General features: G+C 40.1%; 2 protein-coding genes across 5 annotated transcripts; both read left to right on the plus strand.

The window, feature by feature from the left end:
* The first annotated feature begins 3,137 nt into the window (after positions 1 to 3,137).
* Positions 3,138 to 20,262, plus strand: igsf5a (immunoglobulin superfamily, member 5a). The gene is given in 11 exon segments (XM_026182695.1): positions 3,138 to 3,159; positions 6,722 to 6,819; positions 6,821 to 6,847; positions 9,216 to 9,306; positions 11,167 to 11,475; positions 13,674 to 13,958; positions 16,675 to 16,794; positions 16,934 to 16,958; positions 17,065 to 17,159; positions 17,391 to 17,431; positions 19,933 to 20,262. Coding segments are annotated over 11 exon segments (1,209 nt in total). The 3' UTR covers positions 20,029 to 20,262.
* An 11,971-nt stretch (positions 20,263 to 32,233) lies between these two features.
* pcp4a (Purkinje cell protein 4a) lies at positions 32,234 to 60,394 on the plus strand. Of its 4 annotated transcripts, none has more exons than XM_026182804.1 (4): positions 32,234 to 32,414; positions 50,853 to 50,901; positions 56,370 to 56,402; positions 58,223 to 60,394. In XM_026182804.1, exons 1-4 carry the CDS (start codon positions 32,319 to 32,321, stop codon positions 58,351 to 58,353), a joined length of 309 nt encoding a protein of 102 aa, XP_026038589.1. In that variant the 5' UTR covers positions 32,234 to 32,318; the 3' UTR covers positions 58,354 to 60,394. The 4 variants fall into 4 exon arrangements, with proteins under 4 accessions (XP_026038589.1, XP_026038590.1, XP_026038592.1 ...); XM_026182805.1 differs by having other exon boundaries at positions 32,235 to 32,414; positions 58,226 to 60,394; XM_026182807.1 differs by lacking the exon at positions 56,370 to 56,402 and having other exon boundaries at positions 32,239 to 32,414; positions 58,226 to 60,394.
* The last annotated feature ends 554 nt before the right edge of the window (positions 60,395 to 60,948 follow it).

A 60,948-nucleotide genomic window follows, 5' to 3' on the forward strand; every position in this document is an offset into this window, starting at 1 on the left:
AGAAGAACGTGATCCCACAGTGACCTCTAGTGGTCAACCAGGAAACCCTGACTGACCCAGTGTCAAACCCCTAGCTTGCAAATCAAACACTAAGCAATCTGCATGTCTTTGATGTTGATGAAGACACTCATTGAAATGTATCACAGGTCCACAGGCTGCACGGCTTTAAGAATCTACACACACAAACCTCCCACCATCATTCATAAGCATGCTGCAGGCTTACAGGGTAATCTGGGGAACTGCTTTTACAGTCTAAGCAGCAATAAGGAAGACAAGTGTGTGATTAGTGTTTAGAGCAGTTAGGTAGCGCTTAATGAGCGGCTATGTAATCTCTAAAGTTTGTTGATCTTACTGTGCAAACGAGACTGAATCCAGACAAGATTACGTTTTTGGAAAAGACTTACACTAGACTATTCTAACTGCACAATATTCTTATATTTATTATAAGTTATCATCATCTGATTTCTGAAGCAATCATAAATCAAGGTCATATACAGATCTGAATCACCTTTCCATGAACAATTAAGACATAAGCACTGTGGACATCAGAGATAAACAGAGTTAATGTCCCTTTACTAATGTTGAGGAGTAGTCTGATAAACAAACATAAATATTAATATAACCAATTAGTGAAAAATAAAGTTGTTTTTTACATGCACTGCCATATTCAGTCGCTGTTCTGCCTTCTAACCATCTTTGGTTTTAATAGCCACTGTTGCTTGTGAGACATATTTGTTTTCTTATTATGCAGGGTGAGGAGACGAGGGATAAAAATGCCGTGGAAACCTGGCTGAGCTAATTCCAGCCCACCTTGGGGTTGGAGCTGACAGTGACACTGCATGAACTTATTGCAGTGACTGAAAGGTGAAAGAAGTATCCTGTGCTTTCAGTCGAGTACAAGTAGCAACACTGTAACATGATCAATTACCAATCAAAGTCTTGTCTTCAGCATGTTAATTATATTAAACTGTGCCAGTATTAGCTAGTATCAACTCACTGTTGTATTAACGAATTAACAAACTACCTTTCCAGGAAGGATGATAGATGTAAGGTTAGGAAATAATTTTAGATAGTGGATATCTCCTCTGTGGAGTTCCTGAGGTGTGATGAGGCTCTTGAAATCCCTGAAAACTTGGCACCACATCTCAAAGGTGCCCTGTGGAGGTTTTATGTAAGTAAACAGAAGTTATATTAACATTCAGCATTAGCTGCCAAATGGCACTGTTTGTATCTACGAGGTGTATATTAAGTGTGTTTAATACATGCCTCCTTCATAATGTACTCATAAAGCTGAATTTGGGGAATATTACAAAGCCTGCATTGTTAACTTGCCAGCAGTCCAGTTCTAAACTGCCTATAGCTGTTTCGCTCGTTGACTTTCAGCTGTCAGCTCTGGTTTCCCACTGTTTTGCATTTACATTGTTATCTTCTCCAAGGAGGTAGCATTTGCATGCATGCATATCATTCTGTCTGTAACGATAACTCAAATAAACTTACATTAATTCTGATAAAAGCTTTTTATGGCTGTAAGGTTAACAAGTCTTTACAAACTTGCCTTTTATCGACCAAGTCTTTAAGGTCAACTTAAGGATTTATTGGTCAAACTGGGACAAAAAGCCATAAAACTGTTATAGTTAGGTGGCATGAATTGTCAACATATAAAAGTACTGTGTAAAGATTTAAAATTTCATGTTACATTTGACCTCTGACCTCTCCTTCAAGGTCAATAGATTGAGCTAAAACTGCTAAAACTCTCTTTCTTACTGCCGTTGTTTGTATTGACCACATGTAAGCATATAGACAATGATTTCTGAGCTTTCTAAATATCACGTTACGTTGGACCTCTGACCTCTTCTTCAATGTCAAACAAGGTCAAACTTTCATAAAATGTCTGTTATCTTTAAAACTACTGATTTTGTTTGTATTTTTTTTTTTGTATGATAAAGAAGTGTAGAAAGAACAGTCAGGAGAAAGTGAACGAGCTGCCTGGTTAGTTATTAGTTAAAGAGTCTCTAAAACCTGTATATGTTGTTCAGCACTAGCAGGACTTTCTCAAATACATTAATTATGTGCATTAAGCCCTCCATACGTAACAGATGCTGGTTTTGAATTCAAGAATTTCAGACTTGGACTGGTCAGACCACAGGACAGTTTTAAACTTTGTTCAAGTCCCAGAGTCTGGGCTCAGACTGGGCTCAGAGAAGGCAGCAGCAGTTTGCTGGCAGAGCTGCTTCCCACCTTTACACTTATTTGGGATTTGGTCATAACTTTTTTGAATTGTATTCCTGGCATCAAATTCAAAATGAGCGGGATGTTTGCTAACTTAACTAATCCTTTTGCCAGTTTCTGAAACTAAGAAGGGTAACACCAGTTTGCACAACTATAATCGTATCCTCAGGTTATTAGAGGATAATCTGAGCATTAATTAGCAACAAGAAAAACTTTTCGTCTTTTTAAAAAAATTAGTTAATATGAGCAAACTATATTTCATTTCGAATTAACCCAATTCATAATGACTAATTATTAATTCTGAAAACCTTGCAGTAGAACAAGAACTGTGATTGTTGCACTGAGCTACATGACATTAGTTGCTTCTAACGGAGTTTCCACTGTCTACTAAAGATTATTTATGTCTTTGAGATTCATATTCATAGACTGAAAGGTCACTTTGGATCTGTGTTTGCTCTGTTTTATGATAAGCAGGTCTGACTGGAGTGTGACTGTGATAATAAAGGACTCAGGCACACAGCGTTATAGTTGCAATCTGTTTCTACAGCAGCTTTCCAGCTGCTCTCCTCCAGCTCCACACCACACTCTCTGCTCTGATCCCAGCGACGTACTCAAAAGGGGAAACATGATCAGATGATGGAGGTCAGGTGTATTGAGTCAGCCTCCTCTGACACCACAGCCTGAACCAACTGCTCCACCCCTTCCCTGGTAGCTGAGCCACAAACCACACTGTGCCACAGTGACGGTTAACTTTAGTAATAACAAAACAATTGATGGTGTTAAATAAACCTTTTGCTTGCAGCGATATAAAGTGAGCATACACAATTATATTATAGTATATTACAGTATATTGATATATGTGACATTAGGACATTTATTTAATGCTTGTTAAATAAACACTGACTAACATGGCTGTTTATGACTCTGTTTGTGAATCAGTTAACTCTTATCTACTTTTTATCCCTTTTTGTCCCCCATAAACCCCCCACCAGAGCGGCCAAAGGTTCGCCATCGAGCCCCACCCTCAACAGAGCAATCGAAGTCACATTGCCCAGCCTCGCCCCCCTTAGTTCCTCTTCATGCCCTGTCTCCGCAGTCTGATGCGTGATGTGTGAAGGGTCCGGGCTGTGAGGATTATGGCAGTGATGACTTTTCCCAGGAGAAGCGGGGACCCTGTTTACTAGAAGGTTTTAAAATTTCTGTACTTTTAGGTGACAGGAGACATGTGGCCTGGTCAAAACACAGAGAGCTGCACTCTAAAAGATCTTTAAACATAGTAAACATACCTTGTGTGCCACAGACTGCTCCCAAACACGAGGGGACAAGTAATACCTCTAAAACACTTAAGTTGGCTTTATTAAACATTAGATCTCTAGCTGGGAAAACATTTTTAATTAATGATTTAATCACTGAGCACAGCCTTGATTTTATGTTTTTAACTGAAACTTGGTTGGACCAAAGTAACAGTGGAGCTGTTCTCATCGAGACGACCCCTCCTAACTACAGTTTTATCAGTGAGGTCAGGGTGAGCAGGAGAGGAGGAGGGGTTGCTGTCTTATTTAATGAATCATTTCAATGTAAGCAGCTATCTCCTGGAAGTTTTCAGTCTTTTGAATATGTGGCTTTACAGCTGAAGGCCCCATCCAAAGTTGTGTTTCTTAATGTTTACAGGCCTCCCAAATACTGCACAGACTTTTTTAATGACCTCAGTGAACTGCTGTCTGTGATCTGTGTTGATTTGACTGTGTAATTATTGTTGGGGATTTTAACATTCATGTGGACAACCCTCAGGACAAAGGGACTAAAGACCTGAGTAACACTCTGGGCAACTTTGGGCTGACTCAGCATGTAACAGAGGCCACACATAATAGAGGACACACTCTTGACCTACTGATCTCCAAAGGCCTGAGCATTTCAAAGGTTACTGTGTCTGATGTGGGCCTGTCTGATCATTACTGTGTTTTCTTTGAAAGTAAAATCTCAGCCCACACAAATATATCAACAACAGTGATCACAAAACAGTGTATAACTGAACACAGTAGTGCAATTTTTAACCAGGTCTTCCCATTAACACCTGACCTGTCCAGAGGGTCAGTCAATGAGCTCGTCAATAGCTTCAATGCTAACATGTTAAATGTAATGGACACTATTGCTCCCATTAAGGTGAAGGTTATCTCTGGAAGGAAAAAGTCTCCATGGAGAAACTCCACACTAGTGAAAAATGAAAAAAGAGAGTGTAGGAAAGCTGAGCGCAGATGGAGAAAAACAAACCTCCAGGTTCATTATGACATCTATAAAGAGAAACTTCACAATTATAATTTACAACTGAGGAGTGCAAGAAGGTCCTACTTCTCTGACATCATCACTAAAAACAGCCATAATGCTCGGGTCTTATTTTCTACAGTTGACAGGCTAACAAACCCTCCTGTGTCAGTGGCAGCTGAACTTCATTCGACCATGGCCTGCAATGACTTTGCCAAATTCTTCACTGAAAAAATCCAAAAGATTAGACAAGCAATTGGTACATCAACAGCAGATCCAGGATATGTACTGTGTCCACCAAAAAACTGTTTAAACACCATGAAACAGTTTCACCCTATTAACAGCAAAGACCTGGAGGACATCTTAGGTCAACTGAACTCCTCCTCCTGCTGTTTAGATGTCCTGCCAACAAGTTTTTTCAAAAAGGTCTCAAAGACTTTAGAGTCAGACCTGTTACAGATCGTCAACTTTTCCTTTATGTCAGGTGTGTTTCCAGAACCACTAAAAACTGCTGTAATAAAACCTATACTGAAAAAGGACAATCTTGACAAGACACAAATGAACGACTACAGGCCGATCTCAAATCTCCCGTTTTTAAGTAAGATCATTGAAAAAGCAGTTTCTCAACAGCTCAGTTACTTCTTAAAACAGAATAATTGCTACGATGCCTTCCAGTCAGGTTTTAGACAGAACCACAGCACTGAAACCGCTCTGACCAAAGTGTTTAATGACATATGTCTGAACACAGACAGTGGAAAAATGTCAGTCCTAGTTTTACTGGATCTCAGTGCAGCATTTGATACAGTTGACCACAACATATTACTCAAACGACTGGAGAACTGGACAGGTCTTTCAGGAACTGTACTAAACTGGTTCAAAACATACGTAGAAAACAGGAAATACTTTGTATCAATAGGTAACTTCACATCTGAGCAGACAAGTATCACATGTGGAGTTCCCCAAGGTTCCATCTTGGGACCCCTTCTGTTTAACATCTACATGCTCCCACTGGCACAGATTATAAACAACAACAAAATAAACTATCACAGCTATGCAGATGACACACAAATATATATCACAATGTCACCAGGAGACCGAGGCCCTGTACAGACTCTTGGTAAATGCATTGAGGAAATCAATGACTGGTTGTACCACAATTTTCTCCAGCTAAACAAAAACAAAACTGAGGTAATAGTCTTTGGTGCCAAAGAAAAACGATTACAGGTCACCAGAGAACTTCAATCTATACATCTAAAAACCACAAACCAGGCGAGAAATTTGGGTGTAGTGATGGATGCAGACCTAAACTTAGAAAAACACATTAAGACAATAACAAAGTCAGCTTACTATCACCTCAAGAATATATCAAGGATAAAAGATCTGATGTCTCAACAGGACCTGGAAAAACTAGTCCATGCATTCATCTTTAGTAGGCTTGATTACTGTAACAGCATCTTTACAGGTCTACCTAAAAAATCAGTCAGACAACTACAGCTCATTCAGAACTCTGCTGCTCGAGTCCTCACTAAGACCAAAAAAGTGGACCACATCAGTCCAGCTCTGAGGTCTTTACACTGGCTGCCTGTCCGTCAGAGGATAGACTTTAAAGTTCTGATGCTGGCCTATAAAGCTCTGAATGGTTTAGGACCAAAATACATCAATGACCTCCTGACCCAGTATGAACCATCCAGATCCCTCAGGTCATCTGGATCCGGTCTTTTATCAGTTCCCAGAGTCAGAACCAGACACGGAGAAGCTGCATTCAGCTTTTATGCTCCTTATATCTGGAACAAACTCCCAGAAAGCCTCAGATCAGCTGAAACACTCAGTTTATTTAAATCCAGGCTGAAGACTCACCTGTTCTCAGCTGCATTTGAATAAAGCACCAAATCCACACTTTAAGCTTAAATTTCAAAACTTACATTTAACTACTGATTTTATCTACTGTTCTGATTTTATCTGTTTTGATTTTATATACTGTTGTTTGTTTGTTTGTTTGCTAATTAGTTAGTTAGTTTATTTGCTTGTTTTATTCAATTTTAAATCATGCTTTTTATTTGTTCTTGTTTCTAATGTCTCTGTAAAGCACTTTGAATCACCTTGTTGTTGAATTGTGCTATACAAATAAACTTGCCTTGCCTTGCCTTACTTCACATCCACCCCGAGTGGATGTTTGGGACATTATTACTCACTGACAGGTAAGCTGATAAGGGCATGTTTCAGTGACCAGGTTTGAACTTTGCTCCCTGTGAGAGTCGCAGGTGGAGTCAGCCACAGCGCTGCTCACCTGCCGTTTCAGGAAATGAAGCGTTGATCCACGGCACCCGCCACGACCCACGACTGGAAGTATCACACAGTAAGTTGATCTAATTGAAGATGTTTCTATTTCTGGGGATTTTTTTTAAATATTAATGAAAAGATTCAAAACTGAGATGATTTTTACATTTATATATCAAAACAGCAAAGAGTGGAAAACTTCACAGCAAGTGTAAAACGTATTACAGAACAGCCTGGCTCTGCCGTGAGCAAATAAGTGACAATTAGTAATAATAATTAGCGATATAGCGCTAATAGAACTATTATATTATATTATATTATATTATATTATATTATATTATATTATATTATATTCAGTGTTGGGAACTAACGGAATGCATGAAACCCAAACAAAACACGCAATAAGAGGCTCTATAAGCGCTTGATGTTGGCGACCCGAAGCCAGCGCAACGCAGCCAGCAGCGCACGGGCAGGAATCCATTTCTTACTTGGAAATTCCGTCACCACTTCACATACAAAAAAGAAAGGGATGGGCGAAATCTGACCGTGCAATGCAAATTCAGTTTGCATTGCAAGCTGCTCTCAGCATCGAAGGACTCCACCAGGTTTTAGTTGTGGTTGCTGCCTGGGTCATGTTGAAAGCAGACAGAAAGAAAACACAATACTGATACAAAAATTGTTTTCTATACGAGATCTCTGCAAAACCTACAGCCTTACCTAATGTCCACCCTACTGTTGCTCATTTATATTAAGATTTAAACATCTAGTTGGTACTGCTTTCAGAGGAGCACATGATTGTTTGCAGCTAGCAGGTTGTTAATGTTATCCATCAAGTCTAACAGCACCTCAGCTAACACCAGCTAACAATGTTAGCTTGGTAATATTAATAAATCACACAGTAATAGTACATTACATAGTTGTAAAAATCATGACAATATATCAAGTAATCCAACGTATTCAGAATACGTTACTCACACTGAGTAACTTAACGGAATATGTTACAAACTACATTTAGTGCCATTCTGTATACTGTAATCTGTAGTGGAATACATTTTAAACGTAACCTTCCCCACTCTGATATTATATTATATTATATTATATTATATTATATTATATTATATTATATTATATTATATTAGAACTATTTAGTCTGACTGCTTTTCTTTTTAAAAATATTTTGTTGAGAATAAAGAGTTACAAAACTTCAATGGATCAACAAACGTTTAAATCAACTAAATGTTTCAAATTTCAGTTTTCTACTTTTCATTGCTTTAAAATTCTCTGTTTCAGATAGTTTTTTGTGTCAGTTTACTTATGTTTTAACAAGATTTAAGTTCTTTTGCTCATTATATCATGGGACTATTTTTAGGATCACAAGTTTCTAATTACAAATTGTGTGGATTGGGAATTGTTGAATGTTGTCAGTTTGTATGCCCCACAGGTCAGATTGAATTGTCAGTTAGAGAGAGAGGAATTGTACAATAAGCTGGATGAAGTGATAAAAACAAAAAATCTTTTGTCTATTGAAGTTTGATTTAAGCAAACCTTAATAGACATGTAGTGGAGGGGAACAGAGGTGTTAGGTAGGTACTGTGTTAAGGAGATAAATGCAGATGGACAGATGGTGGATTTTGGAAAAAGAATGGAAATGACTGTGGGGAACACTTTGAGAAGAGGGATGGGTGATGTATGAGAGGGAAACAAGGTGTACACAGGACGACTACATCACATGCAGTGAGTGCAAACTTAAAGAGATAGGAGGAGGCAAGGTGTGGTGGCAGGCCAGAATGTAGCTGGGCAATATCACATGGTGTTCTACATCTATGATACGTTTGGACATCAAGACAAAGAAGCAAGTGAAGGCAGTATTAAAGGATCTATTAAAGGGTGGAAGTTAAGAAGAGAAGACTGTTGCTCAGAGTTCAGGGAGGAGTTGAGACAAGCTCTGGGTGGCAGTGAAGGGTTACAGGGAAATTAAAGCTTTACTGCTGAGGGAAACTAGCAAGAAGGCATTCAGTGTTTCCTCTGGATAGAGGAAAGCGAACAAAGATAGAGGTGGAAATGTACTAATAGGTCAAAGAATTGTGCTGGAACTGAGCTAATGAATGATAAAATGAAAGAGAGAGGAGGCTGGATGAAGGACAGTTAGTGAATGAGGAAGCAGAGTAAGGAGGAAGTGAGGCCAGCTGTGAAGGGGATGAAGAGTGTGAAAGCACCTGTGGAGGTATGTCCAGGAGAGAGGGCAGTGGACCTTATAACAAGACTGTTTAACATAATCCCAGACAGTGACGACGATACCTGAGTGCTGTCCTTTGTTATATTTGTAGTTTTGAGTTATTTACTTGAAGTTTAACTTTGTGCTTAAGCATGTCCAACAGTCATTTTAGAAACATTCAGGAACATTTTTCATTTTTGAGTTGCTGAGTTCTTGTTGCTGCTCATTACAGCCGCCTGTCCCCATCTTTGAGATAAGCACTACCATGACTGTCTCCTGGGCCTCTCTCTTCTTCATCTGTTTATTACCCTGCACGATGGGAGGTGAGTATTCATTTCATTTTGTCAATGACTTCCAAGTTTTATTTTTGTTGCATGTCAGTAGCAGACCTGCCCAATAACAACAAGAGGGGGAAACCTCAAAATATGGAGCAGCTTTCTTTGATGTGAAGAACAAAATAATTACGGACAGTGTAATCTCAAGAGAAAATACACAGGAGAACAACATGATCAGAGCTTCCACCTCAGATATCACAGTTAGAGCTGATAGATTTTGAGGCATGTCCACATTTCTCATATAGAAACCGCACCAGGCACATGGTTTCACTCCACACACTGAAAAAGACACTGAACGCTGCGCTGAATTAGGAACTTTGGTTAAAAGCACACTGTAGAGAGAGTAAACCTCATATAATTTTATATCCTTTTACATGCTAAGCTCATAGTGGACCTCAGAGCCACAAATTGTTAGACTCACATTGCGGTTTCAGGATTCTTTTCCAAGACAGCCAATAAATGAACAATAACAATCAGCTTTATTGATCAGTGTAGTCATAAGATCATGGAGTCAGTCTGGGGCTGTGAGATCTGCAGGGAAATACGTGATCCAGCTTTGCCGTTCTTCACAAGAATGAATCGAGTGACCTGACAAGTACAAACATATCCCTGGATGTGCTTTATTTGTTGTCAGATAAAACAAACCTCTGATGTCTGATTCCAGCTTGTGGTACTGTGTAACTATGGTGACTATGTAGCAAATGTTTCTGAAACTTATATTTCCACAGCATGTTTGAACCTCTCGCTATTACAAAGGATCAGTCTTTACCTATGATGCAGTCTTGGGGGAAAAACTGATCAAATCTATAATTTCAGTAACATGTCAACAGCCGTGCTCAGACATTTGTTTAATAATGTGACTAACAAGGAAAATCTTCCTTCTAGGTTTGAACAACAGCGAGAAAATATTTTACAATGTCAGCTTTGATGCTTATCAATTGAAGGATCAGTCCTGTTTTGTGCTGTGTTTAACTTTCAGCCTTGTCAAAAGCCAACACAACAAAACCAATGGCCTTTGTGATATTTACTTACCTTGAGCAAACAGCTCTCAAGCACCATATTGAAAAAAAAGCAGTATGTACCTGTATAGCCTGCAGCATGCATTGCCATTGTCCTGTGACAAGGAAAAGTTCTTCACTGATTGATGTCACTTCCATATTTCACTTGTATTTTTTTAGCATTTGTGTTTAAAATGTTGTGATTTGCCAACACCACACCTTTATACACCTTTCATAATAGTCTACTGTAGTTAAAACGTCAGTTAATACCAGAGTTACTTTGTATACTTATGCATATTTATGCATTTATCCAAACAGCTATTATGTGCCAGCGTAGAGTTTAAAACCCTGCATATGCAGGAGCTTCAGGCAGTTTCACATCAAACGTTAGAACAAGTTAAAATCCACTGAATCAAAATTCAGTGGAACATTTTTAGGATTTGATATGATTGGAGATATAACTGGTTGCAATCTTTGGAGATGTTGTAATGCAATCATGTCAACACACAGCAGAATCTCAAAAGAATATCTCCAATATTTTATTATTATATTACATGAAGAAGAATGTGTATTTAAAGCAAATTCAAACCTTACCTAAGAATGAATGTGGCCCTTTTAAGTAAATGTTACATACACTTTGAGATCATGATATTAAATAAAAAAATTTCATATAGTAAGGCCAAAAGTATTTTCTAAATCACAGAATTAAGGTATTATCACAGTAAAGAAATATGTTTTATATGATCATCAGTGACAGGAGCTCATTTAGTCAAACAAAATGTGCAGAAACACCTCTATGTTCCACACAAGGTTGCAAATCCTCACATCTATTCTCTTTTAAACCTACCAGTGTCAGACCAGTTTCAGCTGGAGCCGATGACTGCAGCAGTGTTTAAAGGCTCCGATGCCCAGTTCATCGCCAGAGTGACCGGATTGTGGGAATTCATGGCCTGGACAGTTGGACAGTTTCTGGTCCTCACGGTCCATAGAAACACTACAATACTCCAAGTAGAGCAGTATTCAGCTAGATTCTGCTCCAGTGATAACAGCAGTTGTGTGGAGTTTACCATCCATAATGTCAGCCGCTCACTGATCGGGCCCGTCACCTGTGCGGTTCAAGGGTCATATGGAGAAAAAACAGCACAGCTTTCTGTACAAGGTGGGTTCGTAAACATGTATCAGACGTTTTGAAATCTAAAAGCCTAATTCATGTATTGGTTGACCTCTAACCTCAATGTGCAGTCAGTCAAACCTAGAGGAGGATGTTACCTTCAAGGTCTTTACCTTCTTTTCCTTGTATTTTCACACCATTGTTGTAATGACTGGAGTGTACTCTGGAGGACAGCAGTGAGCACTGATTTTCAGGCTTCTCAACGGCCTCTGGCAGCAGCGTCTAACCATAAAGTAGATCTGATGAGAAAGAGAAACAAAAAGCTTTAAAGCTAAAATGAAAGTTGAAATGACCATTTCTGTGACGCTGACAGAATGTTAGATGGTAACAGGCCAGCCTGTTTTATTTTATTTTAATTTGATAAATCTAGTTGGATAAAATTAGCATCACGCATGCACAGAGTTGCAGTGATCTCATAAATGAACCAGTTAAACAGTTTATTTAGACCCTGGCTGACAATTATGAATAAATTATCTGGGTTATTGTTGTGGAACTTCAGGATTTATAAAAAACGAGCGAGTCTTTTATATTTTCCAGTTTAACAAAGTGTAAACCTAATGAAACCGTGGCAACAGTGACTGAAATAATTCCTTAGGTGTTCCCCCAAAACAAAAAACAAAACCCTGTACAATAAATTTGTTGCAGGCTTAGAAAGATTTAGAAAGGTTGTAAAAGTGTCAGCAGTTCAGTTGTATGTGAGCTCAGCCCTGACATGTGTTCAGCTCAGATGTTGAATCTAGCAGTTTTCCAGATAATCAGCCTGAAGCCAAGCTTTTACACAGACAGCAGTACGGAGTAAAATATGTTGTTAATCTGAGTCCTGGTCTGCCTATTAATGGACATTGATTGTGAAGCACTGATGGAGAGCTGTCTCGTGAAGTTGATTAGAATCTTATTGCTTTTCTGCAAGGGGACATTAACGAGGGACACTCGCAGTGAACATTCTGGTTAAAGAGAGTTTCACAGTGAAACAATACAAGTTCCTGAATGGGAGCACCCCTGTAATGATCGAGCCCTTGTCAAAGACGTGCTGATCTTTACACCTGCCTATTTCTCCCACGTGGTGATCTGGCCATGTGTTACCTGGTAATTTCCAGTGTCCATATTAAAAAGAGTCCCTGGAAATTTTGTTCTGCCCAACTTTGCATTGGTAGTTTAACTCTGGGGATAAAATCAGTGCATAACCTTATGCTGAAGAAAACGATGACCGTACCCCCGGTCGTGCTTCTGAGCTGATTCTAAAAACTATTACTTGGGGTGTAGTCAAAGACTGTAGATGAGAGCTGGGTCACTTTGACACAGAAGCTAATATTTCAGGTTTCGTGGTAAAATTGTAAAAGTGCAAATGGTCCGAACACGTTTTACAGGGAGCAAAGGCTCATTTAGGGGAGAACTAGAGTAGTGCATGGATCGACTACTGCTGATCGCTAACATTGCAACAGTTTCCTCCACCCAGTCCCTTTATGTAACATATTTAAAAAATAAAGAAGTCAACAGGCAAATACTGCATTTCAGCATTTAATAAAGCACACAGAGAATCAAAGCCCCGACATAACACAAAGGAGTGCCAGGAGAGGGTCTTTTATGAGATAGCGACCAGACATCTGGTTAAATGAAGCCTGCTGTTAGAAAACAATAATTTCTTATTAAGATATAAGAAGTTATTATAAAATATTATCCACACATGCGTACAAGGTGTATTTGTCAGCAGTTGTTTATAGCCACAGGTTTGTTTCTGTGGTGTATATTTATTAGAGCAGGATGAAGTATTTATTTCACTCAGCTTAATGATAATTTGAGGAAATAACATAGCTCACTCTCAGAGATATAGTGAGTGAAAATTTAATTAAGCTCGATCAACATTTGGCAGTGGTTTATTGGTTGTTTGACTAATTTACTACATTGGCTTCTATACTAAACATGAATCTCTAAATCTCAGCTGGAGGAAGTTATGAGGAAGTCGATCTCTGCTTACATGACTTTACTGCAGATTTTTGGTCTTTTCGTGTTTTTTAAGGGCAATGTTAAATATAGGGAACAACTTTCATCTATATTTTTCAGTTTATTCTTCAGGTCCAATCATGAAGCTAAGAATTTATTGTGGACAGCACATTGTCGCCACTCTTTGATTATAAGGTCAGAAATGGGTTTTCTTCTGGACCTAAACTCTCCTCTGTCTTTCTCAGAGAACGGTACGATCAGCATCGCAGGACCGAGCATGAAGGTGATGTATGACCAGCAGGTAACGTTCCAGTGTGTAGCAGCTGGTTGGTACCCCAAACCTACAGTCACATGGACTCTAAATGGTAACGCTATGAACAGCACCCTGGACAACTTCACAGATAATGGGGATTTCTTTAACTCCACCAGTGTACTAACCTTCCAGGCAGTCAGAGACACGACAGTCAAATGTTTGGTGAGCATCCCAGCACTGACATCTCCGCAATCAACGTCTCTCTTCTTAGTAGTTGGTAAGAAACTCTTACTTACTTTTTGTGTATAAAGTTGAAAATGTTTAACAAAGAAGTTACAAGCCGTGACTTCTGCTACCTTCAGAAACAAGAGGATCTGTTTTTGAGTCATTTCCTCTATTTGTGTTACTGCCACTACTTTACACTTTAATTCCAACTACCTTTGCAATGCTGCCAGTCTGACCACAGAGTGCAGACAAGCAGAAAACTGTCATTTTATGTGCAAAGCGATCCCTGTGTAAAACAAAGATGTTAGTATTTTTCATTAAACCTTTGGTATGCTGCACTATTTTTTGCTAAACCTAAAACAAAATGTTGCCCTTTTTAAATCTAAAAGCTGTTTTAAATCACACTTTTAGAAAAGAGTTAGATGTACGTGCCCTCGTGGTGAACTTCAGACGATTTTGGTTCAGGGGTTTAAAAGCAAGAGAGCAATAAACTGTCACCTTCCAAAACACACTGTACAACATACTTGCATGACTGAAACTTTTCTAATTAAAACCAAATCTAAAATAAAGGTCTAACCAGGTAATGTAAATATGATGTAATAGAATTTTATCATAGGTCAAGTCTGGACAGTCATGGACACAATGTGAGGCAGTGGTATAGCTGGAAACTGTCCATGTATTAGGGTACTCACAAAAAGTAATGTATTACATTACTTACTGTTTTCTTCAAAAGTAATGCAGTATGTTACTTTATTACTCGCTGGAGAAAGTAATTTGTTACACTACTTGTTACATTACTTTGTCATTACTTAATAAAATTACTTGAATTATACTGTCTTGTTGTCTGCACACCAATACACATGTGTAACCTAATGAAAACAATCTTTCTTTCAGTTCTTACGTATGAACACAAAACAATAAAACAAAGATGAAAACCAGCCTAAGAGACTTCAAAGTGATCGCCACAGTCATCCTGCTTTAGAAATACGAACAGGCAGCTAGCTTAGTGTTAGCGAGCTTTATGTGCAGATGAGACAAAAGTTCAAAGCGCCAAAGTTCTGTTAGCAGGATAATACATGTGTTTCTCTCCCGGATGCAGTTTGGTTTACCACGATGCTCGTGTCCTGTTAAGCAAGCAAAAAGCTTGCGTCAAAGCTCTAACCATTTTCCTTCTCCTGAAATCCACTGACTGCTGCAAGAGTGCGCAGGAAGAAAAATGTTATTGTTGGATTCTTTTTCCTTTCTATCCACCCGGCATGCAGATAACTAATGAATGTTAGTAACATGTCACATTACTATGTTACTGAAAAATATAAAGTGATTACAGGCATGTATTACTTTGTAACATATTACACCCTACACCGATATATTATAATCATATAAGGAGATAATTATATTTTCACGTTTTTTTCCGTGTGAAGGCAAATCTCACATGGGATTATAAGACATATACTCTCTCCAATTAATGCGAGAGATTTTTTTTCCACTTTGCTTATTTATGCCTGATAGATTCTCTAAAAGTGCATAAACTTCTTCGGACATGAAGGTCCTAACAATGATTTCAGTGTTAGAAGTAATCGGCAGGGTCTTCCTTTAATGAATGACCCTGACAAAGCACGACAGCATGAATGATGATATATTACTGTTTGCCTTAGCCAGTATAACAGAATCCTTCTACTGTATGCTCAGATCTTATGAATAAGTGAAAATCCACAGATAGACATAAATATATAATTTATCAGATCTGATAAAAAATAAAATAAAATAAATAGAAAAAACCAAATAAAAGAAATATTCAACTTATAACGTAGAGTAATTACCCTAACACCAATAGCCCTGAATGTTTGGAGCCAGCCAAGAGGACACAGATATCACATGGATTCTATGCTCTAATATGCAAAGAGGGAGAAGTGACATTTCTACCAGGAAGTAAAGCGTCCTGCTTCAAATAAATAGAGTAGAATAACAGCTACGGACTGTTCTGAATGCCCAATCTTAGGTTTTTTGAATCTTGTCTCTGTATGATGTCAGTAAGAAGAGATATACCTAATATGGTCATGTCCACTGTCATTATGCAGTGCCACAGGACTAATTCTTGAGTTGGTATTATACTCATCTAGTTCCCACACCTTTTAGGTTTTTTGTTAGATGCCTCAGAAAAAGTATCCAGTTAACGCAAGCTTTAGACATTCACATTCTGTTCTGCAGAATTAAATATGTAATTTAACACGCCACACTTTTGCCTCTCCCAGAGAAGAGGAAAAGACCACAAAGGTTGTCATCAGTTCTCATTTGTCAAGAGAACCACAGTCGTGCTGTGGCCAGGATGTCAGTCTCTGTTCAAATATTTTTGTTTTGTGAGCGATAACCAATCAGATGAAGCAGTTTAATGTGTAAAGCATAAAAGAAGTGTGTGTGTATGTGTGTGTGTGTGTCTGTGTATAGGTGTGTGCTTGCTCATGGGGGGTCATATGATTGTTGGGGTTTTCTCTGTATGTGTTATTGTAGGGTCTACCTTACATACAAAGCACCTTGAGGCGACTGTTGTTGTGATTTGGTGCTGTATAAATACAACTGAATTGAATTGAATTGAACCTAGGCACAGTATGAGATACATAGGGATTAGTTTGGACACTGAGTTTTAAATAAGCAGAAATGTATTCCTTTCCCTCCGTTTTAGGTGCTTTTATTGAACAGTTTAGTGTGATAACAACAGCTTTAAATCTTTGAATCACTTTCTCTTACTTCTGATCTTTCTTCTGCAAAAGCTCCCAAGCCGCCTAATTGGACTGTGTTGATAGCTGTGGTTGTGTCCTTTGGAAGTCTTGCTCTGCTGGTTTTGCTCATCATTGGAATTTGGTTCTGCTACAAACGCAGGAAAGAAAAACGTAAGGGTCTCATTATGTCATTAACTACGTAGATTCTGTGTCCCCACAATCACAAATGTTATACTAACAGATGATGAGCACAAATACAGAAGTCACTGTTTCATTTGTTAACTACAAGTATTTGTGAATCTGTTTTTAGAAACAAACTATCAGGATGAAATGAGGTAAAAGCCGATTTTAAATTATTCTGCCATTTAATTTATTTATTAGCTAATAAACCTTTTTCAGCATACAGTAAAACTGACTGATGTTCATATTTGTGTGCTGTAGGAGAGTGAGGACACAGAGCCAGTTAAGTGGTGTGCATGGACCCAGAAACAAAGAGGGACAAGTGAACACAGCATATGTGCCGGAGGGTCAGACAAGTAAGACTGAACACAAACACACAAGCCTTTAAGAAGTTACTCGTGTACTGTACCAGTATCTAACAGATAAAAGGGTACTTGTTCTTGTACTTTGCTCTTTGGTGGAAATCTCTGAACAATCTTAGAGGTAATCCAATTATCCAAAACCATCTGATACACTTTGAATCTTTACATTTTTTTGCATAGTTGCTGATCCATCCTTCTTTTCCTGTTTTGCTTCTCTCTTCGCAGGTGTTCCTACCAGTGAAATCACTGACAATGGCTTATTCCAGGTAAATAGCTCCAGTAATTTAGATCCTGGTCTGGGTTTTATGCAGCAGTAAACATGCTAGCATATCAGCCTGTCCAAGCTGACATTGGGATGGGTTAATAGGCCGTCAGGCAGACAGCTCACCAATCAATCACAGGACTGTTATTGGACAATAGAAAGCAGTTTTGTTGGGTTTGTGACTTTCTTACAACTCCTTTTCTTACAGCTGCACTGTACTGGTGACTTTGGTGGAAGCGAAGAGCAAAGATGTGTTACAGTTCTCGTCTATGTCTTCCGTGCTAGCAGCCCAGTAAAGCTGTAGCATATTAGCAAACTACTATTTGGCTACGTTCACACTGCAGGTCTTGATGCTCAATTCCGATTTTTTGATCAAATCCGATTTTTTTGTCTGCTCGTTCACACTACAAATAAAATGCGACAGCAAACGCGCTCTAGTGTGAACGCTCAAAGCGGCCCGCATGCACAAAAGTAGACGTCACACACGACACGCTCTGTTTAGACCCAGAGCAAACAGTATTGTTTGACTGATGGCCTTAATATAAAGACTTCGGACTTCATGTTTCCCAATTTTTGCTTTAAGTTATTTTGTTATTTACATAATAATGTAAATAACCTAATAATGATCCTTATTGCTGTTTTAGAGGAGCGGTGCTTCAAAGGATAGCTGCAGATTTCTGCCAGAATCTGCAGATTATACAGTACAAAGAAAATGTTCACGTTTCTCCAACGTTGTCTTCCCAACAGTTTCACTGACATCTACACTGGATGGCCAGGAAGAGCTCGTTCGCGATGTCTTCTCGGGCGCTTCCCCGGAGCTGATAATTGGCGTCTGTCGTGCCAGTGACGTAAAAGACGGATTTAATGCGACCTGACCGTTCAAACAGCAGTCGCTTTCTAAAACATCGGATATGTATCGGATTCAGTACCACATATGAAAGTGACTCAGATCGGATTTGAAAATATCGGATTTGTGCCGTTCACACTGTCAGACCATGATCGGATATGGGTCGCATAGGGTCAAAAAAATCGGATTTGATGCGCTTTCGCCTGCAGTGTGAACGTAGCCTTTGTTTAAGGGTAAATATAAAGTAGGACACGGGCTAATTTGCAGGTTTTTTTGTGGGGGAAAAATACTTGAATTACCTTGAAAATGTTCATTTTGATCACATGATGACTCAAGGTCATGTGTCACTGCTATGCTAATCCATTCAGTAGATGTTGAGATATTTCACTGATATTATAGAGAACAGCAGTTTATCTGTAAATGCTTCAGGACATTTTAATGAGAAACAAAAAATGTTGATCTCTTTGTTAACTGACTCAGAGTTACTGCAGTTACCTTAGGTAGAGCCACAATACTAGCTAAACAGCAATCATTGCTTCACAGTTCACTGTCAGCACCACATAGTGAAGTCTATTTTCTGTCTGGATCTTCAGCCTAAAATATGAACTCTCATCACGTCATGATTTTAGATGCTTGTTTGAATAAACCTGATTGCCTTTTAAGTTTGTCATCGTGAATTCTCGAGTTATGGTTGTGCTTCGACCGAACCGTTTTATCCTTGAGTCCAACTAAATATTTGACCTACTTTTTTAGATGTTCCCTCTGGACTTTCAAAAGATATCATGCGATAAAATGTATAATGCCTCCCTTAAATAGAGCTTTTCCAGTCAAGCAGCAGCAGTTTGTATGCTTAAGTGGTTCAAGTCTGTCTTCATGATGTCATCATACTCCAGTGAACGCTTGGGGTTCAGTGTCTTGCTCGAGGATACTTTGACATTTTGCTATTCAGACTGAAGCAGCCAGGAATCAAACCATCAGCTGACCTGCTCTACTTCCTGTGGCAAAGCCAACCTGTAGAGAAGCATCGTTTTTTTCACAGTTCAATCTTTGTTTCATGCTGTAATGTCATCTCATGGATCACACAATAGAACACCAGTTTTTCTAGTATTGAATCCATCTGATCTTTGGAACCATATTCTTTACATAAACCACAGTGAGTAACACTGGGCAGAACACTTGACACAGGTGGCGTACATTACAGTCCAAATTTTGCTTAGTCATGCTGTGTGCCTTTGGAAATGCTGAGACAGTTTTGATTAATTCAGATCATTTTGCTCTGGTAAATGAGCAAACATGATAATGTATTCATGTGGCTTCACTTCTGCATTCAACCACGTGAAAATATATTCTCCATAATTATGAACATGTTAATTTTTCCATGTACTTTAGCAGGCAGGGCACAAATGGATGAGTCACTGTTTTACCATGCAACTAATTTAAGTTTTGAATGACGCACCCAATAAACAAAGATGTTATTCAAGACCACAGTTACATTGCAGTATTTCCAAGCTGATTACGTGTTCAGAGGAGGAATATGATTAATGTGTTGTATAGATTTTAAAGTAACACACAGGAATATAGGTTGATGAAAATGTTGAAAGAAAATTTTGGATTTATTATTATTTATAATGTTAAATTTTGCTGTTTTTGATTTTTAGGTATCTACTGTGGCAAACAGTGCACAAGCAGGTGGTGCCTTCTACAATTTTGAGGATCCAGGCTTCATAAAACACAGACACGCCACGATTGTGTGAGGACAAACAGAGGACACGTCTCTGAATGCTTGCGAGCCTGGGAACAAACCTGCACAGCATCTAAACGGTGCTCGGCTTTGTCTGGATAAAAGGTGATGTGAATGACTGGATCTGCTCAAACCAAAGACTGATGTAGTGTGAAGGCTGTAGCCTCAGGTGGCCATGCAGATTTTAAATCCTCCATAATTTATTGTAGAGAAGAAATCATATAACCCTGCGATATATATACGAATTGTGTACATTTTTATTGTAACATTATGTGAATTTAAATATTCAAAAGTGATGAAAGTGATTAAACTTCTAAATCCCCTAATTTGCATCTCCTTACTTGTAAAGCAATTGTTCTCTGAAGAGTTGTCTATTTTAAAAAACATTATTAAAACCTGTTTTAAATGGTTACTTTGAGAATGACATGGCAGTTTCACATGTATAAGTTATTAGCCAGCTGCTGTGCACGGGCAGTTTGCGGTGGTTGTAGCTCATGAGGTGGAGCAAGTCATCTACTAACTGGAGGTTTGGCAGTTCAATTCCTTGTTGTTCCAGCCTCCATACCAAAGTATCCTTTGCTCAGATATTGCATGAGTACACGATTTCTTTGAGTTATAGCAATTTTATTTGTCATGGTGCAAAATAGAAATTCGTCATTTTGCCAGGGTCACACCCTCTGACAAAAACTCAGTTTTCAATGTAGCCCAAGACCAACTTCTTAAGGCTTTTCCTGGACAAATTTAGTTAAGGTTGCTCGGGTCACCCACCTCTACTCTGTATCCCAAAGTGTTAAACATGACATTTCCTGTTTCCACTAGGTGGCGCTGTCACCAATGTCAAATATGGCAGTTGAAATGTTTTCAGGGGCGGAGCCTTATCACATGTGGGAAGTTTGGGCCAGATTGGACCATGTTTGAATGAGAGCAAATACAAATTTATTTATTTATTTATTTATTTATTTCTGCCTGTCCCGTTTGGCTCTTTTGCCATCAGAATTATTGTCTAAAGGCAAAGAAAGATGCCCAATGGATTTACTTTACCAAATTGACCATCCCAGCCTTGCCGTAATGGTCCATTTGATTCACCTTTTATTGTTTATTTTATTTTCACTTACTGAATACGGGACAGACTTGACTGGGGAAAAGAAGGGGAGAAAGAAAGAGGGAAAGAGAAACAGCTGAGAAGAGGGACGGGGGAGAAGGGCAAAAACCAACAGAATGAGCAGAAAAAGAAAAAAAAAAGAAATAAAATAATGCATATATCGATCACCTGGGTCACCTGCTGAGAAAGAAAAAAGAAAACAAGCAGAAGAGAACAAGAGTAATAGAATAAACAACATCACAATGATATATGGGAATATGACAGTAAATACTAAATATTAAACATTATTGTGCAGCACATAAGATCAACAGAACACAGTGTGCTTTGAGGTAGGAGCCAAAAAGGGTGTAGTTTGTGGGTGTGATCACCCGTGTGTACACCTGTGAGCATGGACGCGCTTGTTTTTTGTTTTTTAAAAGGTTCCTTCATGTAATGATCTGCTAGAGGGTGTGGGGGGGCCACAGCCCCGTCCTCCAGGGCATGAAGCAAGTATGGAGGAGATCAAAACTCCAGACATCCAGAGGCCCCCAGAACACAAGAGACCAAGGAAGACCAACAGAGGGGCAGCCGCGCCACTGTCCCAGAAAGAGCTGAGGAGAGTCCCAGATGAGGGCTCACTCAGCAGCCGCGGAGCAGAAGTCAGGGGGAGTTGCAGTGACGCGCCCGTGGGCTCCGCCGGCAGCCAGCTGTGCCTTAGTGACCGAGCCCCAGGCCGAGAGGCCGGGGGCACCCCACCTCCGAAGTGGCCCGAGCGAGCCCCAGGCTCCAGGCCCCGATAAGCGGCCGCCAAGGAGTGAGCCGGTGTGTACCTGGACGCCCATCCCCGGACACAAAGAACCACCAACGCACCGATGTCTGAGGGAGTCCGCCACTGGCAGGGGAAGTGGTAGTGGGGGGGAGATAGGCCTCCAAACCTTGGAGGGCCTGAGATGTCCCCAGAGAGGTGGCGCCTGACACCCAACCTGACATATAGACACAGACATACAGGCACACACAGATACAAACATCCATTCCCACCCTCATGCTCTCATATGCACTTACTCCACACTCAACCAACGTGGAGACAGACATAAAGAGACGCTGTACACACGATCACACTCCCCAAGCGTACTCTAAGCCCCGGGTCTAGGTACCCTTGCCCCTGGAGGGGGGAACTGCACCCAGACCCAGGTAGTGTTACCCTTTTCCCTGCGGTGGGGAGAGGCAGACCACCCCAACTCCGCAGCAGCAGGGAGGCCCCACACTCCAGACCGCAGTCGGACGGCCAACTCCTCCTCCTAGCCCCCCTGCTCCAGCAGGCCGCAGAGAATGGGGGTGAGAGAAGACTCCAAACCTCCCTCAACCCGCTCATTGTAGTGTTGATGCATGTGTGTTCTAAGGTGCATTTAAAACCCAGGAGGGCATGGAGCTACCTGCCAGAGAGCAGCAGGTAAGCGCATAGTCCCTCCTGATAGCCCTCAATGTCTACGTGTATTTAAAATTGAGAGGTGGGCAACGACGCCAGGGGTGGGGTGTACACCCTGATGGTACTTTGGACTCCGTGTATCGTGCCCACCCCCAAGATCCTATATGTATGTGTAATGAGAGTGTGAGTAATGTGAATGTCTAAGTTGTGGGATAAAATTGAGGCAGAGGCAGCCAGAAGGGGGCGGGGGGGGGGGGGGGGGGAGCCTCCTCTGCACCCTGGTGACATACCCCTACTCCAAGGCCCTGCATGTGTGGGTGGTTGTGGTGGAGCGGGAAGAGGGAGGCAGCTGGAGATGGGGAGGGAAGGAAGGGAGGGGCAAGTGACCCCTACTGGGGTCAGCTCCCCCGCTGACCCCAGTAGCTGACCCCTTAATTTAAAATGATCGCCGTGGCGCCACAGACTCACCCTATGACAAAAACTCAAAAGCTCCACAATTTAATGTGCCCCAAGTCTGTAGTTGAGACTGACCAAATATGATGTTGATTTGTCCCTATGAGGAGTTCGCAAAAGTACAACACCTGGAAATCAGCTGGAAAATATCACCTTCAATTGAACAACGGAAGCTAAATGTCCCTCCATCCATTCCCTTCCACTTATCCTTGTTAGGGTCACAGGGGGGCTGGAGACTATACACCCTGGACAGGTCGCCAGTCTGCCACAGGGCTAACACACAGAGACAGACAACCATTCACACCTATGGGCAATTTGAAAGAGGTACCATAGGATGTTCATTGCCTGGGCCCTTCTGGCCTTAAGAATTAAAGGCATAGTACAATTAAACAAACCAAATGAGGGGTCCAATCATTGTAGTTTCATTCATAGTAGTTTCATTGGTTTCAATCATTGTAGAAACCAAATTGCCTGGCGACGGTATGATGTGTACGGCTGCATTTTTCCAGCAAGGCACCCAGGCTCTAAGTGGTGTCCAGATTGGAGCTTTGTATACTGGAGTGTGGGGCCACATGGGTATACCTACAAAAAAGTGCCTCACACTTATATCTAGACTCTAATTTTTGAGATTTATATTTCCATAGCCAAGTGAAACCCTACTGAGCCACACCAAAACGTTTAAATTAAATAATAAATATTTCAAATATTTTGGACCATTTAAACCATTAAAATCAGATTTAAATGAGCAGATTTCAATTACAAGTTCAGACATTTTTGCTGTTTAAGCGGTCAAAAGCCAAAACGAACCGTAATTCCTGCTATGGCACAGAAATGCTGTTCTCACACTTTAATGTACGCCAGTAATTCCAGATTCAGCACGTTTTTATCGACTGCTGGATCAGCTGGACTCAGATGACCTTTACTTGGCCAAGAAACAATTTTTGGAATTTGTTGGTGTAACCGACCAGAATGCAGCAAACTCGTCCAGCTGAGCTTTACGATCAAATACAAGCCACTGATTGGCAACGCTCCCCACTGGATCAATTAGGTGATAACGTGACATCGCTCTCATTATCACTCCTATGTAATTAGAGATTAAACTTAATTTGTGAGTAGATTTAATGCGATCTTCATTCAAATAGCCACTGAAGGTTCTGAGATGAACTTTGGGACTACTTAGTGAGAAAGTTTGACTTTGTGTTTTTATGAGACAAAGTGAAGTTAGCTGAGACATCACAGCTAAATGTTTCATCTGATCTGCTTAAACCAGCAGTAACTGATTTTAGAGATAAAGGCTGAAAACACCATATCAGCTGAGAGACAACAGCTGAATCATTTCTACAGTCACAGAGAAGCAGTTTAGCCTCTGTGTAGCCTGAGAGGAATAACCAGCAGCTTTATGGCTCTGCATCTCTGTGTGTGGACAACTGATGGGAGTGACTCACATTAGACAGCCGATGTGCTGAGGAGGCTTGTCAGAGTGTCTTGATGAAGAGTGAGGTTCCACAGCGCTGCTGTAAGAGCCCTTCAAGTCTGAGAAAACTGACACTAAATCCGATTACCTGCACTGTTTACGTCTCCATATTTGAAATCACATTAGTGTCTGTAATGTTCTCTTCCATTTAGTGTCTTTGAAATTGCGATTAATGGCTTAAATATGAAAGAAGATCCTCTTCATACTCCTTGATTTTACTCTTGTTAGTTGTTCACATTTTCTGTGAGTAGAAGACTAGTAGCTTATTTCAGCCTTCATATATGATTATTACGATTTACAGCATTGTAATTGGATGTGAAGAGCAGAAACAGTGGCTTCTTGGTTCCTCCTAAAAATAGATAATTACTTAAACAGCAGGCTGGCAGTGGATGTAAGTGGTAATGAACAGAACCAATAAAATTAATGAATAAAGCTATGGTAATGACTATTGATAAGCCATATATAGTGCTGCTTGTTGAGTCATCCTGGCTTTCAGGGCACTTCTGGGCAGTTTCACGCTTGCATTAGGAATGTCCAACAAATTAATCTCACAAAGCAGACTTCAATCATCAAATTTCCTGTGCAGAGTTGGAAGCGCACACATGCATCCTGCTTGCAAAAACCACTGGCTGGCAGAACATGTCGATAGTGTCATAGTGTCGATTAAACTATGGAATATTTGGATCCTACTAATCATTTTCTACTAGGAAAAGCAGCAATCAAAAAATTACCTGGCCCGATGAGTAACCCCTTTATTTCTCCTTTTGTTTATATTTTAACAAAGTCCAAGAAAATGCCCTTCGCATTACAGGCATACTGTACAGTACACAAATGTTGGAGGACTAGACCTTTTCTTTGTCGTTATTCATGAAAGTGTTGGGACAGTGATTCAGAGAACTGTGTAAGTCAGTCAGTTTGTATTATTGCTGCCACAACCATCCATGTTGCTAACGGCTGTTTTTGTAATAACACTGTTGAACTATTGTTCCTTTAAAGGTCCATCCTTCCTCTGCCGCTTATCCTTTTCAGGGTCGTGGGGGGCTGGAGCCTATCCCAGGTCACCAGTCTGTCACAGGTCTAACACATAGACACAGACAACAATTCACTTCTATGGGCAATTTAGAGTTTCCAGTTAACCTATCCTCACTAACTGCATGTCTTTGGACTGTGGGAAGAAGTCTGAGTACCCAGAGACGACCTACGCCAGGGGTGGGCAACTCCAGGCCTCAAGGGCCGGTGTCCTGCAGGTTTTAGATGTATGCTTGATCCAACACATCTGATTTAAATGGCTAAATGACCTCCTCAACATGTCTTGAAGTTCTCCAGAGGCCTGGTGATGAACTAATCATTTGATTCAGGTGTGTTGACACGGGATGAGATCTAAAACCTGCAGGACAGCGGCCCTCGAGGCCTGGAGTTACCCACCCCTGACCTACACAAACACGGGGAGAACATGCAAACTCCACACAGAAAGACCCCGGCCTGATAGTGGAATTGAGCTCAGGATGTTCTTGCTGTGAGGCAACAGTGCTAACTATCATGCCACAATAATTCCACAAACTAAGAAATGTAAAAAAGTAAGAATGACAGATGAATAAAGTGAAGTCTTTAGTTTATTAAATGCTTTGTTCTGTCCAGAATAACCAAAATTTAATGTGTTGTTTCTCTTAATTTACAGCCCCAATTAAAAAAAAAAAGCTGTTTAAAATTTGAATAAGATTTTCAAATCCCATGTTTTGTTCCCAGTAAAACAAAAAACATATGACATGTTCGATATGAGACCTTTTACTATTTCATGAAAAAATAAAAGCTTGATGGCAGCAAAACATCTCAAAAATGTAGGAAGGCAACGAAGGAAAAATAAATGGTACTAAAAACAAACAGCTGGAGGAACATTTTGCAACTAATAGTAACATAACTGGGTTTGAAAAGAACATCTAAGAGAGGGAGAACTTCTCACAGGTAAAGAAGGACAGATGTTGAGTAATCTGCAGCAAACTACTTCTTCAAACTGTGGAAAAACTAAACTTGTGAAGACTTTGAATATTTCATCGTCTGATTGTCTGCATACTATCATTAAAACATTCTGAAATCTCATTTTCATTGCATGGGGTCAGAAACGCTTACAGAAACCACTGTCTGTGCGTTTACCTCCTAATATCACCGCATAGTGTATTCAGCTGCTGTATGACTGAAAACAACTATCTGATTTAGTGATGGGATTTATTGCCTTAAGCTGTAAGGGAGGCAAGGAATTTTCCTCACACAGTATGATGGAGCGATCAAAAACAACACAAAGTTCCAGTTTTTTGAAAGCTCTTTCTTCAGAAGACCAGTCTTAAAAATAGCTGATCTCGAGGTAGCAGCTTCTTTGCTAAAAATGCCTCAGCAGCATTACAAGAGCCAGAATGAAGCTGGTGACTGTCAGACTGGGGGAGAGGGCTTACTTGTGCTGCATCTGGTAATAGATAACCCTGCAACTTAGCGTGCAAAGGGAGAATGCGTGAGTGCCCACTTTGTCAGATTGTCAATATGTCTTCAGGATACGGAGACAGAGTGGGTCTAGAGTTCAGAAAGAGTTTGCTGACGCGATCAGCAAGCCAATATGTTCACCACATTCTAGAAACACATCCATATACTGTAAATGCTGATGTATTTAAGGATGTAACTAATAATATCATTTGTGACATTTTTTATTCAGAGATTTCATTTATTGTAGGATCTACCTAACAACATAAAGCGCCTTGAGTCGACTATTGTTGTAATTTGGTCCTGTATAAATAAAATTTAATTGAATTTCCAGAGCAGGGATCTAAAGACAGTAAGAGACTTGAAAGCTGTGGGGCTGCAGGTCCTTTATAACACAATGCTTCTTTTATAGCATCTTTCTACTCATTTGAACACTTTCTCCCACAAGTCTCACTCTTCCAATCACACACTGCACAGGGGGAAGCTTGGGGAGTAACATTTTACACAAGGATACTCTGGCATGTAGACTGGAGAAGTCAGGGATTGATGCACCAGCCTGATGATTGGTAGATGACTAAATCTACCACCTGAGCTGCAGACAAACCTAAAACTGCTTTTCAAAACAAAATGAGAAATAACAAAAAGACAAAAAACAACAGAACAAAGAAAAACTAATTACTGGAAATCACATGGAACTTACTTGTTTATCCATCTAACACAAAAGACTAATTCAGACTCTTATTATTGGATTTAAAATAATATTGGGTTTGCTTGTTGGCACAAAATTGCGTGTCAACATACCCCAAGCTGCGTTATTTGGAGCTCTGCTTCAGGTCATGTGGAAATCTAAATCTGAAGCTAATTTATTTATTTGTCGCCATTATAGTGGTGATGGTCAATTTTAAACACTTTACATATGTTTTATTTTCAAATGTGTTGACAACTGACAGATAGATAAAGAAATAAACAAACAGTCTTGCATATATTCTGTAACTTTTGGGTAACCTGGTAAAGGCCACTGAAGCTTTCCAAAGTGAGCCTTTGTTACTTGTAAAGCAGGGGTCTCCAGGCCTCGAGGGCCACTGCCTGCAGGTTTTAGATCTCACCCTGGGCCAACACACCTGAATCAAATGATTAGTTCATTAGCAGGCCTCTGGAGAACTGCAAGACATGTTGAGGAGGCAATTTAGCCATTTAAATCAGATGTGTTGGATCAAGCACACATCTAAAACCTGCAGGACACCGGCCCTCGAGCCCTGGAGTTGGGGACCCCTGATGTAAAGTATTACTCAAAAAGATCCTGAGCAGCTTAAAACAGAATAATGCAAAAGACGTTTCATTAGCACTGAGTTCAAATGCATTAAAAAACCCACCAGATGTATTTTGTTTATTTATCCATTCTTTTCTTTTTTCTTTTATCAACGATAGCTGCAGAGATGCTTTGAATGTATTTCTTGTTTTTCTGCCATGCTGCAGCCACACAGTCTCCACATGTTCAGCATGCTCCTGATAAATAGGACTGGGACCGATTAACTCTGATGGTCATCGTCAAAATAGGGACCCTTTTGGGTCCCCTTGGATTTTTGATTCTCAATATATCAGTCATTTTAAAGACTAGTTGCATGAAACTTGGCTAGGAGTTGCATTTTAGCATTATTTTTAAAATTCATTGATCCCCTCTATGGTGTTGTGTATAGTAAAGGAGATTCACATAAGTGTTACCATCTGTGGTCCTCGTACCATTTTGGGTCCCATTGACTCCCATTATAATCACATATTTTCGATATACTGTAATCCTGACATGTGATAATTTTTTTCTCGTGAATACCTAATGGATCTAAGCCTCAGGCTTCAAAATAAAGGAAAAATATGTTTCGGATCCAATGAGCACAATATTAGGTACAGCACCACCATAGACATTTTCAGTGGTTTTGAATGCAGGACATGGTTATCTTATTATGCAAAATACATGACAATAAAACAGCTGACCACCATAAAATAGTCTCGATGTAGTGGAACTGATATAAGAGAGTGGTGTGAATGTGATTGAGAATATATTTATAATATATATTACGGGTTTCCCCCCCCCCCCCCCCCCCCCCCACCCCCAAAATAAATAAATAAAAAATAAACAGGGGTCTTTATGACAATAAAGCTATAAAAACATAAAAAATATTTACAAATTTATGAAAAACTTTATATCTGTGGTTAGGTCTGAAGTTGTTTAAAAGATCTGATGTGAAAAAAAATGAAAAAACAATTCATAAAATTCATTGCTATATCACCTTTTGGATGGGGACCATTTTGGGTCCCGAGGGATACCAATGGAAGTATATTGCAAAAACTCTTATTGCTCCAAAAATAATAATGCATCCAAATCAATTCTATTCTGAATTCTTTACCTATCCAAGGCTCTAATAACCTCATGCCAAGTAGTTCCATTTGCAACTCATTTTTTGAAAATATTGCATATTATGGTTTTTTACCCCCCAAAATAAAAAATAAACAGGGGTCTTTATGACAATAAAGCCATAAAAACCTAAAAAATATGAAAAAAATTATGAAAAACTTTATATCAGTGGATAGGTCTGAAGTTGTTTAAAAGATCTGGTGTGAAAAAAACTGGAAAAAAAATTCATAAAATCCATTGCTATATCACCTTTTGGATGGGGACCATTTTGGGTCCCGAGGACCATAAAAGGGTGTAAATTTGAAAAACTCTTATTGCTCCAAAAATAATAATGTATCCAAATCAATTCTGTTATGAATTTTTTACCTATCCAAGGCTCTAATAACCTCATGCCAAGTAGTTCCATTTGCAACTCATTTTTTAAAAATATTGCATATTATGGTTTTTCACCCCCCAAAAAACAGGGGTTTTTATGACAATAAAGCCATAAAAACCTAAAAAATGAAAAAAAAATTATGAAAAACTTTATATCAGTGGATAGGTCTGAAGTTGTTTAAAAGATCTGATGTGAAAAAAAATGAAAAAAAATTCATAAAATCCATTGCTATATCACCTTTTGGATGGGGACCATTTTGGGTCCCGGCGACCGTGAAAGGGTGTAAATTTTGACGGCTATCCAAGGGTTAAGAAAACAAGCTGAGGATCCTTCTTTAACATCTCTGTGAAAAGAGAGAAATGAAACAACACCATGAAAATCTTTAAAAATAAGCTCTGCACACTGGTGAAGACTTTATTTCAAGGAGTCGATGAGATTTGACGTGTGTGGGCAGTCCCAGTGAATCAGGGCTTTGAGTGACTGATGATCAGTTATTACCTCAGGTGGATCCTGAGGGACACTGAGTGTGGTGGATCTGTGAGCAGCTTGAGGCTCTGATTAAAACATGACTGATTTGCGGTTTACTCAAACTCTGCCTGATTCACGAGTGTGCAGACACACACATGCATGCACATGAAAAGTTATGAAAAAGGTTTTCTGAAAACTGTAAGAACAGGCAAAAATAAATCTGAAAAAGAAAAAAACCCTGCAAAAATGTAAGTTCATAATTTATTCCAGTGCTCTTCTCTGTTGCACAGCAACAGTTTGGTAGTTTGTGAATACAAATGACTAAATCATATATTTCTCCTCAATTAACAGTTTCAGCCATAAAATCAACACGAGTATGTTAAAAATCTTTGTGGTATTTTTTCACACTCAATAACTTTGTTTTATTGGTATGTGAGTGTTTAATGGGAGCAATTATTAGTTTCCCTGATGTAGTCAAAACCAGTAATAATAACATAGTTTGGCCTGATATTACTGATTCTTTCCACACAGATTTTTTTGTCCTCTAAAGGCAGCAGGACTGATTCACACACACGGGGTAACACATTCATTCAGTCTGATAAATATGGCCATGGTGTGCTACGGTGGCTACAATGTTCCCCCTTTCAACTGGATTTGCTGATAATAATTAATTATATAATACGAGTAATAATAAAACCTATTAAAACATATCCCAGCTATCAGTCAGTGTGTTATATATTGAATCAGGCACACATTCATAATGTGAAAACACTCTATGCATTATTGTAAAATCAGTAGTCACTGACATAAATGAGACATCTTATAAAGTGATCTATAGCAACATTGCACATCAGTTTGCCTGCTACATTTTACAGCGGTAAGTGTGCCTGAACTCTTTCACTGAAGTATTTAACCGGGATAAAATGTTACTTTCAGGTCTTCAAGATAAAATAGGAAATAAATAATGTCCAACTTTGCAGTTTTCTGCAGCAGGGTTCCTCTTTTATATGTACTATTAATATTCCCTCTACCCCAATACGCCTTCAGGCACCTGCTGCTGCAAAGGAGCCCCACAGCATCAGTGCTCTGCCAACCAGACTTCACCATCATCGTGAGAAATACTGCTGGGAAGTACAAAAGTGCAAATTTGATCTCCGCTTACTAACAGTGCTACTTATTAATACTACATATCTGCCCACTCTATTTGTAGTTAAAGGCTCTGGAAACCCACGCAGCTATGAGTAAAAACACCTGTGTGGGTGGATAAAAAAAAATACATTCTGGATAATACATTTTTATTGATCAAAATGCCAAACAATACTCCAAATGTGCTCTGTCTCAAGCAGCAGCAGGAGCCACCATGAAAAAGTATCATTTTTTTCATGAATCCTTACTTTTATTGTTTGAAAATGTTGGAAAAATAATATTGGAGACATCTTTGTATTATCTTTATTTTATGAGGGGTGCGCCCGCCTCGCCCCCCGGTTGGTGGCATCTCTGCCCAACACATCTTAAAAATGCTACAAGTACAACATAAAACAAACAAAAATCCACAGCATAACACAGTGGTTTAAAAAACATTACAAAAGTGGCTTTTTTCAAAAGAAATATCCACAAGTCTCCTTCACTGCATTTCTCATGGTGTTTTTCAGATTCACCAATAGTCAGAGGCGTGGTTAAATTCCAATTCCCTGCTTAATTTTCAACCATTGCTTTGTCCTCATGATGCAGAGTCACTACAATTGATATAAACTAATCAACTAAAATTGATATACATTTATAGACTGGAGATTAATACTAAAATTCAAATTGTTGAAATAGTTGAAAAGTTTAATCTTTTAGGTTTTAACAATTAATCAACATTAGCCAGAAAACATCGGAAATGTAAGACCACAGCGACTGGAACATGCAGTACTGGTTCGGGATTAACAGGAGCTTCACATCAAACTATCCAGTTTAGTAAACATATAATACATGAAAAAAAATGTGTTTGATGGCTTATTTTATTTTCAGCGGACCCGCAGAATCAGCAGATGGTGGAAGACGTGAAGGCTGCTCCTTAGTGTTGAGCTACAGACGAGGAGCCCATTGGCTTCATGGAAATGTGGTGAGGGGGGAGCGGGGCTTCCTGCGCTATAAAAGCGGAATGTGCGCGCGTGGAGAGGACGGTACCTTCAGTCAGTCGACCGGTGAGCATCACAGAAATCCACACGCAGACACGCACAGCGAAGCCATGAGTGAGGTAGGTTCTTCTTAGTAAATCGCTTTTTCCGCTTTGTGTTTGTACTTTGGCGTCAGAGACAACTGATATTCCGGACTTGGTATAAAGTTATAAGAGCAGAGCTGCAGATTCAAATAATAATAACATTTAACCCTCGCTTTGTCCAACACTCTTGCTGCTGAGATAATCGATATTCAACTTTGGTGTAGAGCCATAAAAATAACATGCACACATGTTTAACATGAAGAATGAGCTCAGTGTGCGCTTTTCTCGATTTTTCCACACATTCCTACATTTTACGCAAAAAAGCGATAAGCGATAGTGTTACAGTGAGTCACAGCCTAGATGAATATTGCTTCTGTTGTCATGACTGGAACTGATGTGCAGCTACCAGGCAGACTCTCAGCATACGTGATGGGATTTTTGCAGCTCTGATGATCTTAATCACTTCACAAACTTAAAATGACAGCCAGCACAGTCAGGTTGTTTGAGCCACTCCTCAAACCGCTGAACTCTGTGTGTGTGTGTGTGTGTGTGTGTGTGTGTGTGTGTGTGTGTGTGTGTGTGTGTGTGTGTGTTGAAGTTTTACTGGTGAATATGGCTACCAGTGACATTTCAGGCAGCATTGACCTACACAGTTAGTCTAATCACACAACTATTCAGATGTGATAGAAGAAGCCAGTCTGATAATGTCAGAGTGGAGATTAGAAGTAAGAGTGTTCACTGGCAGGGTAAGTCCTGTTGTTTCTGAATTATTCAAGGATAGCTGGGAACCCAGGGAAATAAAACATTCCTTGAGCATTCACAAGGAGCCAAGGCTCCAACAAGACCGCTCGTTCAACCCAAGAACCTGGACTGACTAAAACCATATAATACAAGGCTACTTTTAACCTGTCTCTAGCTCTGAGTCCACTGTTGGGCTTTATTATGCAGTAATTTTGTCACTCGATTAGTGCTTCCAGTGTATGTAAATTGTGATGAACACCAGCTGTCTCTACCTTATGAATCTTTTATTGGAGACTTGTTATGTCTTTTTGTTCACTCACATACACACATACACAAACTCACTGACTTCTCTCTTCCCCTCCTGTGTGCTGCTTACAGAGTGAAGTTAAAGTCCAATAAATAAGTTATTATTACACAAAGGAAAAGTCATGAAATAAAATTGCATAGCGCATGTCTGTGATGGATTCTTGTGTCTTTAAAAACAGCAAGACCAGGGCAGGAATCTGTTGCTCTGAATGAATAATTAAATGCAAATCAGTGGTGGGCTCCATTTACCTTTAAACACTGCTCTTCTAGCTCTTTTTTATTGCGCTCAGAATCCCACACAGTTTTAATGCTCGTCAAGATAACCGGCATTCCCACCAGAAGCAGAGAAGACTCACATCACTATAGAATCATTAACAACAACAACAAACTTTATTTATATAGCACTTTAAAAAACAGTGGTATGCCAAAGTTAACATACAAGTAATAGAGACAGATGAAGGCCATGGCAAGTACCATGTATGCTCGCAGGTTGATGGCATTAAAAACACAGAAACAAAAGAAATACAAATAAAAGCATAATAGAACAATATGTGCAAAGGATAAAAGAGTCAAGAAAAATTTAAAAATAATTTAAAGTTAAGAATAGAACTAAAGTAGCAGCAAGCATTAACTGGTAGAAAAGGCTAAGTTAAATAAACAGGTTTTAACCGCGATTTGAAGGATTGAATGGAATCGGACTCACGGATAGTAATGGGGAGGTTATTTCACAAATTGGGTGCAGCCAAGGCAAATGCGCGGTCACCTGTAGTCTTCAGCCGGGATCTCAGCTGTACTAAAAGTGACTGGGAAGATGATCTGAGTACCCCAGCACGGGTGTATGATCTAAGTAGTTCAATTAAGTTGTCTAGACAATGGGGGAGACCTTTATCAAAAACACGGAGACTTATTTCTCTAGGGACACTTGATCTTACCACCTAAAGCAAGTACAGGCAGTGCATATAAGCAATCAATATGCCTATAAACACTGTGTAACTGCATTACAGCAATCTACCGAGGCTAAATCCTGTTTCAAAGCCAGACAGCACTCTACACCAGCCAACCTACTGCCTGGATTGGTAGTGTTTTAAAAATCAATGCATGTATCACTGTCGTATTAAGCCTTACACTGTGCTATGATTCATGAAAAAAAAAGGCCATAAGTGATCCCCTGCTGTATTGTTCAGGCTCGGACTGATTCATCTTTGGCAGTGTCCACAAACATCAGGCAGTCTGAGGCTCCTGTCGAGAAAGTGGCTTAAATGTGCTGCCTGTCACCATAGTGATGAACAATTCTGCATTTCCAGCCAGTAAGAGGCTTTGAAATTACATTAGCAGCATTTTAGGCTGGTGAGGACTGCATTGCTGATGTTTATGTTGCATATTATCCATAAATATCTCAACATTTTGTTTCTCAAACTCAACCAATGTGTCTGAACTCGGCATCATCTTCTTATTTAAAGCTACATAAAATAGAAACTTTCATTTAGTTGCTAGTTGCTGTGTACGTGTCTAATGGGAATTTTCCAGTGTAAGTAACCTAGTGTCGCTTGTAGTTGCTGTTGTGCTGTTTCGAGTTTTAGTCCTTTTTTTGTTTGCTTAAGCCTCCGGTTGTTGAACAAAAATTTAATTAGATGGCTCTCAGTGGAGAGGTTTCAGCCAGCTGTTTGTGGTTGCCAAGATATGTCCGTTCCACTTTTCAGATTTCCAGCTAAAGATAATGACTCCTTGTGTAGCCCAGTTTCTCACCTGGAGATTTGCCTACAATACCCAGCCCCGTGGTGGTTCAGGGGGAAAAGTGCCAGCCATGCAAAAGCGACTGCTGTTGGTCATGTTACATCTCCTCCCTTTTGTGTGATTAGTAGAAGTACATTGAAAGTACAGTGTGTACAGTAGGCTGCTGCACAGGGCAGATCCATGTAAGAGACAGAAAAACACATCTGGATTGGTCACATAACTACTGGATAACTGTAAAAAAAAATCTCCTCTAACAACAATTTGTGATTTCTGTATTCACTTGGTTACATCTTTAATGATTTTTCCTGTTTCAGTCACTGAGGGCAGTGAGGATGCCGCTGCCCGGTGCTTCTTTGGTTACATGCAGACTGTAGCGGCTTTACACCTGGGTCATGTTTTCATTTATAAAGGTATACGACCTCTATTTTGGTGACATACTGCCAGTGACCCCTTCTCAAGAAGCAAGTGAGCAGTCAGATGGTGTATATACAGTTTAACCAGATAAACCACTGTTGAGGTAAAACTCAAATTTACCATGAAAATCCTAAGTTCTTTATTGTTATAGTAAATATCAATTTTCTTTTACTTTTCCGAGGATCTGTTGTGAGCTGAGTGGCGGCCTAGAGCTCTTCCATCTTCCCATCACTCTATCTCTAACTCCAGACACCTTTTGAAGGAAACTCATTTCCACCACATGTATCCCCAAGCTCATTCTTTAAGTTACTGCCCACAATACGTAGTAATGTAGATCAATGAGTAAATTGCTTCACCTTCAAGCTTAGCTCTCTATTTATGGCAACAGACTGGTACTATCTGTTACTGTACTCCAGATCTCTCCCTCTACTTTGCTCTCTTCCTACTCATGAACTCCTCCCTAAACGTGAGCAGGTAAGCCATTGTTTTATGGCTGAGAGGCATGGCCATTGGACTTAATGGTGCTAATTCTCCCAGCCACTTAGCACTGGGCCACAGATGTAGCCTTAGTCTATGTCCAAACTTGGTATATCCGCAGTTATTGAGTAGTTGTCCTGTTATTAATGCTTGTAGAACAATAAAACTGTAGTGAAATTGTTTAATATCAGAAAAAATAAAGGAATATGATGATTTCATATGTGTTGTTCTCTTATCTGGAACATAACCTGCTGTGGAGCAGGTTTCCAGCTACCATGGCAACATATTCTAGTAAGAAGTGAACCACCTTTGTTGTACAGAAAACCCAGAGTTTACCCTGAAGATTTCTGGATAAGATGAAATACTGCTTTGTAGTACAGGCCTCTGATGGCAAGGTCCAACACCCACCAGGAACATGTCTCTTTTTGCAACATGAGCTAAGTTATCACTGTGATAGTACAACTACTGAATTATCCATCCATTTTCTGCTGCTTATCTAATTCAGGGTCACGGGGGAGTTGGAGCCTGTCTCAGCTGACATAGACCATGGACAGATCGCTGTGGCTAACACAGAAGGACAGACAAGCATTCAAACTCACACCGATGGCCAAGTTAGAATCACCGATTAACCAACCCTTATGGTGGTACCCAGAGAGCCCCCACAAAAAGAACATGCAAACTGCACACAGAAAGGCCCCGGCCAGATGATCAGTTCAAACCCAGGACCCAGTGCTAATCACACCCCTAACCGGTGGCCTGCACTGAGTTAATCTGGAATAAATAATGCCATTTGCAATTGAGTGTTCAGACTTTGTTGTGGTAAATAAAGTAACTTTTAGGACAGTGATGTGGTCTTCCTCACCCTGGCGCTAACTACAGAGACTGACGTTACTGCATTCAGGCAGTAGTCTCAGACGTTCACTTTTATCACCTTTTTGACTTCTCGGTGCACAGTGTTGGTAGCACAATGGTGAAGTCATTAGCAAAGTTGTCACACAGAATGGAGATGCAGGGGAATTTTTTATTAATCCTTTATTTATCCAGGTAAAAAAATCTCAATGAGATTAAAAATCTCATTTCCAAGAGAGACCTGGCAACAGGAATAAAGTTTTCCTCTCCAGGGACTCCAGTTTCCTCTGGAATTACACTTTTTTCTGGAAAACAGACAGGTGGTGATTTCATATGTGTTGATCTCTTATCTGGAATATGTTAGGTTCTGGTGAGAGAGACTGAGTGGCTGTCTGTCTGTGATGGACTGGTGACAGCTGTGACTGTGAATCGGACATGAACAGATAGATTTTTTTAAATTATTGGTGGATAATGTCATGATGCACTGCACAATAATAACCACGAGGAAGATGGACAAAGCCACACAACTGAGACTCACAATGCAATAAAACAGATTCAGCCCTGGTGTCAAATTGTGCAGCAGCTTTTAGTGGACACCTCCACCTGCTAAAAGCTAGTGTCAACAAGACTGTACTCAGATGTGGAAATCTGATTTTCTTGTAATGTCTCTGTGATTCTGCTGCAGGTTAATCGAGCTGTGCTTAAGTGCTGCTTGACATTACAGTTTTTTTAGGATTTGACTAGCCTTTTAAATCAAAGTCATTTTCATTGTGATGATTCACTTTAAGCATGTTGTTGCGTGTGGGCTGTGGCGTGTACAGTGTGTGGATGATTAAATGGCAATTTCTTAGTCATCTGTTAAAAATCTGCTTGAAAATGTAATTATTGAAAGATGGCCACAAGGCCATATTAATGGGGATATCCTGTTTTGTCCTTCAATCAGTGCATCGACATTTAAGTGGTCTCCTGTTGTGTTCACCTACCTCATACTTTAATTATATTGAGAGTGGTGGCTATCATGGCTGCTTGGCAAAGCATTTAGTTTCATCATCCAAAGTGGACTAGAGCCTTTTTTATTAAATTAATGAGATAAGAGTGTTAGAAGTTGCTGATCAGTGTAAAAAGGACAGCAAGCTGAGTGGGGGAAAGCGTTCAGGGATAGATTTTCCTTAAAACTCCTTTTTGCTGACTGAAGATGAGGTGATAGAGATGTGGACTAAAGTGATGATTAGAGGAAAAAATCTCTGCAACTGGGAGAAAATGTTCAAATAAATTTTGACTGAAATATTGTTGATTCCATGTGATGTTTTTTTCTTGCTCATTGACCATAAATGTCAATTTCTGGTCATTTCAATCTCCAATTCTCTAAATGAGATGCACACACTAACCCTAATCCTGCTTTAAACAGTGAACAGAGATTACACTAAAGTAATTTGGTGGCATTCCTGGTTTCTGCACATGGAAAATGACAAACATCAGCAGGGGAAGAGTGGGATGAGTAAGGCCAACGTGGGAAAAAATAAAACTGACTGCGGTTAAATGACCAAGATGGGATTTGTAGGGAACCTTGCAGATGTACAGGTTTACTCCAAGGTTCCCAAAATGCCATTCATCACTTCTCTGGGGAACTACAAATAATCTTTTATAGGAAGAACTCATACTGTGCTATAATTCGCTTGTGGCCATTGCCTGACATAAAATGCAAAGCCACCCTGAATTGAAAGCGAAATCCTAATTTATTTATCAAGTTATAAAACCATCACATCAACCACATTATGCCCCTTGGAGATTCTTGACTTTCCAGTCTCCAGTAGTGGTATTACCTTTCCCTGAATGAGAACAGTAAACGACTCTCTTAACCTTTATGTGTAAATCAGAATCAGCAAATGACCTTTAACTGTTAAACCGATATGAGCTTCATTCACCTGTTTGTTAGTTTGTTTATTTTTTACTAAAATGGTTTGCCACACCACTTAGCAGTTCATATCATAACAGCATCATCCATTTGGGAGAAAGTACCGACAGAAGCGGAGTGTTTTTAAATTCCACTGGGATATTTCTGGCATACAGGATGGAAGAACGTGAGCTGGCTCTAATCTCTGTAGGTTTCTGGAGATACATTATAGTCATTCTGTGCAACAGTGCAGCACATTGTTGCTTATTATTGTTTTAAATTATGTATTCAGTGTTTACAACTGCTTTTTTTTAAGACTATGAGTATAGTTTTTAATGCACACTCTGCCTAATGCATACTAATGCTCTTTGGGGAAACCATGCTGATCTTTTATTACTTTTACTTGAATGACTCCGGCTGGAAAATACTGCACACTGCTCCTTCCATATATTGAAAATATGCTGTTTTAGATGTTTATGTGAGATAGACACTTTCAGTTGAGTTTGAGGGGTTTAATGAATCAGTACTTTTCAGTGCAGAGAGGTCTATTAACACATAGTGAGTGAAAGTAAAGTGACTGAAGAAGACATGAAATGCATCATGGGAATCCCCCGGCAGCCTACACCTATTGCAGCATAACTAAAGGAGGATTCAGGGTCACCTGCTCCAGCCATAACTATATGCTTTAGCAAAAAGGAAAGTTTGAAGCCTAATCTTGAAAGTAGAGATAGTGTCTGTCTCCCAAATCCAAATTGGAAGATGGTTCCACAGAAGAGGGGCCTGAAAACTTACAGATTATCATGCTACAGAAACAGAAACAGAGGGAGGCTGACAAATGGCAGTGAGGATGATGGGTGGCATATTTATTTATCTACAGAAGAATTAAAGTGAATGAAAAATGTAGCTGATATATTAGCAAAACAACTGGTTAAACTTTGTTTATTTGGTCAACCGAGTGATTCAGATGTTAATCTGAAAGTGCTGCTGAAGTATGCATTCAGTTCAGTTCAATTCAATCCAATTCAATAAATCACAACCTTGTTTGTATGTGAGGAGAATGATTTTAAATTCAATTCTGGGTTTAACAGGAAGCCAATAAAAAGAAGCCAGTATAAGAGAAATATGCTCTCTCTTTCTGGTCCCTGACAGGACTGTTGCTGAAGCATTTCAGATCAAATGAAAGCTTTACAGGGAGTTTTTAGGAAAACCTGGTAATAATCACTTACAATAGTCCAACCTAAAAGAGAAAAATGTATGCTCCATCCATCCATCCATTTCCACTTACCAAATTCAGGGTTACTTGAATTCAGTTACTACAGGGGTAGAGGCAGAGTACACCCTAGATAGCCTGTTGCAGGTGTCCCAAGGGAAGCGTGAATAATGTAGATAGAACTGGTCTCAGCACAGAACCCTGTGGAACACAAATTAATTCGTCTTTTCAACTTGACTGTTTTACTAAATCGAACATGGCAAGAGTTCCCCTATTTATCATTAAAGCTTTCACTACTAATGTGCACAGTCTATATTAAAAGTTACTTACATCACACATGGTGACCAAGCTTGTTTACAAGAGAAGCTAATCTGCTATGATGAAAGTGCTCGTTTATCTGCTAATGCTAGCTCGTTCCCCACAATTTGTGCAGCTGTTAACTGATCTCACAGCAGTGAAAGCACAGTCAGTGGCTTGTCTACAAAGCTAATCTCCCATCAGTCTCAGCTTGACAAGCTCCATGCACTCTTTATGGGACACAGGCAAGTCCATGAGAATGCCTGTCAGATAGCTACAGTCAAGTCAAAGATGTTGTGGAGTAGAAACATGAAAAGAAAAGTGCAAATACCTCTACTTGAATAAAATTACGTTCCAGCCCTGCACTACTATGCTCAAAATAGTAAACATGGTAACAAGGCCAAAAACCTGGTTTGTTGTTTGCTGATGTGTAACCTTTTTATTGTGCTTATATAAGCTCGTGGTACAGCCTCAGAGCTACAAGCATGGCTTTAGCCTCATTCACTGGTGTTTTACTGCCGCGAGTGCTGATGTTTTACATAACCCACAGACAGTTGTACCTAAGCTGTAGTTCTCAGTGTCACATCCTGTACAGTAAAAAGAAAAGAAAAAAAGAAGCTATTTTTATATCGTTTTTTTCTTTTTTTGTAAATCTGGGATGAATGTGTAAAAAAAAAAAAGCCTAGTCCATCAAATGTGTCATCACACTGCTCAGGTAGTCAGTCATCGCTCAGCAGTGTCACTCTTCCATGCTGTCATCTCTGCTTCCAGGCTGGTGGTGGGGAAGCTGCTACACAGTTGTAATGGTGCTGGGATGAGCTGTCTGTGACCTAGTTTTGCTGTCTTCTCGTTAAATTGTTAATAGATCCTGAGTGCAGCATGGAGTCTCTCTAGGGAGCTGCAAAAAGAACCAAAAATAGCCCCCCACACACTACCGAGGTAATTTATTTATTTTACCAATTGCCAGGTCTTATGAAATCAGTCACTGATAGAAAACATACATGAGCATCACATGAGGAAGGAGTGACGGAAACAACAAATCTTTAGAAGCTGCAGAAAAACATGTAAGTTTCTGCTGACACTGAAACCAACCCGCTAAAGAGCAAATTCTGGATAGACTCCATCTGAATTCTTGCAATGTGGACCGAACAAACAAAGAGAACTTGATGATAAAAGAGTTTTATTAAACTTAATTCACTTCATTATTTTTAGACAAATAATGTTTTAGGTCGTTAGCCACAAACACACAAAACAAAATAAGGAAAACAAACAAACAAAAACAAGAATTGTATGACCATTGAAAGGCTTTGATCATTTAAAAACTGCCAAACTTTTTAATAAAACTTGTCACTTTAAGTTCACGTGTTTCCTTGCACTCCATGTAGGATGACATGTGGGTCATTTCTCACATATTTCCTGCTCGGCCATCTCGAATTTGCATGAAAATTTTATGGTCCCAAGTTTTAACACATGCAGTGAGTGCTCTGAAATTTTAGCTTCATATATCAAATACTTTGAAAGATACTGAAAGTGGTCAAAGTTTCCTTGTGGTGCTCTTATTATAACTCAGAGCAGAAAATATTCTAAAAATCTGATGATGGTGCGACCCGGGTTTTAAAATGGAAGAAGCACATATTTAACAAAATGATTTTCTGAATTATAATTAGAGTACCATCTGGTTTTATTTGGACAATCTAAAGATATTTTTGTTTTTGTGATACAACTTGTTATATTTGCTCCGTCCAGCATGACAGCTGATAATGGCATTTTCTTCAAATATGTGATTAATTATGTCACATCAAAAATAGTCTACATACTTTATTTTATAGTATTCTCTAATTCAACTATGTATATTCAGAAATGGTCAGTAATTATTTTTTTTTGCAATTTGGAGGGGTGCTGGATTTTATTAATTTTATTTGAACTAGTCAATATTTTGACATGTTTTGATGTATCTGTCCCAGATCACATCATGATTGTGATTAATTCTGATGGTAAGAAAGACCAGTGATACAGGAGCACAAAGGACGAGAAAACTAATAATTTCTGGTGTTTATCGAGCTCTGTTTGTTGCCAGTCAACCATGATAGGCATAGTGGCACACACTGTACAGGAGGAGATCATCATTAGCAATATAATTATCATCACTGCAATCCATTTGTCAAGCTCCCTCTGTTTCTGGCATATGGGACTGGAAGCCTGCAACAGTCGTGTATCCTCCTCTGAGACAATGCAAGCTAAAAAAGAAATATACAGAAGCTGCATATAATCTGCTCAAACACCAACCAGTAACACAAACTTAGGTTCAGTTTAGCTATTGGCACCAGAACGTGTACGAGACTCGTGGTCTGCTCTCATCCAGCTTCCTGCCCTGACTCCCCAGATTTGTCTTTATGTTTGTGCTGCAGGGCCAAGACTTCAGAGTAAATCCAGATAACAAAGTGCAGAATTGATCAGTTCAATTATGTTTTAACAGCTAATGCTACTGATTGACCTGGTAGTTCAGCTTTCCATACTACATTGTGCCAAAACTTTAAACTAGCAAAAATCTCTTTGCTCAGTGTCCACAAGTTTGGGTCAGTACTCTTACCAAGATAGTTCCAAAGGCCAGATCTGAATGAGGGTGGGGGAGGTTCAATTTGCCATGTTGCAAGGAGAGCTTAACTTCTGTCTCGCTAGCTTGCGCTGCGCTCAGTGGATCTGCGCTCGACAGTGCAGCCTAGGCAGAGTAGTCGAACACAGATCCACCGAGCTCCCAACACAGACAGCATCATCAGAAGAAAAGTTGTTAAAATAAATTAAAAATTTTGTATTGTTCGATACATATGTGTACCGAACCGAAAGCACTGTATCGAACGGTTCAATATCGATACGAGTATCGTTGCACCCCTAATATATGTATATATATATTTGTGTGTGTGTGTGTGTGTGTGCATATCAAATAATCTTCTTTAAAGTACATTGCAAAGTGTTTCCTATTGTAGAATATAAATTGCTAAGAAGTTTTCTTTTCTTTTTCTAATTATATACAACAAACATGTCTGTGGTACCTGCTCCTTTGGCAGTTTTAATAATCATGATAGCAGGCATCTCAGCTTGGTGTCACATCTGTTCCATAGAATGTCAAGGTCACAGCTGTCAAGTGTGAACATTAATGGAAAGTGGACAGCTACAGGAGGTTAGATGTGCTTTAATGATAAAAAATATGCGAGGAGGGATATTTGATCATGTCTTGTAGAGCTAATCACAAAATATGGAAATACTACAGAGGTAGAATGCAGTAAAAACAGTAGAAGTGCTGTGTAGAATAACAACTGAACTTAAGATCAAGCTAGTCTTTCTTTCTGTTTGGCTTCAAAGGAGCCTGAAGTTTTTAATCGGTCTTGAGCAATACTTCTCCAAGCTTTTTCTTTGGAAATTGGCTGCTTGTATGCCAGAGGCGGAGCCAGACATTTGAAACACCCGGGGCTTAGCCATAAAGGGTAGTATGCATTGGCGGCGGGGGGGTTTGGGGGGGGGGGGGTAGAAATGAATGAAAAAGATTAATAGGCTCTGTTTTGAGTTTTGTTCAAAAAAGAATGACTTCATATAGGAAAAAAATATATCACATGTGCAGGACACCTTAAACTAGTTTTTTAATTAAGCAGCAAGGCAGAGCAAAATCAGGGCTGTATCAAGACACCGGGACTGAACCCCAATTCAACCAGACCCAGAACTGATCCGGAATTAAAACAGGACTACAACAGTAACCAAGACAGAATCAGAATCAGAACTAGATGATAGCAGCACTAAAAATCATCATAGCCCTGCACTACACTTATTTTTTAATTCTACCAAAGTCCACTATTTAGATTGAGAAAAGTTTATATAATTATTTAGCCTTGTTGTGCAAACAAGCCTGCAAAACTTAATAAATATAGAATTTGAAAAATAACAAACCTAAAAAGAAACACTAGGTACGAGATACATGAGTCCCTATGATACGGTGATACTTTTGGTAAACAACCATTTGACTAACATGTGTGTCTCACCTGCTCTTGTTCCACCTCTGTTCTGTCCTCATTCTCCATCTCCCTCTCTGCTCCTCTCTCTCCCTCTCTGCTCCTCTCTCTCCCTCTTTGTGCTGACAATCATCAAATATACAGTTGAAACCAGATATTTACACACTCTTCAGACAAAAACACTTTTTTAATTGTAACATCAAATCAGACTAAATGTTTAATTTTTTAGATTGATAAATATAAAAACATATTTGTTAACTTTCAGAGTAAAGAGAGAAACTATCTGTATTTCTTAATTGCAAATGGCACCAAATTGTATTCATAATTGAGCCACACTTATGGAGCTCCACAATTCTTTTCTTGGTGTTTTGGTTGACATCTCTGGATTTTCCCATGTTAAAGAAACAGGCTCTGTGTTTTGCCTTATATGCATCCACAGCTGTGCCACCAATTTACTCACATGGACTCTACTAACCTATCAGAAGAGTCTTCAGCTCGCCTGGCTGCGTTTCTCTAACAGCGCACTCGCAGGCAGCAGCTGCCCCGCTTAGTGTCTGAGCTTGGATCATACCAATATTAGGGGGGATTTACGCACAGTTGTAAATTCCCGAAGTACGGAGCCCCGCAGGGGACATGGGAGAAAAAAAAATTAAGACGGACTTTTGCGAGATCTCGCAAAACTATCTCGGGATCTCGCAAAAGTTTTGCGAGATCTCGCAAAGCAAACTCGGGATCTCGCAAAACTTTTAGCCACATTCTTCGGATGCCGGCTCGAAGCCGACCGGGAGGTCAACTTTACTGTGGGATCATCTTGTCAGGGAACCAAAGGTGAACATGCAAGCAGTGGAGATAGCAAAAGTAGATGCATTTAATGCATTTAAATACCTGGGTATGGACTAGGGCTGGGCCATATCATACCTTTCACAGTGTAATGTTGGGCAACGATAAGAAAATGAAATATGGCGATAGAATATGGGTAAAACGCGCATGCGCAGTGCCTTTGTTTTCATACATACATGGCGGCGACGCAGAATGAGAAGAGCGAAAGCGGATCGTTGAATGAAACTGATGAACCAGAACTGGTTTGTAAAAATGCTGCAGCTTCACTGGTGGAACTGGTTTAGCTTTCGTCCATCAGATACACAACAAAGCACTATTTTTGCTAGAGCATGCTAGCGGGCCGTCGTTATTACCGTGTTTTTTGGAAAATACGGCGCACTTAAAATCAATCCTTTGATTTTTCTGAAAAATCGACAGAGCCCCTTATAATCCCGTGTGCCTTATGTATGAACTCTGGTCGTGTTTACTGACCTCGAAATGATTTTATGTGCACGGCGCTCGAAAATCTGTCAAATGTTTCAGTACGACTTTGCTAAGATACGAAGCCGCACCGCTCGATGGATTGTCGGAGCATTACGGCTGTCGTTGGCAGGAGCCTCGCGGAGTGATATGTACTGCGCTTCAACATAATGTTACCGTATTGTGTGTGTATAACCTCTTTTTAAGTTGTGTGGATATTCTACATGGTTATGCTGAGGATATGTCGGCCAGTTTCCACTGGAAATGCCTTTTGGTTAAACTGTCAGCAAAGAATTTGCATTTGCATTTGCAAATTTTTTATATAACTTTAATGCACATAAAAAAGCTGCTTGTGTAAGTGAAAATACATTGATGTCAGTCTTGGCATACAGTTTGATCTCATCTATGTAGAGTAGATAGCTGATGGTTACTCCACTCCTGAATCTATATTCTGTGGTGTAAATAAGGCACAGCGGGACCACAGATCATCACTTAGAGCCATTTCATTGAAATCACATCACACCACAACCCCTGAGTCCCCGTGTTTTTAACTGAGCGGCCATGATTAAGGATGCCGTGCAGGTGCGTCCACCCTCCCTGCACGGCACCGCAGACCGCGCCCCACCACATACCTCCATCACCCGATTGAGGCCGGGGAGCCATCTGGCTGAACCTACTCCCCCGCCGCGAGTGGGAGAGGGAATCAGCCTGGACCGTCGGCACCCAACAGGGAGGTGCGAGTTCAGGTGGCCGCCCGCGAATCGAGTGGCGCCGGCGATGCTGGTTTGGAGGTCGGCCGCGTGGCAGATGGACACGGCACGGCTGGAACAGTCGTGAGCCCCAGCTCACAGGCGGCCAGCCGCCTGGACATGCAACACAAACACATTTCTGCACAGTGACAATGCTGCTTCCTCAACTGAACTAAGGGCACAAGTGATGAGAGTCAAACCTAAGTAGGGATGGGTATCGAAAGCCGGTTCTTGTTGAGAACCGGTTCCCACTGTTTCAATTCCTTGGAATTGTTTGCCCTTTTTGCAAACGATTCTCTTATCGATTCCAGTCGCCCCGAATGATGTCAACACGTTGCGGAGCGTCATTTACCTGGCAGGAAACATGGCACCTAAGCGGCTCAAACGCTCAAAAATTTGGTTATACTTTACGAGAACTGATGACAACAGGACAACTTGCAATACTTGAAAAGTAGATATTTCATTTAAGGCAGGAAACACTATGAATATGCAAAAGCATTTGCTCACAAAACACGCGATGACCTTAAATGAATGTCGTGTTTTTAATTCCGCTCCGGACTCGTGAATCTCAACCAGCAGCAGCGGTAACGTTTGCACGTCCTCTCCCATTAATGCGGCAGGTAAATAATCAACTAACAGTGCACATTATGTTAGCGCGATCTGCCTTATTACAAAACCTGCCATTACTGTGCATTTAGTGACCATGATGAGAGAGACAGAGTCTGGCTGGCTCAGATGCTGGCAGTTCTCACTGCAGTCTACTGGTAGCGTCTCCTTTCAGGCCAGGATAGACGAATGTCACCGAGCAGTGACTCAGTTTGTGGTCAAAGGTTTGCACCCGTTTGCCACAGCAGATGATTTTCAGTAAGTGAATGTGTTTAATTGTAGGCAGGGACATTACTGGATATTCTTGTGTAATTGCTACAGAATAATTTATGTTAAACTTTGTTATTGCTACAGAAGAATATTTATTTTATTATTTTACATTTACAATTTTTTTTCCCGGGGACCCTGTGACACCCGATTGAAGAGCCGTAGGCTGGATCTCTTAAGATCTCACTGTTGGGTTTGTAAGGCCATGTTACTCCTAAATTTCTATCTTGTTCAAAGAGAAGATATAAAACAAAGTTCTAAGCTAATCGACCTTATTGTTCTCCTTTTTTATAAAGAATCGAATCGTTAAACAGAATCGAAAATGGAATCGGAATCATGGAAATCTTATCAATACCCATCCCTAAACCTAAGTAAAAACTGGGATGGGCCGTGACAAACAACTCATATGAAAGTCACTCGTTGCTCCCTAAAGTCATCTTATGATATAGACTGCAGGCGCGCTCTTGTTCTGAAATTGAAGAGATGAAACCTCTGCTGAAGAAGTGAAATGGAACAGAGAATCAAATAGTGCAGAAAAAATGTGCTAATGTGTAAAGAGTGTGCACATTAGAAGTTCAGCCGTCATGTAAGCTGTGAAAAATGGAAGACTGTTAAGGGAAGAATGGAGTGGGCATGTTGGAGAAAAGAACGCTGTCCTCCAGACTTTAAAGGAAAACATTTTATTTATATTTCATGAACCAATAAGGCTAAACATACTTTGTTGCCATAGCTTGCAGCTAAAATACACCTGGTGATGATGCAGGAGTTGCTATGATAATGATATATACAGCTCTTGTTCAGTCTCCGTCTTTAAACTCAAAATGAGTTTTTGAGACAAAGACAAAAATAATCTCACTCAAAGTAACCACACACACACACACACACACACACACACACACACACACACACACACACACACACACACACACACACACACACACACACACACACACACGTGTGTGCATCCAGTTCTGACCTGCCGTTTTTTACTGTTCATCAATATTGTGCTCCATCTTCACATTGTACTGAAACAATTGCTCAACTCTTATTGTCATTCTCCTCCTGGATCTCAGCTCTGGCTGAATGCTCGCTTGTGGTGGGTGGAGGTGTGATGTATGGCACCATCACTTCATGGCACTGCCTCCTGCCCTCTTGAATAACAGACCACAATCAACCAACTGACAGTAAGCACGATGCCAGGAATCCCAGGAGATTTCTGCATGTAAACAGAAAAACAGATGGCCAAGTTGCCAAACAAGTTTTTCTTCTACTTGCTCTCCTGATGGCATAAGGGGACTCTGGGGGGAGATATTTGGCTTTATCTAGGCGTCCAGGCAGCAGAGCTATATAAACCCTCTATACACATTGAATATTCTATTATATTCTCATAAAAGTGTTCTATTAGGTTGAAGTCAGGGCTCTGTGCAAGCCAGTCAAGTTCTTCCACACCAACCTCTTCATCCATGTCTTTATGGACCTGGCTTTGTGCACTGGTGTGCAGTCATGTTGGAACGGGGAGGGGCCATCTCCAAACTGTTCCCCCAAAGCTGGGAGCATGGAATTGTCCAAAATGTCTTGTTTTCTTGAAGCATTAACAGTTCCTTTCATTCGAACTAAGGGGATGAACCTAGCTCCTGAAAAACAACCCCACACCACAATCACCCCTACACCAAACTTTACATTTAGTACAAAGCATCAGACAAGTACCGTTCTCCTGGCAACCACCAAAACCAGACTTGGTAATCTGAGTGACAGAAGGAGAAGCATGATTTGTTACTTCATGGACTATAGAGCTAGAGAGAACACGTCTCTACTCCTCAGTGGCGGTGTGGTTTGCACCACTGCATCTGATGCTTTGCATTGCTCTGGGTGATGTAAGGCTTGGATGCAGCTGCTTGACCATGGAAACCAATTCCATGAAGCTCTCTACACACTGTTGTTGAGCTAATCTGAAGGCCACATGAAATTTGGAGGTTTGTAGCGATTGACTCTGCGGAAACTTGGCGACCTTTGTGCGTCTCAGCGTTTTCTGAGCCCGATCTGTGATTTTGCATGGCTGTGGCTGAATTGCTGTCATTCCCAGTTACTTTCACTTTGCTATAATAACACTAACAGCTGACTGTGGAATATTTAGTAGTGAAGACATTTCACGACTGGACAAGTAACATCCTATCACTGTCACGGTTGACACTGGCCAACCGTGGGGATGTGAGGAAGGCGTGGAGCTCTGAATGCAAACAGTGCATTTATTTACAGTGAAAATGGAAAATAACAATAAATCCTCAGTGCGCTCCCGACTCCCGTGACGTCCTCTTCCCAGTGTCAGTGTTCCTTGTCCCCGCTCCTCAGTGTCTGAGCACCCCGTGCTCGCTGAGCTCTCGTTTCCACACTCCTCCTGGGGAGATAACAAACAGGCAGCTGTAAGACACACACAATGCGGCAGACTAACCGTACTGACCGGACGAGAGACTAACGTGAAGTCACGCAATGATCCAGCGTCGGAGAGAGCTCCACCACAATCTTAAGTAGCTCCTCCTACGGGGCTTCGTCAGCTGTGTGATGGTTTTCAGGTGTGGCCAACCACCTGGCAGGGCCACACCTACCAGGCCTGAAGGCGCCTGTAAACAGGTGCTCCCAGACACACCCAGACTCACACACATACCTGCAAGCAGGGAGAACGAGGGACAGCAACACCAAAAATACATATAATGTAATACAAGTCCATAACTGCTCAGGGACCCCAGGTCGCTCAGATCCAGGTCCCTGACAATCACGGTAACCAGGCTGCAATTCACTGAGCTCCTGAATTCAGTGATTTACATGGGTGGGTGAATACTTTTGGCCATATTGTGTGTTTATCAAGAATGAGGAACACTGATGGCACAGATGCCAAACTAAAATGATACTTAATACTTTATATAATTATACTCTACACAGTCGCAGTCCGTGCATGTCAATATCAAGCATAAAAAATAAGACGTGCCTTTTTTGTAGCATTAAGTATTGGCATGATTAGCAGTAAACTGCATGTTGCAGTACTTTTTATACTTTGTAATAAATATTTATTAACAATCCAACCACTTTTTGTATGCACATCAGCTCAGAACCCAGTATATGTTGGTATGCAGCCAATGATTGACCCGCTAACCTTTGACCTGTTCTAGTGCTTGAGCCACAGCCACCCCAAATAAACGGCACGAAACCAAAGGTCCATGTGAAGGAAACTCTTAGAAAAGCAGAAGTTGTGAATGAAGCGAGCCTCGGCTCACACTGTAAGCCTGGATGCAGTCTTACTGCAGGCGAACGGCATCATCCCATCAGAGAACTCTCAGGAGCTGCAGGAGCAGGTAGAGCAAACTTGTCTCTGCTGCAGAAACATGGATTATAGATCAGCTTATCACATCCTGGCTCGCCTCACAAAGAACCACACCTCTCCTTTCAATTGTCTTATGTGTTGCTCACATCTGTGTGACTATAGCAGATGCTTGTTTTGGTCCAGGAAACGATCAGATTGGTACTTGGGGGAATGAACAACATATTTTGGGTTGAAGGCAGGTTTACATGTAGCGTCTCAGGCTGATGTTAATTGTAACTTTTAATTGCTCATTGTTTCTCTTCTCATTTTTGCAGAGACAAGCATCTGGCCCAATGACCGGAAACAGCAAAGCATCTGTCCAAGGTATTTTTAAACCGAATTTAAATAATGTGAAGTTTTCACCAAAGATTAGATTGTTTAAAAGACAATCGTGCATAAATCTTTACACACTAAAGTGACTTCAACACCACAATAACAAGCTAAATTTCTCATATATTCTCTACTTCTGAGTGGTTTAATTTAAAGCACTGCATAAGTGTTTTTAAAGCACATTATAGGTTTTATATTATCCACAGCTGTGAACATGGTGGAAAAGATTTACAGTAAAATAAGCGTATTTTTTGCATTTAGTAAGCACAGTTCTTGAGTAAATGTACCCACACTAGAGTTCAAGTGTTTGGGCATTTTTGCATATTTAATTTTAAGATATATTCTGCTTTAAACCATCAAGTTAAAACAACAAACTGAGAGACAAAAACAAACAAACAAACACAACCTCATAAATCCACCAAGACAGTTTTTCACACCAGCTTGTGCACATGTTAGTGTCACAATCTGGCTGAAGCAGACTGTATGGAGTGAGGAGGAGGACCCAAGTCCTGACATTCGAAAGAACAAAACTTGAGCTTGACAAAAAACGAGCCTAACCCTAACAATACAAAACAGAAGGGCAAGTGTGAAACTAAACTATAACCTAAACTGGGTGATCCAACGATAACACAAAAAAACTGGAACATGAACGTGGAAACCCGGCATGAAAAACCTGGAACGTGAAGACTTGACATAAATACACGAAATCCCTGGAAACATGGATGTAGTAACAAGTAGAGATGGACCGATCCGATATTACGTATCGGTATCGGTCCGATACTGACCTAAATTACTGGATCGGATATCGGAGAAAAATAAAAAATGTAATCCGATCCATTAAATATCACGAAAGCACCTCACAAAACTTGCAACACGCCGTAACTCACCTCAGAACGTTAGCAATCGGAGCAGTATGCGTCACGTGATAGAGCGGCTGTGGCATGCGGGACCTGTCGGTGGTCTGGATAGCATTTGGAGCTTCGCTAGCAACCTGGCATTTCATCTCCGACAAAGTTATCCCCGAGAGAAGTAAAGCACGTGTGTAAGTCCATCTCTGAATGTTTGTAAAGCATTCCCACGTTAAGCTTAACGAGCGACTGCCTCTCGCTCTCCGGCTGCTACTTCAATCATGAAACTGCTTAAATGATCAGCTGATCGGCTTTTCTGTCGCGAGTCCGTCTCTCTTGTTTGTTTTTGGTCCACTTTGCACCAGAAAGAGGAAACCAGCAGCTGAACAACAGCAGCACGTTTAAGCTTGATAAGCTGTTGTTACAATTTATTTAATATTACTTTCTACTCCAGGATCTTTTTCTACATAGCTGACGGCTGGTAACTGTGCAGGGGCGGCTCTAGCAAAGTTTAGCCAGGGGGAACTGGGAAAAGGGGGCACAAAGACATACTTTTCTTTCTTATTCTCATTTAAAATGTCGAGCTTTTAATAAATAATTATCTGACACCCAAAGTTTTAATTTGATGTAAAATGAATAGAAGTCAATTACTGTATATAGTGACTATTAAGTCTAATATATATACCCTAGTAAGCTATAGTACTTTTTACTTTGGGAAGGTACCATCTGTGCAGTCTGCAATTTTGTTGAAGAAAGATGTTGAATCTATTTAATATTTCTTGAAAAAGAATTGATTTCTGTGCATTTTTTTTTCACAATGCATCAAATTAAGGTTGATTACGTTGATTAAGCATCATGAGGTGGAGCGTGAGGGGTGGTTCCCTATTTTTTATTTATTTATTTTTGTTGTTGCTGGGAGTTGGAACCCTATTAGTTAGGTTGCTTAATATTTACGCTAAGTACTCTTTAAAATACCAGAATAGGGAGGATGGTGTAGGTTTAAGTTTATTAGATTGATCAGTATTGCTGAACTATGAAACATTTTTTTTGTATACAGGTATAACAGAATAGCTTTAGTGTAGTTGTTGTTTTAAACTTGAGTATGAACTTGCAGACTTGCAAAATGCAGCAAGATATTTTAAAAAACAGTTTTGTTGATTAAAAAACACTATATCGGATTCATATCGGTATCGGCAGATATCCAAATTTATGATATCGGTATCGGACATAAAAAAGTGGTATCGTGCCATCTCTAGTAACAAGCACACATAGCAGGAAAGCAGACAACCGGACAAGGAATGAGTGAAAACTCGGAGACTAAATACACACAGGAGGTGATCAGGGGAAGTGAAACTAAATACACTGAACATAGAACGCCAGACCTCTTCAAAATAAAACAGGAAACATAACAGGACGCAGACATGACACACGGACTGTTGAGGGACACGCACATTATGAATACAGAGGGGGAAAGGGGACTGGGGATGAGACACGGACATAACTAAGCACAAACAGAACATGATGGCTGGGGGGAAACACGTGACAGAAGGAATGCATCACAAGTGGAAAACATGTAAACAAGAGGAGCAGATGGGAGAGAAAGGCATCAATGAACCACATGAAGGGCGACTTAAACACAAGGGGTGAAGACATAAGGGGAATCTAATAAAAAATGAACTATAACTGGGCAACGTAGGGGCATAAGGTAACTAAATTGTCATGCGCCGCGGCGCGCGTGCACAAAAGGATCCAAACGCAGACTCAAGCGCTAGCAGAAAAGGACACTTTATTATAATAACAAAAGGCGAAAACCAAAGGAGCAAAACGAGGAACTACAAAACCCGGGAAACAATGATGCGAGGAAGCCGGAATCGGGACCGTGGGAGGCTGCAACAGAAAGGGGAGAAGATTACTAGGGAGCCGGGAAGCGGAGGAAACACATCAAAACTGAGTTAGACCAGTTGGCTTACGATTAGAGCGGGACCGTGGGAGCTGGGGAGGGAAGTCCGTGGAGGTAGTGGATGGGCCAGATGATGCACCGGGTGATCCAATTGAGCAGGAGGACAGGCAGGTGGCAGACGCTGAACGCCGGATCGAAACCTAGACACAAGTAGGCAGATTTAACGCAGCTCCAACAAGATAGTAATGCAACGCTTTCGCGGGAGTCTAGTTACCACAGAGAGGTGATTAACGGACTGGCGTGGAGCATCCGTCAGCGCCGGGTTATTAAGTAGCTCTTCAGGTAATCACCCCGATGGAGAGCAGGTGTGCCGGTGATGGCCCAGCCTGGGGGTGTGGCTACCCGCACATCACACACAGGACCACGGACAATGACATAGACCATCAAAATAAAACTCAAAGCACTGGGTCAAACGACCCAGGACCGTTACAGTTAGTTACAGAGCTGAAGCTGGGCATTTTAATATGGGAGCGTATCAGGACCCATGGCCTCTAAACCAGCCTCAAAACAGTCGTTTTTGGCAATGCTGCTATGGCTTCATTTTTCATCCTCAGAGGTTTTCACTTGGTAATGATACAACTTGGCAAAAACATAATTTTTTATATCTGACATCTTTAAACAATAAGAAAGTGTTACAACCAGTTTTCTTAAAATAAATAAATGAATAAATACAAGTATATATTTTTTAATCCTCATATTTGAATGTTTTCTCTGCAATTAAGGATTATTATTGTGAAATTTCATGCTGATAAAATGAAATCTAACATTGTGCTCCAGTATACCTGTCGTGCTTTTCTTATTTAATTTGAATAGTTAATTTCAGTTTGTTTCTTCACTGTTTATCTGAAACAACACACCAGTTCTTTCTAGCATGGCAGTGACTTACTTTGTAAACTGGGCCATGGTATTGTTGGCACGATGAAGTAATTCTAATCCCTTGAGTTATAAACAGCAAAATTGGACTGTGAATACTTGGCAGAATCCTTTGAAATTCATAAATGGTGCTAAGTGCAGAACTATCATCCTGGCAAAATGATAGTGTGGAAGAACAAAAGACTGCTTCTAATGAACCTCACACCAGTGAATGGCATTTTTCAAGACCTGAGCTCAGGTGAGAAAATCAGTCTGGCTTGCAGGATTATCAGTCGCTAACTAAGCTTAAAAATATATATCCTGTCAGGAATATGCATTCAGCAGCTGTTCGACCATGGAGAAGGTGTCATAAATCTTGTAAGTAAATCTAAGTAAGTCACTGTAGTCTGCACATTTTCTGAATTCAATTTCACGGCACTCACTGAATGTAATCTCCTCCACTGCTCGAAGGTAACATTCTTCTCACACAATCAGTGTAGCAGGTTAATAGCAGCCCATTCACTGCCAAACAGTTCCATAGTTCATTCAGCACAGAAGGACCGGATGTTATTTCGCCTCCGTCTCTGGGGCTGCTGATAACCCTGTAAAGACCCCGTGTTGAAATGGATTTTTGTCTCAACCTTTGGGATGATGAAGTGCGTTGCAGCTCTGGCTCGGTCCGAAGGGGGACATGACAGCAGTGATCAGGAGGAATTTGAGGACACTAAATTGAATTTGACACGTGTGAATTGCATTCTTGTGACATTTGTCCGTTTTGGTCTTTCCTTTTAAGAAGAGGTGGTAAGCTGTGTGCCCTTGAATTCTATGCAGGAAAGAAAAGGCACTCACAAAATGAATAATGCTCAACACATGACAATATCAGGAATCACAAATCCAAAGATGACATGTGTTGCATAGATTGTATAGAAACCTCCTTCACATAGATGGAGCCATACAACTGCTGTCATTTGCCTGTTTGCTTTGGCATAGCCACTCCAATGTCTCTATTCTCACCTCTAACATTTTTTTAATCCATTCATATAAATTACATGCCATGTTCCAGCTTCAGAAAAAGGGAAATCTCAAAAAGCAATTTCTCACTGTAGCAGTTTATATTTGTCAGCAAGACCTTCCTGCTCTTCCATGTGCGTATGCGGACAGTGGCGTGAAAGAGGCCCAGAGAACAGCAGCAAAACCTGAAGTCAAACATGGCGGCCCATTGTGTGGGGCTTGTGGGACGAAGCTATATCTCTTAAAAATACAGAACATAATAACTAATTTACTTTACAACATTCATGGACTGTACCATTTAATATACTCAGAATTCTAAGCAACACTTAAACATATGGGAATTGTTATCTTTTATTTCTTAATTTAAACTTTTTTTTCTTTTCTGACTCCAGCAGATAAAGATAGAAACAAAGTTACTGCCAAAGTCCACAGTGCCTTGCAGTCTGGGATAATTTACATTTCCCTGTTTCAAGATTATAGATGTTTCCAATGTTTGTTTGCCTAGGCCTTCACTAATCATTGTCCATATACTCTAAGGTTGCTGTAATATATATGTAAATGATCTGCAGCAATGATTTACAGATAGGATTCATTCATTGGTTCAGCAGTATGACATACATATGACCTAAAGCCTGATGTGCTTTTAAAAGTTTCTTTGTGGTGTAAAGGGCATGAGCCATGTGGAGCAGGTGTGACTATAAAGAGTGATGGTGTGTGTGTGTAATAGAGAGAGATGTGTGTGTGGCTTCTGCAGTTATGAAATATAAAGTTGTTTTTCACTGTCATCCAAGGGCTTCAAGGTCAACAAAAGGTACCATCTAAGCGTAAGTAGGCCATTTGGAAAAAAAATCACCTTTCATGCAAGAGTGCACAACCACGCACGGAGCACTGTACTGCATGAAAACTGTAATGCTCAAATAAACAACTGACCTTTTAAAAAAGCGAATGAATGAGCATGATGTTTTCTGGTGGGTTTTTTTTATTGCCGTGAGAACTGAAGAGATATCCTGTAAAACTTTTCACATGTTCATGTTCTGTGATCAAGCAGCCAGATGCACTTCTGTCTTCTCTGTTTATCCCTGTTTGGGCACTTCATCTTTGTTGCTTTGAATCTATTAATCAGAAGCTTGTTTCTTAATTAAGTACAGTGCATCTCATTCCCTTCACACACAGCACCCGGAGGCTTGAAGGAGTTTTGGGTTCTGGCTTAAAGAACTAGAATCTTCTCTGCTGCGCTGTGAAGAGCACGTTCCCCGTTTGCTTCTTTTGTCAGTTTGGGAGCTTCTGCTCTGTCCTTTTACTGAATGTCAGCCATCTGTAATGACATTTACATCTAACAAGAAAGAGGTCACTTCTGCAGCACTGCAACAGAGCAGTAAACTGCAAAATCTTTACTAAATGTTTTCTTTCTGTGTTTATAAACCGCCGTTTATACTGTTGTGTTCGTGTCCAATAATGGCTCGTTTAATGGCTTCCCCATGCCCAGAGTTTACCGGTCTCTTTGAATCTGTAAAACATTAGGCTTCCCTCAGCTGTCGAGGATCTTCCAGCCTGACGAGGATAAAAGTTAGGCTCATGAAGCTGGCGGATCAGTGTAAAATAATGGTTTGAAATTAAATACAAAGAGAAAATATAACGTAAGTAGAAGCAGTATTCATGCATATGTTCCAAGAAGCGGCTTTACCTTGCTCTCTGTGTCAGGAGTAGAGGTTAGCCAAGTTTGTCAAACTAACCAGCTAGTCTTCATCTCAAAAAACTTTTATGCAAATTTACATATTTTTGTAAAACCAAAAGTTTACAATACCTGTAATAACTAGGAATAAAAAAACAGCCCTGGTTGCTGAATGTTCTCTTTCACAGGATAAAACAGAAACTTAGCGTTTTGGACACCAAGGGTAAGAAATATTGAGACTCCCAGTTCATGACATGTGGACACTTGTAAAGGTTTTCTTTGCCAAAACACATAAAAAGTCATTTGGCATCAAATATTTTTTCAGCGCACAGGTTTACCAGGTAATTTTGAAGCTTGAATCCATCCTGTGAAAGTGAGACAAATTAGTGAGTGAAAACAAAGCCCCAAACTTCCTTAACTTGGATGAGTTTACATCCTAATTATTGACAGGAATTACAAACTTGCAGATTACAGAACAACAGTATTTGACCCTCTGGGATGAAGTGTGTTGGTGATTATATGTTACAAGCCTCAGGGGGGCAGTAGTGAGTCCTTTATCGTTTGATGCACTGTATTCAGATGACGTCACATTACTAGAGGTTCATTTTGCTCAGAAGATAGAACAGGTCATCCATCAGTTGGAAAGTTGGTGGTTCAGTTCTTGGTTGTGGCCTGTTGAGGAAAAGCTGGATCGTCAGACACCAGCTTGTCGGTCTGGTGACTCAAACAAGCTCTCCTCCGCATAAATCACTTCGCCAACCCCAATGTTACGGTTAACAGGTGGATTTTCCCATTTGAGTGCAGCTAGCCGAACAGCGAACACCCACTTATTGCTAAAGAGACAGAGAGTGAAAGTGGACAGCATAGATTGTGCCTTGAGAGAAATCTTTCAGGAACTTTTGATATGTTTATGAACTCCCCTCTTGAAAGTCCTGCTGTCCTCTCACATTTCCACGTCTCCTCTCTCCCCAGAAGAAAAGAAGAACAACCTCCCCCCGGATTTCGACATCGACATGGACGCCCCGGAGACGGCGAAGGCTGCTGTGACCATCCAGTCACAGTTCAGGAAATTCCAGAAAAAGAAGCAGGATGTGAAGTCGTAGAGTGGCATCTCTTAGCCTCGTCTTCAGCTGACGTGGGCCCGGTCATGCATGTCAATTAAACTGCATCATTATGAACTGGAAAGGGAGGGTGAGGGCGAGATTCCTGAAGGTGGAGGTAGAAGGGTGCGGTTAAATTGTACCTTTGTGAAAGTCTGTGCATAATGAATAACTTTACTATATACAAAATGTTGCATTATTACTTTCTTGGTGTATGTATTTAGATAATAATATAATTTTGCTATTTCTTTTTTACTTCAGTGACACTTTACAGTGTGGTTTCACACTCACTGCACACCCACATAAACAGGAAGCTGGCAGGTCTTCTCATGTAATGTTAAACAGCGATCTTTGATTGATGCTATAATCTGGGTCACAGTACCAGCAGAAGAGTTGGGCTCCACTGGAGGCCTGTTACTGGCTTCTTCCTGTGGCTGAGCAGAATGATTCCATACTGTTACCAGTGTCTTTAAAATCCAATCAGTTTAGTGTCTCTAAATGTGTTCACATGTCAGAGATCTCCTCTCCAACACACTTTTCCCCCGATGACTCTCTCAGTTGTATCTTTGTTGAGACTGCAGATGTTGTGATTGTGGTTCTTTGTTGTGGTTCCAGTGTGATTGTTCATTTTTAGATTGGCTCACGTGTATTGTACAAGCACACACATGCATGCATGAAAGCTCACACATACGTGCACACATGCATACCCACTTCTACAGAGAAATAAATAAAGACAACGGAAAGGAGTGATTTTTTTTTTTTGAGTATTTCTTTCCTTGCTACAGAATTCGTGCACCGCATGCAGCAGGTCACATGCTTCAACATCTGTGATTTAAGAAGAAAGTTGAAAAAGCTGACAGTGAAGCATTCATGTGCAAAGCTGCAAGATTATACGAAAACTTTAGTGACGATCGTGAAAGTGGTTAAATGCACACACAATGTACTTTGTGTGCTGCAGTTAAAAGTCTATTTTCATTGATCACAGTGCTATACAAATATTGCACTAGTTAATTTTTTTTGCTAGTATATACAAGCTGGGATCAAAAGATTCTAATGATTGACCTTGAAAAGAGGTTTTAAGTGATTCATGAACGTCGTTGATTTCTCATTCAACATCCTTTTGTCCTTGTGGACCTGTGCCCTTAACTTGAATTTCATTTTTGGTAATGTGGACAAAAGAGTTGCACTAACCAAACTGTTGAATATTTTGAATTTAAATATTTTTTAAAGCAGCTTAAAAGTACAACTTTCTCAAACACAGATTTCTCCATCATTCTAGTAGCAGATGTTTGGCTTCTAGAAAACAAAATCATGAATTAATTAAAACTGGAAAAACAAAACAGGAGATCCAATTAAATTTTTATTTTCGATTGTCACAAACAGTGTCCAGGAGCATAAAATCTAAGCAATGTAGAAATGAGCTACATTCTACGCATCAGAAATGAGCTCCTGGGGCTTGTTGACATGACAGGATTCAGTATGTGACTGGACTGTCTCCACTTGGCTCTAAAAACACCTTCGCAGCATGGCAGACCACAAATGCTGAGCCACGTGTTCCTATTTTTGCCCTGCAGTGCTACTCATTACTAATTTGTTACCATGGAAACACTGAGTTATAATGCAGGCAGACTTTTTAAGTGTAAGTTACGTGGGGTTTTTGTGTCGTTTCAGAGCAACAATATCATACGGCGTTAAACACAGTGCTGCAGGTGAATCTCTGCTCTTCTGCCATCTCATCAAAAAGCACAGCTGCTGACCACAGTGTTCAGTAACAGAACCTCAGTGGAGTGGAAGACGTGAAATTCTAATTTAAACCTGTTTCCTAGTAGATATATTGGGTATTATTTCACATTAAAATCATTCGTAATGGAAGCTGAGAATATTAAACCAACGATTTTATCAGGAAGTAATGACATGTTTGTTATGCTGTGTATTATGTTCTTTTCAGAAACTGTCCAGGCATCCTACTGCACTGTATGATCTGTAAAATTCATTTGAAACATTTGCCATATTCCCACAAGTAAACTCAAGCTATAATGACAAACTAAAGTGAAGTTTTCTTTCTTCTTTTGTGTCTTTATGATTTGCAAACCTGGATGTGGGCAGATTATCCCTTTCTTCTTAGCATATTGTGTAAAGTAACTTCAGACTGGAAGGGAAGCATCTATGATGACGTGTCTTCTCTGTGCGGGTTTGTGCCTTTGGCCCTGGGTTTTTCATCACCTCCCTGATCGATAACCTGGCAGCCGGCTTCAGAAAGAGTCCTGATAGTTCCAAACTTCTTCTATTTTACATTTCTTGAGTGCTCATAGCAGCCCTTGCACAAATTAAGGTTTAAGTTTCAGCAAAGTTTTATTATGTAGGCATTTTTCCCAACATGCTGTGTTTAAATTGGGATTTTATATACATGTATGAATGTGTGTCCCAGCTAAGTACGAGTTGGGCACACTCACATTCTTGAATACATCTGTAAGGAACAATTTCAATTTAGATTTTCAGTGAAATCTGTAGAAATTTCTGATTAGTTGATCTGATCTGATCTCTTCGCTTTTTCATTTGGATATATCGATGTTGATTTTGCCAGCTGAGTGCGAACAG

This window comes from Astatotilapia calliptera, chromosome 10 (assembly GCF_900246225.1).
Source record: "Astatotilapia calliptera chromosome 10, fAstCal1.2, whole genome shotgun sequence".
Lineage (NCBI taxonomy): Eukaryota > Metazoa > Chordata > Actinopteri > Cichliformes > Cichlidae > Astatotilapia > Astatotilapia calliptera.

Coding starts and splice junctions, on each gene's coding strand:
- pcp4a (XM_026182804.1), top strand. CDS start 32,319: ATGTGCGCGCGTGGAGAGGACGGTACCTTCAGTCAGTCGACCGGTGAG. Junction 50,902..56,369: donor CAGCAAAGCATCTGTCCAAG/GTATTTTTAAAC, acceptor CTGTCATCCAAG/GGCTTCAAGGTCAACAAAAG. Junction 56,403..58,222: donor ACAAAAGGTACCATCTAAGC/GTAAGTAGGCCA, acceptor CTCTCTCCCCAG/AAGAAAAGAAGAACAACCTC.